This window comes from Eretmochelys imbricata, chromosome 2, assembly GCF_965152235.1.
Source record: "Eretmochelys imbricata isolate rEreImb1 chromosome 2, rEreImb1.hap1, whole genome shotgun sequence".
Taxonomy (NCBI): Eukaryota; Metazoa; Chordata; order Testudines; family Cheloniidae; genus Eretmochelys; species Eretmochelys imbricata.
The window spans coordinates 85,902,818-85,974,906 of record NC_135573.1 but is presented as its reverse complement, the minus strand read 5'-3'; the positions used below and the strand labels follow the sequence as shown (position 1 = coordinate 85,974,906).

Here is a 72,089-nt window from a genome sequence, read left to right as displayed (position 1 = left end):
GTGGGCAGAATGTGTAGAGAGATATATTGTTCCAAATCTGGCCCCATGAAAATTAATCAAAGATAATACAATCTGAGACTGTACTGTCTTTGTCATGTAGCTTCCCCCTCACTCTCCCCAGGACAGCTGAGGCAAAGGGATGCATAGGTGCAGACTCTGTGGGTGCTCTGGGGCTGGAGCACCCACAGGAAAAAATGGTGGGTGCTGAGCACACACCAGCAGCCCCCTGCCAGCAGGCCCCACTGATCAGCGCCTCCGCTTCCCTCCCAGCGCCTGCTGCAGATCAGCTGTTTCACAGCATCAGGAGGCGTTGCGGGTGAGCAGGGAGGAGCAAAGGTGCAGCGCTCTTCGGGGAGGGGGAAGAACTGGGCAGGGAAGAGACAGGGTGGGAAGAAGCAGGACGGGGGTGGGGCATTGGAGTAGGGGGTGGGGTGGTGGCAGGGCCTGGGCAGAGCCAGGGGTCGAGAACTCCTGGGCAGATTAGAAACTTGGCACCTCTATGAAGGGATGTCTCTAGAAATACACCTCAGTGGAACTAGCTGTGCTGTTAAGGGGAGGGATTTGGTACCAGGAACCCCACAGTTCGCTGCCTGCAACTTTAAGGGTAGGTTCCATGGCCTTTTAGGGGGCACCTCCCAGTAGGATTGTGTGTAGAAAGATCTCCACAGGGGAATCTGTGTGAAAATGTTTATCCTCTGAGAAATCTCCCATGGGAAGGGATTATCTTGGCCAGCGTTTCCAACTATCATTGCCTCAGAATCTGTGAAATCTATTTTTGAAATCATTCAGGCAAGGTTTTATTTTGCTTTGTTTGTTTTAGTTTGGGGTGGGAGGGGTGGGAAGGGGTTGTTAATTGTTCCTTAATTTACCACAATCTCAACAAAACTTTTAAAATACTACAGACTTGAGCTGTCTCCTGTATATGGAAATAGGGAGTTACAACTTCACAGTATTAATTGTTAAAATGATCCTAAGGAACATGAACACTTCTTTATTTTAAGTGTAAATAATATAATTATTATCAATGTTATATTTCAACTATAAATGGGCAAAAATGCACTCTTTTGCACATCAGGTTGGAATAAATTGGTCACTTAAGAGACCCACGACATATAAAAGTTGTCAGACAAGTATTTATAAACTATAGTGTGGTAAATCACCTCTTGCATTTCTAAATAGAAATTGAAAACAACATTTTTGTAACTGATCATTTTTGTTACAACTTCATTGTGTATCTTTCATGTAATCAACAGTTTTAGCAATTATATTAAAATACCAACAACAGTTTGAACATTGTTCTGTAAATAAAACATGAATTGAATATTTTAGAATATGTAAATTTTGGACTTTGTCCGATATATTTTTTTAAATGTTTCTTTGTTTTACATTTAGCGCTTTTAGTTTGTAAACCAACTATCCATTTTATATTTTTGCAATGTCAAATAATAAGTACTCATTTCATTTTATAGCGTCCCACAAAGGAAGGAACTAAATTAGTAGTGTAAACGTATTTTGGGGTTTGTTGTATATAAGCATAGATAAAGGTGGTAGATTCAGAATGTGAGCTGCACCTTTCTTCCCTGGTGGTTGCAAAGTTTTAATCTTGTTTGTTTCTTAAAACACAGTTCACCACATATTAAATGCAATAAAATAATTAACTAATGCATACACCATTAAGGAATGAGGAACAGATTTGTTTCAATTTTCAATAATTTAATAACTATAATGAGATAAAAATGTTTATTTTCAGTCTTTTTTTAAAATAGCTGCAATATTTCCCCCAGTATATTCTTTGTTTCGGTATAATTTCAAAATATGATAAGGTATTGCAGTGGAAAAAATAACAATAAAACATACTGTAATAATTACAATTTACATAGGACAAAATCTTTTTGTTCCCAATGATTTGCACAGCTGCATAAGTACATAATTTGGGGTTCAATCCTGCAGTCCCTCAGTCACAGCAGTATATCTGTTGAAAGCAACGGGACTACTGCTAGGACTGCAGAATTGGATACTAGGCTTTCTGCTAAATTTTAGTTACCTACACTCCACAATTTCTAGAATCACTATTTATTCCAGAGAGGAGTAGTGATGAGGTTCTTCAGGGAAGCTAGTATTTAGAAACAGATTTTGTTTTAAGAGCTTTGCTGGATTGGGATCTCAGTGCACAAATTCACTACACTTTTCTTTATACAAGTAATTTACCCATGCTTGATTTCCTTTAGGATGTTGGCAGATAAAATTGTAATCTCTTACCACAACAAAAAACCTGTGCATGTTCTTCAAACTTGATAACTTGGCAAAATCAAAGCAAAGATATTACCTCACCCACCTTGTCTCTGTAATATCCTGGGCACCAACACGGCTACAACAACAGTATGTACTAGAACACTGAGGCATTTATCTTCCCTGAGGACTATTTTCTCTGCCAAATGTCTGCTTTCTGTCCCGAACAGTTTCTGTTTTATACCTGTTCAAATACATAGAAGGGTGGTTCTTTTTCTTGGGAATAGTATACGTTCTCCTCTCCTTTCTAAAAAACATCTGAACAACTTCTGCTCACTTTCCAAAATATTTCAATCTCAGACAATGACTAGGCTTGGAAAATTTCTGCCCAAAACTGAAAATCCTAGAAGGAGTCTTAGAATGGAAATGTATAGGTGATGTTAGCTATAAGATGTAGTTAATACTCCAAATTAAATTAAAAGTTTGTATACTTACTCATTTCCAAAGACAGCTGGCACTGTGTCAGATTCACAGAGTAAATCCTGGTTCCACTGAAGTAAGACTTTTGCCATTGACTTCAGTGGGACCAGGATTTGAGTCAATATATGCAACAAGTTGTACAAAAAAAACGGTATAATGTACAAAAAATAGGACTGTCAAGCGATTGACAAAATGTATTGCGATTAATCATGCGATTACAAAAATTAATCGTGATTAATTGTACAATTAGTTGTGCTGTTAATAGAATACTATTTATTTAAATATTGTGGGTGTTTTTACATTTTCAAATATACTGATTACAATTACAACACAGAATACAAAATGTACAGTGCTCACTTTATATTTATTTTTATTACAAATATTTGCACTGTAAAAAAGAAAAGAAATTGTATTTTTCAATTCACCCATTATAAGTACTATAGTGCAATCTCTTTATCATGAAAGTTGAAGTTACAAATGTGGAATTATGTACAAAAAAACCTGCATTCAAAAATAAAACAATGTAAAACTTTAGAGCCTACATGTCCACTCAGTCCTACTTCTTGGTCAGCCAATCGCTCAGACAAACAAGTTTGTTTACCTTTGCAGGAGATAATGCTGCCCCCTTCCTGTTTACAATGTCACCTGAAAGTGAGAACTGGCATTCACATGGCACTGTCATAGCTGGCGTTGCAAGATATTTACATGCCAGATGCACTGAAGATTCATGTCCCTTCATGCTTCAACCACCATTCCAGAGGGCTTGCGTCCATGCTGATGATGGGTTCTGCTCGATAATGATTCAAAACAGTGCGTACCGACACATGTTCATTTTCATCATCTGAGTCATATGCCACCAACAAAAAATTGATTTTCTTTTTTAATGGTTCGGGTTCTGTAGTTTCCACATTGGAGTGTTGCTCTTTTAAGACATCTGAAAGCATGCTCCACATCTCATCCCTCTCAGATTTTGGAAGGCACTTCAGATTCTTAAACCTTGGTTTGAGTGCTGTATCTATCCTTAGAAATCTCACATTGTTATCTTCTTTGTGTTTTGCCAGATCTGCAGTGAGAGTGTTCTTAAAATGAACAACACGTGCTGGGTCGTCATTAGACCGTGCTATCTCTGGACAGGACAAGTTGTATTGAAAAACTGGTTAGCTGGTTGTGGGTAACCTTAGGGGATGCTTAATGCTGAGAAGCTATGGTTTACCACAATCAGTTGACATGTTTTACTACCTGTAAACCAATGGTTTTCAAACTGCGAGTCAAGACCCAGTACTGGGTCGCGGAATGTAAGGCACTGGGTTGTCTCGGCGCTCGTCAGCACCGCCAGCCGGGCTGTTAAAAGGCCCATCGGCGGTGCTGCCCAACTAAGGCAGGCTAGTCCCTACCTGTTCTGACACCGCGCTGCGCCCCGGAAGCAGCCAGCCACAAGTCCGACTCCTAGGTGGGGGAGCAGTGGTTCTCCGCCCACTGCCCCCACCCTGAGCACTGGCTTCCCGACCAATGGGAGTGGGGGAGGGGGCGGTGCCTGCGGGTGAGAGCTATGAGGAGCTGCTTGTGTGCCTCTGCCTAGGAGCCAGACCTGCTGCTGGCTGTTTCTGGGGTGCAGGATGGTCCACAGTGCCAGGACAGGCAGGAAGCCTGCCTTAGCACCCCTGCTGCACTGCTGACTGGGAGCTACCCAAGGTAATCCTGTGCCTCAATCCCCTGCCCCAGCCCTGAGCCCCCCAAACCTGGAGCCTCTTACTACACTCCGAACCCCTCATCCCTGGCCCTATCCCAGAGCCTGCACCCCCAGCCCAGAACCCTATCCCCCTCCCATACCCCAAGCCCTGCCCCTGTCCAGAGCCTCCTCCCACACCCTGAACCCCTCATTCCTGGCCCCACCCTGCAGCCCTCACCCTTGCACCCCAACCCTCTGCCCCAGCCCTGAGCCCCTCCCAAACCCCTCCACCCCAGCTCTGTTGGGTTGCGGGCATGAAGAATTTTCTTCAACTGGGTTGCCAGAAAAAAAGTTTGAAAATCACTGCTGTAAACTATATCCTAAATCTAAATGCTAAATTTAATCTAATCTGTATTTTAAATCTACATCCAGTCTATATTTGTATATTTCAACTGCATCATAGAAATATATGACTGTTTCCCATTAACAACTTCTGGTCTGGGAAGTACAGGACCTTTGGGTCCCCAAAGATGTTCCTTATGTTTCCACCATTTGCAGTTTCTCTTATGAAACAGCTAATCTCTGGCCCTGGGACCCAGAGGAATATTTTACTTGTGCTTCAGGGAGCAGAGGCTGGGGAAACTGGATCCAATTAATAGGTGCAAATATAATGCAGCAGACATGGTGGGTAAGTGCTGCTGTAGCACTTAAAGTGCACCAGGTGGAAATGGATCACAGACCTGGGAAATAAAATTTCTAAGCAGTAAGGTGGGTCACTGAGTGGTGCACAACTTTAGTATCACACAAGGGAAAGGAGTACTTGTGGCACCTTAGAGACTAACCAATTTATTTGAGCATAAGCTTTCGTGAGCTACAGCTCACTTCATCGGATGCATACTGTGGAAAATACAGAAGACGTTTTTATACACACAAACCATGAAAAAATGGGTGATTATCACTCCAAAGGTTTTCTCTCCCCCCACCCCACTCACCTGCTGGTAATAGCTTATGTAAAGTGTTCACTCTCCTTACAATGTGTATGATAATCAAGGTGGGTCATTTCCAGCACAAATCCAGGGTTTAACAAGAACGTCTGAGGGGGGGCGGAGGAAAAAACAAGGGGAAATAGGTTACCTTGCATAATGACTTAGCCACTCCCAGTCTCTATTCAAGCCTAAGTTAATTGTATCCAATTTGCAAATGAATTCCAATTCAACAGTGTCTCGCTGGAGTCTGGATTTGAAGTTTTTCTATTGTAATATCGCAACTTTCATGTCTGTAATCGCATGACCAGAGAGATTGAAGTGTTCTCCGACTGGTTTATGAATGTTATAATTCTTGACATCTGATTTGTGTCCATTTATTCTTTTACGTAGAGACTGTCCAGTTTGACCATGTACATGGCAGAGGGGCGTTGCTGGCACATGATGGCATATATCACATTGGTGGATGTGTGGGTGAACGAGCCTCTGATAGTGTGGCTGATGTTATTAGGCCCTGTGATGGTGTCCCCTGAATAGATATGTGGGCACAGTTGGCAACGGGCTTTGTTGCAAGGATAGGTTCCTGGGTTAGTGGTTGGCCTTCTCTGATTGGGTGCTTTCCCCACTTGCCTACCTCCTGGGGAAGAGAGGTCAATCAGGGTTTCTGCAGAGCTCTCCCCTCACCCTCTCTTCTTACAGGAGGGAGTGGGGGGGAAGAAGATAAAGAGCCCAACGCTCAGTATGACTCCACTCCTTCCCTGTCTCATTGCAACACCCAGCCTGAGAAGGGAGACAGGGGACTCTGCTGCAGCCCGCAGGCCTGGGGGAGAGGGTTGAATTATCCCAGGAGGAGCAGAGGTGAGGCTAGGGAGAGGGGCATAACTGACAAGGGGGAAGAATTGGGGGTTGGGGAGTATAATTAATTTCTGGGCAGGGGGAAGGGCAGATGGGGGGGTGATGATAGACACCCTCTCTCTCTCACTCACACACACACACACACGCTTTTTTCAGATCACCGGAAACAGCTCTTCACTCCCAGACTAGTGGGTCTCAAAATCTAGGTGTTCTGTTTCATTTGTTTTCTGTTATGAACCTTGTCTTTTGGTTAAGTAGCCTAAAAGGACTGAGGACACCCTTGAAGAGAGTTTTCCAGGAGCTGTCTCTTACAAATTCCATTTTGATCCTTTCCCATCTGTTGTGGAATAGCATTGTCCACTGTGTTGCATTTCTTCTTCCTATTGCATTCTTCTTTCTGTTAAATGGCCTGGATTCTGTAGTCTTCTTTCAAGGGGAATCCAACTGAAGCCAAAGGGGTGTCTTGTTTACTGTTTTTATAGTCAAAAAGAAAAGTTACAACTCAGTATGTACCTCATTATATTTATATGACCATTCTTTATAGGGTGGGGGAATTTTGTGTTTAGATGGGTACAAATTGCTATCATTGTCAGGATGAGTGTCTTGGATCCAAAGACAATCAAGAGACCTCATTAATGCCAATGGATGTGTCAAGTCCTCCTTTATAGGCTCAACAGAAGGAACAATTAAGACCCTTTATGTAGTAAAAATAACTATAGATACATGTGGCTCATTGCCAGGGCAGAGCTAAATCAGAAGAGGTTCCCCTGTTTGCAAACCAGGGCCTAAAATATTGGTTACAGGTTGTATGTTAGAAGGAGCAAGCCAGAACAGAAAGTTGTGAGTGTGACCCTGAAAGGAAGCAAAGAGACCCAACTTCTTAGACAAAGAACTCACTGCATTGACACATTTGGGGATTTCTGAGCAAGGAATCTGTCTGCTGTTATTCATTTTCCATGGTGTTCATGGAAACAGGACTTTGTGTACTTTTTTTTTTTTTTTTTCAAAAAGATTACATCAAGAATGTACCTAGTTCTCTGAAAACAGCTCAAGGTGCATTAGCAGTCAAAAAAGCTAACATTGTTAGGAACCATAAGGACAGGAATAGATAATAAGACAGAAAATATCATATTGCCAGTATATAAAACCATGCTACAGCACACCTTAAATACTGCATGTAGTTCTGGTCTCCCCATCTCAAAAAAGATATACTAGAGTTGGAAAAAGTACAGAGAAGGGCAACAAAAATGGTTAGGGGTGTGGAACAACTTCCATATGGGAGAGATTTAAAAGACTGGGACTGTTCAGCTCAGAAAAGAGACCGCTAAAGAGGGATAAGATAGAGATCTATAAAATCATGACTGGTGGGGAGAAAATGACTAAGAAAGTGTTATTTACCCTTTCACATAACACAAGAACTAGGGATCACCCAATGAAATTAATAGGCAGTAATTTTAAAACAAGTTTAAAACAAATATAAGGAAGTACTTATTCCCACAATGCTCAGTCAACCCCGTGGAACTGGTTGCCTGCAGATGTTGTGAAGACAAAAAGTAAAACTGGGTTAAAAAAAGAATTAGATAAGTTCATGGAAAATAGGTCAATCAAAGGTTCTTAGCCAAGATGGTCAGGGACACAACCCTACACTCTGGGTGACCCTAAACTTCTGACTGTCAGAAGTTGAGTCTGACAGGGGATGGATCACTCAATAAGCTGCCCTGTTCTATTCATTCCCGCTGAAGCATCTGATACCAGCCACTGTTGGAAGATAGGATACTGGACTAGATGGACTCTTGGTCTCACCAGTATGGCCATTCTTCTGTTATTTTCTTTTCAAGTTGTCTCTGGATTTCATTTTCTCCTTTGTTCTTTTCCCCCACCTCTGTATATTTCAGTGCTTATTGTTAATTACTGAGGCATTAATCTAGGCCAGTACTAAATGGCTACTTACACCAATTGCTACTTACTACTTTTCACATTCATGTAAATCACTTTAACAACAAGTTGTTAATTGATCTGATCTTTCAAACCGACACTGAGTTCCAATGACATCTTCACGACAGCCTCCTTTTAGTTTCACATGCTATGAACTATGTGTTGATTGGTTAGGGCTTTCATCTGACCGTCATTCATGAAATTCCAAAAAGAGGTTAAAGTTTATTATAACAATAATACCCAGCCCTATAAAGTATCTAAAATAGTTCAACCAATTTACTGATTAGATTAGCAATCTGATTATGCTTTGGGTTTTTGGTGGGTTGGGGTAAAAAGGAGCATTCGCTTACACAAGACAATGTCTACCAGTCTGCTTCATTCTCAGTGTTGGGATGGAAGCTTTTATAAAATAATTTAAAATAGCTGGGCTACCTTTCTGATACCATAAAATGTTTTCATGTGCTGTTTGACTGATTCCATAAACCTCTTACTTATGGTTTGCTGTGCTTGGTATCACACAAGCAACTCAGGAGGGCACTTAATAATACAGAAGGAGAAAGGAATGGAAATTCTTTAAAAAGCAGAAATATGTTTGAACATCTTTGCTAGATCATGCTAACTGAAATTTAGAGCTAGTAGCAATTCAGGTGCAAGAATACGAGAGTTTCTGGAAGGACTGATAGGAAAGAGTTTCATCGTTCCCAAAAGCTGGGAATCAAAATTCCAATTGGAAAAAAATAACATTTAAAGAGCTATCAAGCATGACTTCATTTTATCTTGAGGTTCTTAATCTAAAATAGTTTTCTTTATCAAAAATGTATTAATAATAAACTTGTGTCTATTTGTGCTGGGGGGGATCATATTTTTATTGTTAAGCTTATGAATTTGTATGACCAAATAATGGCATTTATCAGGGTTAAAATGAAGGGATTAGAAGTAAAACCATAGCATTACAATGTACAGACAAGAAGCTTAAATAACAGGAGATCTAATGAAATATTTATGTGATTTAAAGGGACACTATCAACTTGATTTTTTTTTTTTACTGACTCATTTTACAAAAATACAGTTCCTGATGGAGCACCCTTTAAATAGGTCAAAACTTTTAAAACAATCCTTTAAAATATTTTATAAGGAATTTTCAGTTCTTTTATTGATGTTTATACGGGTCTCTTCAGCCAGGGAGAACCTGACTGATATACAAGGGAAACAATGAAACTGACTAAACAAAAAATCACTAATTTATTGGTCAGTTTTAGTAATCTTAGGTGTTGTAACAGTAGCAGGTACAAAACTTTCACACAGATATATGATTTCTTCCCCTAACTCCCCCCCTCCCCATTGATAGTACCCTTTAAATGAGCAAATACAAATTTCTTGCTACATAACAGTGTATCTGGCATAATATGTGGTCCTAAAATGTTAAGGTCCTTTTTCAGTAACCTGACCATGCATGGTGTTTTTTTTCACTGACTTGCAGTTGAATGAGAGATCAATCATTATTACTGTATTTTCTCTGGATAAGCATGTGCTGTATTAATTACAATTCTTGCCTACTGTGTCTATCAGCAGCTGAAAAGCTGCCTACATGGAAGGAAAATCTTCTCTCCATTAATACTTCAGTTCTTGAGTATAACCATTCAGTACAGAACAAGGCCCTTTGCAATTATTTCAGTAAGTACTTATTGATTCCACTTCTCTGATGATGTGTCCTGAATTGTATTCCATCTCATTTTTTAAAAAAATATTCAAGGTTGTGACACAATCTTGTATTTAAAATTTTTTCCATTAGATAGGAATAAACCAATAAGATGCCTTTTATATTTATCATAGTCTAGAAAGCATTGATTTGTGTTGGCATTAAATATGAACCAGAAATGCTAAGATTCTGAAATAAAATGTCCACTCTGCTTTACTCATTGGGTAATTTGAGGTATAAATATAGAATTCCAATAATCAAATAAATGATTAAACAACTTCATATATAAACAGTGGATAGCAATCACCTGTCCTTCAACAAAAAAACAAAACAAAAAAAAAAAACCTTCAGTTTCTTAACAAATCCAACACATCTACCCAGAGTTACAATGGGGAACTATGGAAGTTCATGTCACAAGATAATACACAATTTTTTGAAAATCTTTTTTGGAAACAGGCTTCATTAAGCAAAAAAAATGTCTTCCCTCCCTTCCCCTCACCTCTCCAACCACCTCTTGCTCTCCTCCCAGGAACCCATTATCGTATGACACACCAGTAACCCCATCAATAGTCTAGTTAATAGCAATGGAAATGAATACGTTTTATTTTAGAATAAGCAGATTTTGAATTCATTTCTTTCTGCTGAGGTCAAATCTCCATTAAATACTTGAAACTCAAAGAAAGAGTCCACATAAGTGTACATCATAAACTAAAGCAGCTTCGCAAATTTTCCTGTGCTATCCTAAAACTGTGCCTTAGCCTTGACCTAGACCACTGAACTTCTTAGGAATGATAGCATGCCTAATCAATCCCTGACCTTCCTACTGAGACTACCAATACAGGTGCTAACTTGTGCTAATATCATGCTTTCTATGTATGACAAAGCCACTTTAGGCCCAGGTCCACAAAGAAATTTAGGCATTATGACACTGAGCATCTAGCGTCCCCTGACTAATGGATTTCTTTGGGTCCAGACACCTAGAGTGAGGCAGCAGTGCACATGCCCAGAGGCACCTATGTTTCTGCCTACAGAACTTCTATTGATGAATGCTTAGGTGCTGAGTGAGTTTAGGTGCCTATATGGTTATGCACCAGCCAAGTGGGAGTTTTGTGGATCAGCGTGCCTAAACCTGATACTTAGGCACTTAAGTACCTATGTGGATCCAGGCCTTATCTACTAGGAATTGGACTAAGACTAACTTATTTCACATAGGCCTCCATAACAATTTTCAGAACTGGGGTGAATTTGAACTGATGGAAGGTTGGTTATGCTGAAGGTGAAGAGGTTGTGGTCAAAGAGAGGAGCTCAGCTATGGAGAGATCAAATGGGACAGGGTTTAGAGAAGACTGTCAGGTGAGTGGCTTTTTGGGAGCAGTAATCCAGAGCTGAAGCGCAGGCAAAGATGTGAGATCAAGGAGTCACATGGCTAATGGGATGAACAGGATAGCCAAAGGGAAATTGAAGTTGCTGAGGATGAGGGCAGCCAGGAGGCAAAATATGAGAAGATGGTGGATGAAAAGGAGCCTGGAGGGCAGTAATGATAGCTCCATAACCAGGATAAATGTAGTTCCCTGAAAAAGAGCAGTAAGAAGTAGTGGGAGATATCACCAAATAGATCAGTAAAAGAGTGTGGTGATTCTACATTTGAGTTAATTTACTATTAGGTGTGAATGACCTCTTTTTAAAAAAATGTATGTTAAGAACTAGAAGTTGATTTGGTTTCCATAACTCACAGGCAGAGTCCTGAATTTCACTTTTGGGGAAGAAGGGGGCAGGTTAGAGAGAAAGATGGCTGAGTAGAAAAGGAGGAAGTTGAAGGTGGGGTTGTAGGAGCCTGTGTCAATTATGAAGATTAAGTGCAAAAATGTATTGCACAATGCAGAAATGCACTTTTTCCACCTGCTTTCTACTTTGCTTAATTTGTATTGCTTGAACAGCCTGCAAGGGAACATGCCAAGCAGGGCCAGGTGTCCCTGTACAAGCGGCTCCCCTCCATTTGTGTTCGATCTCTGTCTGCCCAGGGTTGTTCTAAATTCCACTGTGGAGATGAAGAAATTGTTCTGCCAGAAACGTGGGTGCTAAATTGTATCCCTCATAACAACCACAGAGAATGGGGGGTCCAAAAGTTAGTGAACTGTTTTCTCCTCCACCACCGTGTCTCCTTCTACCCTTTATTTGGCCTCTGGGGCATCAGCAACCTCTTCTTTCTTTCTCCCATCCTCTTTCCACCGTTCACATTTCTTCTGTCCTTATTCGCGTGGCCTAAACGCCTCAGCGCCTGGGTAGACGGCGGCCAGCCCAGGAGATCAACTTGTGAAGTCTTTCAAATCTTAACCCTAGGGAACTAAACGCACGAAGCCTGAGCCCATTAGCCAGGGTTGCAGACGACGGTCGAAAGGCAAACCCCTAAATGTCAGGCAGCTTCCAGTGGGGCCGCTGACAGGAGTTAATGAGGAGCAATTAGCTTGCCCCCGCTGGGAAGCGCTGCTAGTCCCTCGCCCGCCTTCCCCTTCCTCCCGCTGCTGCGCCAGGCTGAGGGGGTGCTTGCGCTGGCTCCTTGCGCAGGACTGGCGTGTGCAGCAGGCGAAGGACCGAGGAGTGCGCCGAGTCTCGGAGTGCGCCGGAGCGGTGCATTGTGGAGGGAGCCCGCGTCCCGCCGCCGCCGCCGGGGAAGCCTCCTGCCATCGGGAAGCGCCGAGGCTGGGAGCTGTCCAAGGTGCCGGGGGCCCTGCGACACCCCCGCCGGCTCCGGCGCTCCGGCCCTCCCGCCTCCTCCCGCCCTGCCCGCGGCGCCCGGCCGGACACGAGCATGGTGTTTGCTCCAGGTAACGCGCTGCCCTTCGGCTGGCGAGTGAGCGGGTGCAGGCGGGCCGGGCCCCGCTCTCCTGGGGAGGGGGCTGAGCATCCCCTCGCTACTCACCTGGGAGCGCCACACGCTCGCCGGCGGCTTCCCGCGCCCGGCCCCTGCAGACCCTGGGGTGGGGGTGGGGGGTCCCAGAGCGCGCCTGGCTCCGCGGAGGCTGCGGTCCCCTTGGGCAAGCGCCGGGCGGAGCCCCAGACCCTCCGCCCCCGGAGCCGCTTTCGGGGCCACCTGGCACCCCCCGCGCAGAGCTAAGTTTGGCGGGGGCACGGGATGCTCTGGCGGCGGTGGGGCCGGGGCTCAGGCTCTGCTGCTGAGTGCGCCTGGCTTCAGCTGCTTGTGGGGCAGCGCGACAGACCAGCCTCCAGCCAGGGGGGCTGAGGGAGGGAGGCTGGAAAGGCTCGTGGGAGGGGGAAGAGAAGAAAATGCACAGTCTTGCTAGCAGGGGTGGTGGTCTTTACACCGAGGAGGAGGAGGAGAAGGGGAGGCTGCCTAGGGCTAAACTTGGGTAAGTTAGAAACAAAAGGTCACCTAGGTGGCTGCTGTCAGAAGAAAACTCCTTGCGGGCAGGCAAAGGAGCAGCTGTACCAGAGAGCGGGCACAGCATGGTGCCCAAGTGAGGGGGGAGCCTACCTCTCCTTTTCAAAAGGGAAGTGCCAGAGGCTTTCCCTCGGGGCTAGGCGTCTAAGTCACTCAGGTCCTTTTGAAAATGTTACTTGCCGACTAAAGAGATCTAGAGTATCCGAATGGGAGAGTTCCCCCCGGCCCCTCCTGCGATCCTCACTCAAACAAACTCCACGGGGCGTCTTGCAGGATCTGGCCCTAGAGGCTTAAGATGCAGAATCATTGCTGAAAAGATCATCACCGGAGTTGCATTGGACTCCGTGTATTTTGGTGGGGTGGGGAGAGACTGAAGAAAATCAGGGTGGTGTGGGTCAACGTAACTTGTATAAAATGGCATTTGTCAGGAGGAGCTTATTGCTTTTCACTTCTTCCCTAAAACTTAGGGTACTAGTATAACTGGTCCTGACCAGTGTAGCAGAAATGAGATAAGAGGGATGTAATTTGAGAGGGTTTAATTTTTAAAGTTTTCATGTTCCTAGTTTCAATTTTCTTTTGCTTTGAGAGTCTATATCCTGTCAATTAAAGGGATATGAGTGTGAAATGCTGGAAGGCTATATATAATAGCCTCAAAAAGCCTGTTTGGGTTGAACCGGTTAGCCTGACAACTGAAAGACACAGCATTTTGAGAAATTATCTGTTTTCAAAATATTAGTCGTGTATTTCAAGTTGCCCAGTTGCTTGCTAATTAGATACACCCCCTCCCCAATGTTTTGGATTGGAAAGAAAACCAAGGAAACAATTTGTTTGTCTTAACTGAACCAGACTCTTTTTATTGTAGCATCCCTTCACACTCCTTTTATCTGACAGTCCAGATGTCTCTCACCATTAAACATGGCATTGTAAAAAAGCACCATGGGACTGGAGTACTGCAGCAAGAGATAAAATAATGAAAACAACCCCCCCCCCCAAAGGATGGCAATAAACTGACAACAAATCTTCCATTGATATCTTGTGCTACACAGAACTTTCTTTTCACATGCCTAATCCATAAATAGGAAATTGTTTTATGCAAAAATTCTGTTTCAAACAGTCATGTTCCCTTACGACAATTGGTGCCATATCATAGATAAGGTAACGAACGAACAGGGATATCTAGGAGGTTAGAAATCAATCATGGGAGTTTGACATTATCGTAAAATGAGAAAGGAGAAAGCTTGAGTGGACTGCATTTTTAATCAGTTTTCTTATTACAAATCAGTCTGAGTATTATTTCTACTTTAGATACAAGAAGTTTACAATTTTATAAGAAGATTGGGGAAATATTTTGTAAACCTTTACCTTTCTTATAGTAGCTGTGCTACAAAACACTTTCCACATTTGCTTTGGAATAGGAGTTTCATTCTGTCTTAAATTTTCTGCTCTTATCTTATTATGTATGAGCTGGTACTCTGTTTCATTTATGTGCCTTTCACAGCACATAAAGATTGTTTGTATAACTGGAAATGGTTATACAGTTATTTCCTTAAATTTAATGTCTACAATGATAAACATCTAGCAGCCATTGGTTCCAGAAAATAATAGGATTTAGGATAATGCATCTTATTTAGCTGTAGCCAGCTATAGCTTCATTTTGTTTATATTCAAAAAAATCTATCAACTCCTGAAATAATAATGAATAAGTTACTCCACAGCACAAACTTATACTAGATTATAAATTGTGAAATAGAAGTAAATCTTCTGACTTAAATAGAACTTTTAAAAGGCTAACCCAACTGACTCTTGACAAATAGATATTTTCCTTTAAATTCCTGCTACCTATATCTATTACCTTAAATTCTCACACCCACTGCTACCAATATACAGGTACCTACAAATTATTGGACCTGATGGATCAAAGCCTGTAAATGATGGGCATCTTTCAGTGTTCAAAAGAAAATGGGCCTAATTCTTCACTGACTTCCACCATGTGTCTCATTTACACCTGTGCAAAATGGGCATAAAATGCTACCACTTTGATGTGATCGTGTTTTACACCCACTTTTAATTCACAGAAGATAGGTATAAATGACTATACAAGGTGCCAGGGAGTGGAGAAGCTAATCCAAAGGGCAGAGATTTTTTTGTTTGTTTGTTTTACTCTGGTTCACTGCATTGGTTGATTTGCTAATCACTTAGACACTATGGGCCAGGCTCTTTGCCAATGTACAGGGACTGTAAAACCATTTCATACAGGTACCTGGAGATCCTACAATGTAGGGGACATCCTCTGGTGGTGTAGCTCCCCTATGCTATTCTCCTCACAGTGGAAGGTATATGGTCCATGAAAAGGTGGCATGGACAAAGGACCCTTGTGTTCTGGCTAACCCCAGTTGTTACTGCTTTAACTCGTGCCAATGAGTGAATTGGCCTTTTGTTGGCCCAAATTAGGAGGCTGTAAAAGAGGTGTGAAATCCTTCCTCACCCCAAGTCATGGCTGCAGTACAGTTCAGCCAGGACCAAACCATGGGGTCTATGTCTTGAAGTTTTGTCTGCTTGCTGAATTCAGCAAAAGTACTTCAGGCAGCCTACAGAGTGGACTAGTCCCCCCCCCCCCCCCCCGTTTGCGTCATTGGGTGGATGGGAGACTGCAATGGACCTGGGTCAGGTCAAAAGAAAATGAACTTTGCACTTCCCAAACTGCAGTCTGTCTTAAAAATGAATTCCAGATATTAAAAAAAAAAAGCTTGCAAAACTATATGCTATATAAAGCCAATTATTATAAATAATTCTACAACCTACCACTTTGTTTTCATAATGTAATGAATACCAAATTATTAAAGCATTCAATAGTTGGCACAAACTAGGAAAAGATGATTCTATAAAGTGACAATACAGAGTTGTTACCTAGCTGTTACAAACTAATTCCTCTTGTCCATCATCAACCTAAGATATTCATATATAAACATTAATTTTATATAGGCTTATTTCAAAATAAAGGTAACATTTCATTACGTCTCTTACAAATGCTTCTAACATATTCTATAACAATTTAAAAAGTACATTATAGTACCACTAAGAATTACTTTCCAATATCGTATTTTCAGTAACTTATCATAATTTATTTTTCAAGTTGTAGCCATTCATGCTTATTCTCAACCCAAATGTGAATTTTTCCCCCCATGTGGAAATATTGAATCAAAACCAGTCATTTTGATTTGTCTAGGCATGAGCAAAAAGAATGTGGCTTTCATACTTTAAGGCAATTGTCTAACATTATTTTGCACTCAGATCTATTTTGTTTTAATCCTTCAAACTGTGTATGTGTATATTCCTGCATAAGGAATGCTTTTGTTTTCAGAAGTGAGTCTGAAAATGTTAAATATATAAAAATGTGTTTATTTTGCTAATAATCTAATGTTGGGATAATTGTAAGTTTGCATAAAACTTATTGCATCTTTATTAGTTGCCAAGAATGGTACTTTCCTAGAGTTTAAAGCAAGAAGGAACCATTAGATCATCTAGTCTAACCTCCTGTAATCTCAGGTCATTAAATTTCACCCAGTTACCCTTGTATTGAGCCCAATGATTTATCTGAGTAAACCAGAAATTGTGTTTGACTAAAGCATATATTCCAGAAAGGCATCCAATCTTGATCTGAAGACCTCAAGAGATAGGGAATCCATCACTCCTCTTGGTAGCTTGTTCCAGTGGTTAATCATCCTCACCGTTAAAAAGAATTGTGCCTAATTTCTAATTTGAATTTATTTGGCCTCAGCTTCCAGCCATTGGTTCTTGTTACACCTTTCTCTGCTAGATTATAGCCCTTTAATACCTAGTATTTTCTACCCGTAAAGGTGCTTACACTCATGAAAGAGGGAAGAAAAGGTTGGGGTTAGTTAAACCTGGCAGTATTTCTATATGAGGATCATTGAGCAAGCACATTTCTATAACGTCTAACTAGCTTGGACTTTTACTTCATGGTATTCACTGCTCAACACCATTTTGCTGCAACAATAACTCTGTCACTAGCACAGCTGTTCGTAAAATGTTTAAAGCTATTAGTATTGCTAACTTGCATGCCGACACGGCAGATTATGAATGCATCCTGTATCAAAGGAATTTTAGAAGTCACATTAAAATGGAATGGTGTCCCTAGCCTCTGTTTTTCAGAGGTGGAGATGGATGGCAGCAGAGAGATCACTTGATCACTACCTGTTAGGTTCACTTCCTCTGGGGCACCTGGCATTGGTCACTGTCGGCAGACAGGATACTGGGCTGGATGGACCTTTGGTCCGACCCAGTATGGCCATTCTTATGTTCTTATGTTCTAAAATGCAATGGAAGAGATAGCAGCTGCATACTTAAACAGATATTTTTACTCATCTGAATAGTCATAATCCTGTCTAATTTAAAAGCTGCAGAGATTGCGGTCCGGTGTGTAGTCTGATGTGACCACATGATACTACATGGTGTTTTTTGCTTGTTACTTATGGTTGCAATGGCTGCTCTCAATCCTAAACTCTGTCTCCAGTGCACTACCCAAGCCCTTAGGGGAGTAAGAAACAAAGAGAGAATTACATACCTGTAAGTTTGCTTCTCTGAAGGTGCCCTATTGTAAGATTCTCAGTCCTAGGTCTTAGTTCCTTATCATGACACAGCTAGAACTGCCCTACCTCCAAAGGAAGTTTGACCCCTGAAAGTAGCAGTGGCAGGGTAGAGCATGGACTAGGTGCCTAGTGGTTATCATACAAAATCCCTTATGGCTGTAAATGTTGCCCTCCAGTATTCTAGTCAGTTCTTACGAAGGTAAAAACAGAAGCCAATTCATGAAGATCAATGTAAGATTTAAAAGCATGGCTAGTGTAGGATTATTGCTCCTTAGCTCAGGATTGACAGAACTCATTGTATAGCAACATTTCTACTCGTCATAAGATAAGGTTTTGCAAACCCTACAAGCTTGGCACAGTATGATATAAAGGTTGTATTGCAATTAGTTTGGTGTGGCTGAGTGGTTAAGCTATGGGAGAATTATGCAGGCAATCCCAAACAAGTACCTGAAATATTCAACAAAATCAAGAAGATTAAGGGGTGGTCAGAATTAGCTCAATTATTAATTTGAGATCTGAATTTAATTTGTCAAGAAAAAAATCTTAAACGTGTTAATATAGTGAGAGTTGAAATACAATTTATTTTCTTAAATTATCCTGATCGTACATTAAGACAAATTCAGATAAATAGTTGAAGGCACCTTTCACTTCCAGGTAAATGGGCTGAATCCAAAGTAGGTCATTAGCGACCACCAGAAATAATGGAAATTAGGTTTCTGTGCAGTGGTCATGTTAAATGAGATGGTCTTAGTGTTGGTTTTGGTGGGGGTTTTTGTTCCAGACATATCCACTACTGGCCTTGGGAATAATCTGCATCTACTAAGCAGAGAAGTAAAGCTGTGAATGGGAAAAATAGAATGAGTTACTCTTACTTCTACAGTTTTTCCCTCCAGGTCAGAATGGGAATTGTTCTTCTAGAGAAAATTGCTCTGCTAATGTCTGCTGTACTTGCTCTATGGATAAATGATACCTCATTTTCCAGTGGTTTCAGTCTAGCAACATTAATGAGAAATAAATTCACCTAAATGTACTATCAACTATAGTGAAAGCTGGATTTATTCATATACTCTTGTTAATCTGGGCTCCCTTGTATTAAGGGTACAAATAAGGAGTTAAATAAAAATTATTTTCAAATTAAAAATCAATCTATATATTGACTGGCTGAAATAAGTTGCCTCAAAGTGGCCAGTCTATGATCAGGATACACACTCTGTGATAAATTAAGTGGGGGATAGCTCCCTTTTATGGACACCCAGCCAGCCAGTTAGCTATAAAATCCCTGTTAGTAGCTGTTCTCTACTTGCTTTACCTGTAAACGGTTAAAAAAAAAAAGCCCGTAGGTAAAAAGATGGGAGTGGGCACCTGACCAAAAGAGCCAATAGGAGGGCTAGAACTTTTTAAAATTGGTAAAAAAAACTTCCCCTTTGTCTGCTGTTGTTGTTCTCCGGAGAGAGGAGACGCAGAGCAGGAACAGGGCTGAGTTATGCTGTAGGAAGCTTTAAGCCAGGTATGAAAAACCATCAGATCATACCTAGAGACTACTTATTTGAAACCCCCAAATATGTAAGTAGATCAGGGAATGTCTAGAAAGATGCGATTAGGTTTATCTTTTTTTTTCTTATTAGCTTGTGGACTCCTCTGTGCTAACCCCCAAATGCTTTTGTTCTGCTTGTAACCTTTAAGCTGAACCTCAAGAGAGCTATCTTGATGCTTCATTTTTGTAACTGTTTTTTTAAGACCTAGCAAAAAGCCTGAGTTCCAGATGTATTTTTTTCTTTTTGTTTTTAATAAAATTTACCTTTTTTAAGAACGGGATTGGATTTTTGTGTCCTAAGAGGTTTGTGCACATGTTGTTTTATTAGCTGGTGGCAACAGCTAATTTCCTTTGTTTTCTTTCTCAGCTCTTTCCTGGGTCGGGGGTGAAAGGGCTTGAGGGTACTCCACAGGAAGGAATTCCCAAGTGTGCCTTTCTGGGTTCCAAAAAGGGGGTTTTTGCACTTGGGTGGTGGCAGCATCTACCCCTTCAAGGTCAGAGAAAAGCTGTAACCTTGGGAGTTTAATACAAGCCTGGAGTGGCCAGTATTAATTTTTAGAATCTTTGCGGGCCCCACCTTCTTCACTTGAAGTGCCAGAGTGAGGAATCAGCCTTGACACACACTCTCTAGTAGTCTGTACACTTATACAGAATAGCATGCATTACATTTTGAAAGATTGTCATTGAAGCAGTATCTGTGTCAGTGCTGGCAGAAATGAATAGTTTGACCTTAACAGTACACTGCTTCAGGTTTCTTCAGTCTATGAAGTCCAGGCAGGTGAGCTCTGTATTGCTCTCATCCAGCCTCATTAATCTCTGAAGTAGCATTATCAGAAGATTCTTTCTACCTCTGTCTACAAGAGATCTTGGAATCTTCTGCCCGAAGGAATAAGATGAGCCCATATTTCTTTCCTAGGGATGCACAGATGTGTGAGGCAGAATGTGTGATGCACTGTATGCTACTTACAGTGGTTCTCTTTGTGAGATGCATCTTTAACATAGTACTACAACAAACTCTAGCTTGCTTTTCTAATTAGAGCAGCTGCTGAAAACATGAAATGGCCACTATTGATTATTGCATCCATTCATAACTTGTCAGTGTGAAGGGGGTGCACATCTGTTAGCCCATAAAAAAGCCTTCCTGGTTATGATTTCCTCCCCCAACCCCCTGCAGACTGAGGTTTCCTGCCTTTGGCTGGAGAGTGACAAGTAGGACCTAAAGGAGTTCACAGAAAGGAAGCAAGTCAGCCGCACCCAATTTCTGACAGCACTTGAAAAGAGGATAGCCTCCTAAGAGGGGAGCTGCTGTTGTTCAGAGAAGTACTCTTCACTGATTGAAGGAGTACTCCACATGTACATAATCTTGTTTGCTTTATTGTCAGTTGTGACCTTGCTTGTAAATAATCAGTCTGAATTCCTGAGAGACCTCATGAAGAGGCTTAATTTTCTGCTGGCTTTCTAAAATAACCAGGCCTCTTTCCCAAAAATGTGCAGTGGTTTGTTATTTTTTTCCTTGCGTTCCAAAAAGGGTCATCTCCTTTTACTGGTTAGAGTGAGAGAAGGGAAGAACTCTCCTGTAGTCAGGATTCAACTGTGCAATTTTCAATATTAGACTATGTATATATCATAGAATCATAGAATATCAGGGTTGGAAGGGACCTCAGTAGGTCATCTAGTCCAACCCCCTGCTCAAAAGCAGGACCCATCCCCAATTAATTCATCCCAGCCAGGGCTTTGTCAAGCCTGACCTTAAAAACTTATAAGGAAGGAGATTCCACCACCTCCCTAGGCAACGCATTCCAGTGTTTCACCACCCTCCTAGTGAAAAAGTTTTTCCTAATATCCAACCTAAACCTCCCCCACTGCAACTTGAGACCATTACTCCTTGTTCTGTCCTCTTAGACCACTGAGAATAGTCTAGAACCATCCTCTCTGGAACCACCTCTCAGGTAGTTGAAAGCAGCTATCAAATCCCCCCTCATTCTTCTCTTCCGCAGACTAAACAATCCCAGTTCCCTCAGCCTCTCCTCATAAGTCATGTGTTCCAGACCCCTAATCATTTTTGTTGCCCTTCGCTGGACTCTTTCCAATTTATCCACATCCTTCTTGTAGTGTGAGGCCCAAAACTGGACACAGTACTCCAGATGAGGCCTCACCAATGTCGAATAGAGGGGAACGATCACATCCCTCGATCTGCTCGCTATGCCCCTACTTATACATCCCAAAATGCCATTGGCCTTCTTGGCAACAAGGGCACACTGCTGACTCATATCCAGCTTCTCGTCCACTGTCACCCCTAGGTCCTTTTCCGCAGAACTGCTGCCTAGCCATTCGGTCCCTAGTCTGTAGCTGTGCATTGGGTTCTTCTGTCCTAAGTGCAGGACCCTGCACTTATCCTTATTGAACCTCATCAGATTTCTTTTGGCCCAATCCTCCAATTTGTCTAGGTCCCTCTGTATCCTATCCCTGCCCTCCAGCGTATCTGCCACTCCTCCCAGTTTAGTATCATCCGCAAATTTGCTGAGAGTGCAATCCACACCATCCTCCAGATCATTTATGAAGATATTGAACAAAACTGGCCCCAGGACCGACCCCTGGGGCACTCCACTTGACACCGGCTGCCAACTAGACATGGAGCCATTGATCACTACCCATTGAGCCCGACAATCTAGCCAACTTTCTACCCACCTTATAGTGCATTCATCCAGCCCATACTTCTTTAACTTGCTGATAACTTCACTATCATCTGAAAGTGACCCAGCTTGAAAGACCCCTAAAGGGAATAATGGATAACAAATCTGATATGAATTTACCTTGTTATACAATAAGGAAAAATGACCTCAGGTAAATCCACACTAGGAAAAATGTGTTTTTAGCATGTGTTAGTTAACAAGTGGTAACTAACACAAAGTAAAATGAGACAATTTGTAGTTTTAATGTGTGTTAGTGGGTCAGAGTAAATGTTAGTAAGGAGCCTAAGGGTCCAGCTTGCAGCGTGGGCAGCTGAGAAAAAAAAATGTCTTCACTTTTAGACTGAGCACATCTGATACACAAATTGACAGACACACATGCCATTTTCAGAGTAGAACTGCCCTTTAACAATTAGGGATATTAAGCAGTTATATATATATATAAAATTCAAAGAGCATTTCCATTCACATTTAGAAAAAGCTCATGTTTGTGTTCACTAAGCAAGCAAGATGACCATTGGGGTTCTAGGCCAGTCAAGAATATTTTCACATTAATTCACCCATCTCTCTGTATTCAAATGAGAAACAATGCTGTTTGCAGCTATCATGTTGGTAATTTGGATGCCAAGTATCTTTAACTGCATATATAGTTTGTAAGAGATTGGGGAGTGGGAACTAGGAGATCTTAGTTCTATTCCTGTTCTGTCACTGGCTTTGGTTAAGTCACTTAACCTCACTGATTCTTTTTCCATCTAAAGAAAGATAGGATAATTCCTACCCCACACAGATGTTGTTATAAATCTTAATTAGTGTTTGTAAAGTTCTTTGAGATCTTCAGATGCAAATCACTGTAAAAGCACAAAGCATTACATCAAATGGCAAAATCTAATATTATCCACTATGTTCTCTTTGTTGGACACCTTCCATTCATCTATCATTTAAATTTACAATGATGCATATAAGACCTGATCCAATCACAGTGAAGTCAGCAGTCTCTTTATTTCAGTAAAAAGAAAAGGAGTCCTTGTGGCACCTTAGAGACTAACCAATTTATTTGAGCATGAGCTTTCGTGAGCTACAGCTCACTTCATCAGATGCATACCGTGGAAACTGCAGCAGACTTTATATATACACAGAGAATATGAAACAATACCTCTTCATATTCTCTGTGTATATATAAAGTCTGCTGCAGTTTCCACGGTATGCATCTGATGAAGTGAGCTGTAGCTCACGAAAGCTCATGCTCAAATAAATTGGTTAGTCTCTAAGGTGCCACAAGGACTCCTTTTCTTTTTGCGAATACAGACTAACACGGCTGTTACTCTGAAACCTTTATTTCAGTAGGAATTGGATTGGGCCCACAATGGTTTTCCACTCTAGAGAAGCTGTATACTCTGCTAAGGTCTTCCCTTCAGCAGATTCCTGAACTTGCTGCAGAGATTGTGCTCTTTAAGAGAGAGGTTCACCTACAGTTAATTTATCCATTAAAAGAAATAACTGTAAAAAGGGAAATTAAAGTCTCCCTTTAGCTTTGGAAAAACTGGGCTCAGATGTTCTGTAAGAATCAGCTTTTTCGTTTGCTGAACGCTGGCTACAAGAAACCTTTGTTTAGACTAGCCTTCAAATTTAGTTCCATAAAGCTCTCTCGGAGCTGAGTCTGCTTACCAGATCAGTCATATTCTGAAGTCGCAACAAAATATTTTATCCTGATGTATTATCTCCAATAAACTGTATAGCACAAATATGAATAGTAGTCTGTGTACTGCAAAATTTCTAATGGCTAAAATTGTTTAAAGTAAAGAACTAAAACTGCATCCAGCCCCTGCAGGTGAAGAATAAATATAGCTCCTTGCAGAACATATTTATTATAGATGATTAATTTGAATAGTCCATAATGACAGAGTTCTGAATCTTTATTTTTGGTAAATTGTATAGTTGGCCTATTTAGAACTTGAATGTTCTTCTAGAATGTATTAAATTGAGAAACTTAATGTGCTTCTAGTTAATCTTATTGAAATAGTTGTGGGAACAAGTTTAAGAATAGCAACAAAAATATACTGGTTTAAAAAAATTGTTTGAACTTATGAATCCCTAATGCAAGTTTGATGCTTCATTTATAGTGAGAATATTTCAAACAGAACAAGAAAATTCACAGAAGTCTTTTTAAAAATATAATGTTGATACAACTAACATATCCACTGAAATTCCTGGGGATTTTTTCCTCTGCTTCTTGTAAAGTAGCGAAAAACCACCAGACAGAAGTCATGAAAACTCTGCTTTATGAGATTCTTGCTTGGATGCTATATCTAGATACTTCTTAAAGATGTAAATGATGAATTAAGCATTAAATCAGAGCTTATGGGACAGGTTATACTCATCTCCCTGTTCTTTCAGAATTGGATCACACTGAGTCACAATCTATCTGCCCCTGACTGTGGCTGGCAAAGTGATCTGTCCTAGCTCAGCGCTGGCTCCAGGGAAAGAAGGTTGTGCTAGGAGCTATGCTGGGTTCATAGATTATTATACAGCCAGAAAGGAGCACTAGTCTAGTCTGATCTCCTGTATAATACAGGCCATAGGACTTCCATAAATTAAATTTGTTTGAACTAGAGCATATCTTTTAGAAAAAGATGACTGAGCCCTATATGTTCTAGTAAGAGCGAATGCTAAAATATCCCCTAAAACTAAGTTAGGAAAATATGGAACTACTCCTGAGGGCATTCTGTGCCAAAAAATAAAAAATTCTGCACCCAAAAAATTAAAATTCTGCACACAATATTTTAAAATTTTGCAAATTTTATTTGTCAAATAAATGTGGAGACTCCAGCATGGTATTGGGGAGCACAGGCCACTGGCTGCACTGAGGTGGGAGATCACTGTGCAGCTTCCTGCCCCCGCAGGACACAGACTCAGTGGTGAGGCTGCACCAAACCCTGACACAGTGCAAGGACGGCACCTGCCCCAGAAACACCACAAGGCCATGCCCCCCCATGCCAGGTGCAAGATGCAAGTGTGGAGGGGCTTAGTGTGAAGGGATCCAGGTGTGGGTTGAGAAGGTTCTGTGTGGGACAATTTGGGTCCAGGCAGCTCAGTGGGGGATCCGGGTGCGGAAGGGATCTGAATGCACAGGGGCTTTGGGATTTCTGGGTGCAATGGTAATGGGACTCTGCAGGGGATCCCAGTGAAGGTGGTTGGGGCTCAGCAGGAGGGGTCTAGGTGTGAGGGGGATAGAGTTTGGCGGGGGGGGGTCTGGATGGCTTGTTGAGATGGTCCAGGTGCAGGGGGAGTGGGGCTTATTGCGGGGGGGGTTCTGGGTGCAGGGGGTGTGTGGCCTGGTGGGAGGGTCTGAAGGGTTCGGGATGCACAGGGGTTGGGCAGATGTGGGAGCAGCTCCCTGTACAGGGATCCCTCCCCCTGCAGCTGAGGAGCAATGGGTGCAGGAAGCAGGAGCAGGGAGAGGAGTTCGCAGAGCTTCCTGTAGCCAGGGGAGAAATCTGGGGATGGTCTGACCCAGCCCTGGATGCAATGCAGGAGAAAAGGAAGTCCCGTCCTCCCCAGCCCAGCCTGGACTAGCAGCTGAGCCCAGCACAGGGTAGGAGCCACCAGCCAGGTCTTCCCCGCTCCACCTCCTGCACCCACAGTGATCTACCTCTCTGCCAGCTACCCTGGGCAAAAGGGTACTGCTGGGGAGGGTCGCATGTCCACTCTTGTGGCTTCCCTTTGCTTCCCCAACAGAAAGTAATTTTTCTGCTGGGAAGCAAAGAAATCTGCGGAGGACATTGTGACAGGTTTCCCGCCCCCCCCTTCCAGGGTGCCACCTGATGTAATGGGGTACCACTCAGCCTGACTGTTCCAGCAGCTGGAGCTCCCTCACCCTGTCCTGCCAAGCCACGCCCTCAAGCCTCTTCTAGCACACATACAGGTAGGGACATACCCAGCTGCAGAAAGACAGACACTGAAATCAGTATTGCATGGGAAGGGTTTCACCCAAGGAATTGCCCAGGACTCAAGGGCGCTCCCCCTCTGGAGAGTAAACCCAAAATTTTATTGTCTTGCACTGCACTGACAACTGTACAGCATAAGCTAATTGAAATTTGCGCTCTCCTTCACTGTGGACAGAGATATGCACAGCTTTTTGACCCCCCAGTTATGAATTATGTAAACTGGGTTAAAAACAAAAACAAGTTTATTAAGTACAAGAGGTAGATTTAAATGATTATAAGGGATAGCCAACAGATCAAAGCAGATTACCTTAGTAAATAAACAAAAAACACAAATTGAGCTTAACACACTAGATAGGTGGGATATAAATTAGCAAATTCTCACCCTAAGTGATAAACTGGCTGGCTGACTCTTAAGGCACAAATTGCCTTGGCTTTCCCAGGTTTTCATATACAGGCTAATGATCCTTCTAGCATGGGACCATCACTTCCCACAGTTCAGTCCTTGCCCCTGAGGTGTTTCCAGGTCTGTTGTTGCAGGGAGAGTGAGGTCCCCCCAACGATGTATTGTCCCCCTTTTATATCTTCTTCCCACTTGCTGGAAAGCTCTTTTGCTGTGATCTGGGTCAAACAGTTTCCCTTGTATAGTGCTATTTCTGACAGGTTTCTATTGTTCAGAGTTCCTGAGGTAATCCTTGTGCTTGTGTGCATTTCCTCAATAAGCCATTAACATTGTTTGGCCTTTGTACAGTTGCACCTAAAAGGCTGCTTGTAGGTGTTTTCAACCTCACATGTTTCAGTAACACATACATAGCCAAACTTAATAACTTCACATACAATCCAATGAGATATTAATGTCTAGCAGATTAAGACTTTTAGAATGATACCTCACAAGTCATACTCTGTACAAAGCATATTCTAATTACATGACAGTGATGAATATTGGGGTGTCAGAGTGTCACGGACATAAATTCTGCACATGCGCAGTGGAGCAGAATTCCCCCAGGAGTATATGGAACCAATGAATGAATCTTATTCATTCACAGCTTAGAGACTGAAATACACATAAGAATCTGATTGTGCAACTGTTTTTAGGCATTTTTGATTCTCTTCTCTTTCTGCTGTAGAATCAGCTGGGTATTGCCCTCATACTTTCCATGCTAGTCAGTCAGGTCTCCAGAATAAAGAATAAGAGGCAATATTAGACACACCTAACTCTAATACAATGAAAGAGAAATTTCAGTCTCTGAAACATATACTTTTGTTAAGGTTACAACTTAATCCTATTATGTACACCCAGGGTTTCTTGTCACACATCTAGATTCAGATATGTCCAAAGCAGACCCTTACTCCAGCAAACAATTCAACTGGAACTATTCATTCATAAAGTTAAGCATTTGCATAAGTGTTTGCAAGGTTGGGGTCCTGGTAACTGCCTCATTCAGTCTTAATATACAAGCAACGTGACCAATTAACTCCCTGATTTTGGACATCAAGCAGCCTCACCCTTTAAATCTCTCCTTGAAATCCTCCTTATTTTGGTTGGGCTTCCAGAACTGAAACTCTTCAACCAGTTTATAAAAGTAATTAGAAAATAAGCTTTTCATCATCTTATATTAAATTGTATGTTAAAGACAAATCATGCTACACACATTACATATGCAAAATATGTAACCATAGAAGAATCATCAGATGGAAGAAGATTTCACTCTCCCAACTCCTACTGCCAACCTAAGCATAAGGAACTGACCTCAGCTTCCCACTTTGTGGTACACTATAGTGCCACATACCACCCACCCTAATTATTATTTGTATTATTATAGTGCTCAGAAACCCTGTCCCTGGGTGCCATCGCTGCTGCACCCCGTCTCCAAGCATGCACTGCCACTCCCAGTCAAGGAGGTTTATTCTTTTATAACAAAGGTTAAACAAACAGAACACAATCTTAAGTCAATACCTGGTCCCCAGGCTTCAGGACCACCCCTCCCAGGGATCTCTGCCAATCCAGCTCCTGGCAGCTTCCTACCCTCACCCAATGGTTTTGGCTTGGAGCAGCAGCCACAGGCTTGCTTCCCTGATCTTCTGGCTCCACCTTGTTCCAGGGACTTACCACAGGTATAGGCCCAGGTATAGCCCGGTCTGCTCTAATTAGCTGGATTAGGCACACCTGCTCCAGTCCAGGGGCACTGGGCTCAGTCTAGCCACAGAGACCAACTACCCTGTGATAACCTCATTCATGGACCAAGCCCCATTGTGCTAGGCCAGTGGTTCTCAACTGTGGTCCACCCCTTGTTCAGGGAAAGCCCCGGGCGTGCTGGGCCAGTTTGTTTACCTGCCGCGTCCACAGGTTCGGCCGATCGTGGCTCCTACAGGCCGTGTTTCGCAGCTCCAGGCCAATGGGGGCTGCAGAAAGGGCGGCCAGCACATCCCTTGGCCCGCGCCGCTTCCCGCAGCCCCCTTTGAGAACCACTGTGCTAGGCACTGTACAAACAAAGAACAAAAAGACTGTTCCTGCCCCAAATAATTTATTCTCATCCTATGAGCTAGGTGCGTCATTCCCCTTGTTCGTGTACACGTACTTGTTGTGCTAGCTCAGTGAGAACTAGCACAACTCTAAATAGCAGTGCTGCTGTGGTAGCACAGACAGTGGCAGTGGAGGCCTGGATTAGCCAGGCCAAGTACAAACCCGCCTGAATCTGGGGGGGGTTTCAGATGTACTCAGCACCTCTAAGCTCTTTCTCTGCTGCCACGTCCCATGCTACTAGAGCTACATGGCTATTTATAGTTGTGTGTGAGCTCCATGAGAGCTAGCACAAGTATATGTACGCAAGCAGGGGAATTACACTCCTAGCTCATAGTGTAGATGTAGCCTAAGTATAAGACAAGAGACAGCAGATGGACAGAGGAGCATAAGGAAACAATAAAATACTATTGGTCAGCATGATAGGCAGTGATCTCAGCACGCCAGCAGCCTATAGTGTGTTAATGTAGCAAAAATGAAGACAACATGTCCTTTAAGAATTTTTCCACTGGCACAAACCAAGAGGAAGATGTATGGGTTGCAAACTAAGGTCCTGATTCTTCAGTGAACTCCATATAGATGCAGGGATCCACCTGCACACAGCTTAAATTACTATCATGACTGTTAACAATTACTTTATATTACAGGCAACATCCTGTAACTTCTTCCACAGAGACAAAACATATCTACTCCACTTATACCTTACTTCAGCAGTATTCTCTCCTCTCTGCCTCTATTAAAAGTGTGCCTAAAAAGAGGTGGTTGTAATTCTTAGCTAATCATAGTCTCCTTTTCTCACACTTCCATCCCAATTTGAAATTTCATTTGGGTTTTTTAGTTGTTGACTTATAAATCTAATTTTAGTAACTTTTAATATATGATTGAGATTGATGCTCAAATAAATTGGTTAGTCTCTAAGGTGCCACAAGTACTCCTTTTCTTTTTGCAAATACAGACTAACACGGCTGTTACTCTGAAACCATTGATTTTCTAGACAGCAATATTTTTGTCGGTTTGCTGTACCCTGACTTTATCAGAGTAAAAAAAAATCATAATTGTGCTATCATATTGCAAATAAATAGCACAGTACATTGTATAACACCCATGAAAATGCAGATGCATAAAGAGGTTTATGTAAATCATTAGTCTTCCAATCCAAAACCGTATAGTTATAAAATTAAATGGTAAATTTTTAAGGATGGAGAATATATGCAAGTACTACTGATAAGCAGTTTCAAAATGCAGATCTGGTTCAAGATTCACTCAGATTTAGAAGTATTTACATAAATTAAGATTGTAGCCAAGTGAGATAAATTAATCCCCATTGCTTCAATTAAAAGTGCTAAACTACTACCAAGAAATTTGCCAAAAAGAATGTGATTTTTAGTTTTAAATATGGGTAACTTGAAAGCTGTTTACACAAAAGAACCCTGAATAAAGAACAGTTTCTAGTGTAAACGTCTGCTAAATGAAACTACACTCATTGCTATTATGAAGCAGAACCTAAACTTTTACCTCCGATTTCCTTTCTTCGAATGCTTGGGATTTATGCAACCTGCTATATGTGCTCAGCCATTCTCCTCACATGCATACATGTTCATGCATAATATGTGCTATTAAAGATGAAACTCCTGGCTCCACTTACTACAGCTGCTTTTAGGGATCCTCAATGCTAGTGAGCAGTCACAACTTTGTCAGTGAAAAGGAAAAAGTGCCATTCATTTCACGAGTCTTCAGTGAAGCTGTGACATTGCACTCAATATACTTTGTGAATCTGACTATGATGTAACTGGAATATGCTTTATGCAAAAGGTCTCTTGTAAGGTATCATTACAAAGGTTATAACTTACTGAATATGATCATCCTATTTGTATGAATGTATCATTCTTGTACTTGAAACTAGAAATATGAAATATAATTCTGAGGTCCTATTGTAATTATGCAAAGTGTGGGCCATTAATGGTGGTTTAGAATCTTGATGGCTCCCATTGACAAGGACAATTGACTGTAAATGGCTCTGTTTACCTGCAAGCCTGCCTGTGTACTTGTAGGCCAGCCCCTGGGTAATGAAAAATGAAAGATGGAGTCCATGTCACCTGATACTGGAATCCATCTTAAACCTGGTGCTCTTCCATTTAGAAGGAGGGGTGAGGACCCAGAGAGACAAAGGATTCCTGTCTTGTGTCAAATCTATAAAAGGGGGTAGAACAGGACAAGGAAGGTCCCGTTCATGAGAAAGCCCCTGCTTTTTACTTAAGATGCCAGCTGGAATTAACAAGAACTGTACCAGGGGAAAGGATTGGGCCCAGACTAAGAAAGAGTCTAGTCTGTGAAAGAAGCTTATTGGAACATCCTACTTGTTATATTTAATAAAATCACTTTTGTTTATTAGTAAACCCAGAGTAAGTGATTAATACCTGGGGGTGCAAACAGCTGCTCATATCTCTCTATCAGTGTTATAGAGGGCGGACAATTTACCAGTTTACCCTGTATAAGCTTTATACAGAGTAAAACAGACTTATTTGGGGTTTGGATCCCATTGGGAGCTGGATGTCTGGGTGCTGGAGATTGGTGACCTGCTGAGCAGTTTTTGGTTAAAGTCTGCAGCTTTGGGGGTGTGGCCCAGAACTGGGTCTGTGTTGCAGCAGGCTAGTGTGTCTGGCTCAACAAGGCAGGGTTCTGGAATCCCAAGCTGGCAGGGAAAATGGGCTCAGAGGTAATCTCAGTACATCAGGTGACAGTCCCAAGGGGGTCTCTGGGACTGAACCCGTCACAGCAGCCCTTTGCTGTAGGAGGATATGATGGGGTGCATAAACACCACATTGCTTGGCAGTAAGGAGTGATGTCTACTCAATTTTCAAAGATCCCTCATGATCACTCCTCATTACCATCTTGCCACTGCTTTCCTTTAATTCACCAGAAATGCTGCTTCTGTTTCCTGCTAAATACCTGATTCAGCTGCCACTTAAACCAATTTTATACCTTTGAAACTTCATTGACCTTCATGGAGCTATTTCTAATTTATCCCTGTGTAATAGCAGGCTCGTGTCTTTAGCGTGTTAACTTCTCAATAATATCTCACAACTTTGTGCATGGATATGTGGAGAGAAGTGAGTGATTCAGAGACTTACTGTAGCATGACTGTCTGTTGCAAACTCACTTCCTGGGGCATACACACATTATTAAAGCCGCTCTGTAGCAAGCTGAAGGCAGCAAGTCTGAATGAAGGCCTGCATTATAGGGGGTGAGAGAGGGATTTGATTTCAAGGTCATGCAAGAAGACTCATGATGTTTGTGAGGGGGTGGAGCAGGTGCAGGGGTGTGTGTGAGCGTGTGTGTGCGTGTGAAGGTGACTATATGCACACTGGGTTGACACCTTTCTGCAAATCTTAATCTGTTCTTGTAGTCCTAGTTTATAACTCAGTTTCCCTGAAAGCATTTCCTATACTCCTGTACTTTGAAGCCAGGAAACACCACAGTGCATGTGGGATCTTCCTCACAAGAGGTTCTTGATTTTAAGTAACAATAATTCCATTGATTTATGAAAAAAAGCCTTGGCATCTATTTATAATACTATATTTTCCCAAAATTATTAATTGTTTTTCTTTCATGGAGAGCAGCTTTGATCCCAGCCAGGAGTACTTAAAAAGCTGAGCTGCTGATGTACCATGCCAGTTTTCGGTGAAACTGGAACTCGAAGTTTGAGATTGGTGACTCTTTGGGTACGTTTGCACTGCAGCTGGAAACATGCTTTGCAGCTTGTGTAGCAAGACAGGCTAGGTCTGCTTGAGTGAGTGTGCTAAAAATAGCAGTCCAGCAGGGATAGAACAGCTGGCAGCTTGGCCAGCTGTCTGACTACAAACCCATCCAGACCCCCTGCGTCTGTACTCGGGTGGCTAGCCTGAGCCACACTGCTCAAAAAGAGCTAGCATATGTCTGTCTACTTAAGATAGGAAGCACAGTCCCAGCAGCAGTGTAGATGTACCATTAGAGTTTGAGGTTTCCTAAACCTCTCAAATTATTTTGGGGGGTGGGGTACAAAACTACTGAATGTGCAAACCATTTTCTATGTGTTGTGTCAGCCGGAGTAGCAGTTAAATGCAGTATCAGGAATTGAACAACTAGCTAAAAGCGGTGCTGTTTATTAGTGATAATATAACCACTCCCTGCTCTGCAAGCACTAAGTTGTTTTTTTTACTTAATAGTCAGATAACTTAGAAATTTCTATTATATAGATAGAGGTACTATAGTGATAGGTGCCAGTATAAAAACCTAGATTAAAATGTACGGATACCAAATCATCCCTTCCTACTCTTTGATACCCAGAACAGGATCTTAGTCATTAAACAATGCTAGTTTCTGGACACAATGCTGTTACCTTACTACAGACCCTCTGCTGAAACATGCATTATAGTTAGAGTTTTTTGGAAGTGGACCTACTGCAAAACAAAACTCCTCAGCACCAGCCACAGCCTTTTCCTGTCCTCAAAGCACCCTGCCTGGTGCCATGGACCAACCCCTTCAGAGCGCCACTCTGGGAATGGAGGTCCCCCCGCACACACGCACACGTACGTGGCAGGGGACAGAATTTTCCCTTTGTAAAATAATTAGGACAAACATTCTTGCAAATACTCACACAGCAATATTGTGTGGGGTTTTAGTAAATTGCTTACTGTTACACATTTCCAAATGTCATAGGCTGATCCATTATGTAATGTCAACAAAATAAATCAGTGATTTGCTGGACACTTTCAAAACACTAAACAACAAATTAATCATGTTGCATTATGCATGCTGCAGTCCAGAGTTCTGCAAAAATTCTATCACCACAGGCAAAAAAAAAAAAGTGACATTTTCATGGATTTGGGAAACATACCACACTTAATTGTTTGCCATTTTTCATGGCGGTGGGGAGAACAAACTTCACAGGAAGAAAATTCATTCACATGTGGCTATTCACAGTGTGAAAAATGTCTGTGAAACTCTGTGGATAAGACCCCTGCTGCATCATCTTCAGAAATAAATTCATGTTTAGATTTATATACTATAACCTAAATGCAGAAAATCAGAAAGAACTTGTGAAATAAACATGGAAGTACCCCTAGATAAAGGGGGGGAAAGGAACAATATTCAACAGCATCATGCATGGTGCAGTATGTTTTTATTAAGAATAAAAACTGATTTGGTGGATGAAGCGAAGTTTTTGGACACACATCAAGCTTCTAGAAATTTATATGAGACTGCATAAACCCTACTTTAATACATTTTGCTTTATTTTCAATTTTATATTTATCCATCCTTCTTGATAAAATATCACCTTTAGGACACTAGCTGAAGTTGGCTGATCTCTGACTGCCTTACAAGAGGACAAATTGACTCTGTGATACATTAGTTCTTGGATAATAGAGAAATATTGTGTAGTTTATTGTTAAATGACATTGAACTAAATCCAGAAAACACTTACTGTTTCAAATGCTTGGGAATGGAAGAAACTGAATAGAAGGGAGCGGATAGTGCCAAGAATTCAAGTGGTTCCATTGTGTCAATGTTTTCATCTAAAATCTGGCTTTCAAGGAGTTTGATTTAGCTTCTTTAACATGGAACCAAATTTTGTCAGCTCAGATACTAAGTGTAAATTCTTTCAAAATCTTAAACCACTTTCCTATTTTATATTTTGGGCAAAATCTATCTTAAGGTATGGTAATTTAAAAATAAAATTACATTAAGTTAATCATTACATTTCAAAATGACCTTGCTAAAACTAAATAACATCTCTCCTTACAAAGCAGTGGAGCTCACAAATTCCCTTTCTCATAAGGCTAGGAGTTTGGGTGGTGTCGTGCTTCTGATTTGGACATATAGCACCAAGACTTTGCATTGGTTTCCACCAGGTGAGAACAATATTTTGCTATTAACCCTGTCATAAGAATCTTAAATTTTATCTTGAAAGATTTGTAAAGTAAAGACTGGGAATTTCTCACAGCTCAAAACAGACGGGCTTCACTCAGAGCTTAATCTTCAGTGGACTCTGATTTACCCCAGTTATTATGTGAAGAGCTCCTCTCATGTGGCTTCAGAACAGAGAGCCAATTACATATCCTGATACCTAGGCACAACAGGGCCAATTAAGAATGAAATGAGCTCACTCATTACGCAGAGTTTGCATTATGAGTAAGGCTACATTTTAGTCACAGGTATTTTTAGTAAAGGTCATGGACAGGTCACAGACAGTAAACAAAAATTCATAGCCCTTGACCTGTCCAAGCCCTTGACTTGTACTATATAACCCTGACTAAATCTTGGGGAGGAGGGTTGCCCGGGGGGTGTGTGCTGCGGGTGCTGGCGGGGGGCTAGGACTCTCACTGGTGCTGGGCGGGGGGGAGTAGGCAGTGCCACACGGCCTGGGACCCGCGCTGGTGCGTGTGGGGTGGGTGTTGGTGGGGCTGGCAGGCTCCCTACCCAGCTCCGTGCCTCCCCGGAAGTGGTGACATTCCTAGGTGGGGATATGGCCATGCAGCTCTGTGCGCTGCTTCCTCCCTGAGCGCTGGCTCCACAGCTCCCATTGGCCAGGAGCTGTGACCAGTGGGGATGTGTGGGGGCAGTGCCTGCAGGCAGAGGCAGTGCGCAAGGCTCCCTGGCTGCACCTCCCCCTAAGAGCCGAGGGATGTTGCTGCTTTTGGGGAAGCCCCCTGAGATAAGTGCTGCCCAGACCCTCACCACCTCCCACACCCCAACCCTCAGTGCCCCACCCAAACTCCTGCTGCTGCTGCTGGAGGGGTGGGGCAGTGGCCACTGCAGAATTCATGGAGATCACAGAATCTGTGACTTCCATGGCAAACTCACAGCCTTATGAGCACGCTCAAACAGATTTACAAAGGCATTTATGTGCCTAAAGATGCAGATAGGTGGCTAGTGGGATTTTCAAAATCACTTAGGTCCCCAATCCTCAAAAGGTATTTAGGAACCTAACTCCCATTGAAATCAAGTATCTGGGCCCAAGCATCTATCTCTTGCTGTTGAAAACCCCATTAGGTGCCTATCTGCATTCCTACATGTCTAAAAATATCTGGCCCTGTGTCCTTAACTCTGAAATTTCTTTTCTTGGATCAAGACAAATCCTTAACATGATACAATGTTTTTCCTGTTGAATGATTATTCCTGACTGTAGCCCACCTACATTTACTTCACTGCAAACTTTTGGCCAGCTTCTCTGCTCATGTAAATCCTTGTAGTTCCATTGACTTCAGTGGAGCTGCACCAAGTTTACACCAGTTGAGGATCCTGACCCTCTGTTGCTACATCACTCCAATTGTTCTCTTGATTGTAACACTGATGAAACAAGAATCAATGAGACAACTTTTCTTAAGTAAGTAATATGCACCTCTAGTTGTTGTTTTTTCAGTAATCTGGGTAGTTCAAGTGGTATTCCACTCAGATGTGTTCACACCCGGTGCACTGAGAGCCAGAGACTTTTTCCCCACAGCAGTACCCATCGGGGCAGTGTGCACACCCTGCTCCTCTCCATGGACCTTCCCAAGGCCTTATAAGGGCAGGGCCCTCAGTCAACAGCTGCCACGCTCCGGCCACCCAGCTCTGCAGGCAGCTGTGCAGAAGTAAGGGTGGCATGGTATGGTATTCCCACCCTTACTTCTGTGCTGCTGCTGGTGGGGTGCTGCCTTCAGAGCCGGGTGCCCGGCCAACAGCTGCCGCTCTCCGGCCACCCAGCTCCCAAGTCAGTGCAGAAGTAAGGGTGGCAATACTGAGTTGTTCCTGTACGCTGCACAGCTGGGGGAAGTGTGGCCCGAACACAGCCATGGCCGGACCTGCCGTGGCCGGGGTGCTCCTCCCCCATCCCCAACTCAGCCATGGACCTGCTGTGGCCAGGGTGCCCCGCCCCTGGTCCGAACCTGCCACGGCCTATCCCGTGGCCCCAGCCCCGGAGCTGCCACAGCAGGGAGAGGCGCCTCTTCCCTCCAGTCCAGGTGCTGTTGCAGGGGGAGAGAGCTGGAGGGAAGTCCTCTCTCCCCACTGTAGCCCCAGAGCACCCTCCTGCACCCCAAACACCCCATTCCCGGGCACACCTCAGAGCCCGCACCCCAGCTGGAGCCCTCACCCTTGCACCCCCAACCCTCTGCCGCAGCCCAGAGCCCTTCATTCCCAACCCCATCCCAGAACCCGCATCCCCAGTTGGAGCCTTCAACCCCCCCCCCCCCCGGCACCCAACCCTCTGCCCCAGCCCTGAGCCCCCCCCACACTCCAAACCCCTCAGCCTCACCACCACCACATAAATTTTGTTATGTGCACCAATATGGAGGTGATATGTGACACATCACCTCCATATTGGTGCACATAACAAAATTCATTCTGCACATATGTGGGGAAAATTAGAGGGAACACTGACCATGACTGTCCTTCTAAAATAACCTTGTGACCCCCTCCTGGAACTCCCTTTTGACACAGGACCCCCAGTTTGAGAAACGCTGGTCTCCCCCCATGAAATCTGTATAGTATAGCATAAAAGCACACAAAAGACCAGATTTCACAGTGGGGGACCAGATTTCACAGGTCCATGACACATTTTTCATGGCTGTGAATTTGGTAAGGATCTAACTGTGAGGCCTGCCTCAGCAGATCAGGGCCATCATCAGATCATTTGGCCAGCCATCCTCTACCTCTGCAGTAATTCTGGACAGACCCCTAGACTCTGATTCTCCTCTGAGAAGGAAAAGGGGTCGTTCACCTTCTCCTGGGGTTCCCAATAAGAGGACCCATAAAATAGATCAGAGTCAGCAGACCTTGAAGAGAGATTCATCATCCTCTTCATCTATAACAGGCACTAAGCGACATCAAGACCCAGGAACCCAGGGTAGAGCTGGGCCATCAACTTGTGTCTCCCCGGTAGTGAAGTGGGAGGATCCTGGTACTATACAGTTGATATCCGAGAGACAGCTGTTGAGTTCGGTACCTAGGAACACTGTGGCAGTGCTATCCCTTTCAGTACCTTTTATCCTGCAATCCTTTATGGCAGGAGCAGATCTTCTATATCTCTCTGTGCCTGCATCTCTGTTTACACAAGAGGTCAGCCCTACATTGGTACCCACAGTGATTCTATGTCCAGCACATCCTTTGATTTCAGGGCCTAGTTTACAAATGCTTATGGCCCCAATACTGATGAAGAAACAGGCACTGTCCATGGTCTTTGTGCCTGTGGGGCTGGTGCAATTGCACCCTCTGTCTTCAGTGCCTGCTACACTTCTGACCTTGATATGCATTTGCTTACTTGTTTGGTACCTCGTTGCTTTTTGGAATGGGGACTGGCTCCATCAGGCTCATCAGTACCAGCAGTATGCTCCTTTCTGGTCCTGGACCCATTCATATAGCCATCTCAGGACACCCTTCCAGTAACAACTCAGGTTCCACCACAGTTACTGATGGTACCTCCCCTTCATTGGTCAATATACAAATTGGGATATCCAGTGGTCCCACTGGGATGGGCTCCACCAATGCCCTGAGGACTCATCAAATTTTGAGTCAGAGTCCAGCTCTTGTTCATCTCAATCTCAATGAAAGGGGTCAGGCAAAGCATCCAAGCATCAGGTAGGGGACAAAAATTGTACTGAGAGCACAGCCACTCTTATAGCAAGGGCAGACCATCCTGGCCCAATATGTACTGGCCTACTGTGCCATAGCCCTTCCCACAAGGGCCTTCAGGGGACTGATGGGGTGGATCTCTCTCCCTCAGGTCAGGACCTCAGCGCTTGTCCAAGGATAGATTCCCCCTTCTGTCCAGTTGTGAGGCAGACCAGCCTCCAGAGCCCCCTTTGATGCAGATACGGGAGGATACCCGTCCTCCTGAACGGCTTCTTGTGGGAGAGCCCTTGCCAGATGATAAATCTTTGCCTCAAGAGGAAACATTGACCCCCGCAATTCTGGCTTTGCCCTCTCTGAATGACTCGGTGGTACTGATTTCCTCTTCTCCAGTCCCAGAGGATTTTCAATTCTACCAAGACTTACTTAAGAGAATGGCTACAGCCCTGGGCATTGAACCTGAACTGGTATAGGAAAATACCCACAAGTTATTGGATATCCTCCAAGCATCTACACTGGAAAGGACAGTTTCCTGATTAATGATGCCCTTCTGCAGCTGGAGAAAACCTTGTGACTCACATCAGCATCTCTAACTCTGTCAGCAACGTCCCTTCTTAGGGGTTCTAGTGTTTTTACTCCCAAACTCCCTAATTGTCACAGTTGTTAATGAGAGATCGCTGCAGGGACATTGCAATTGACCCCTCTCTCCAAATAAAGAGTCTAAGAGACTAGATGCATTAGGAGGAGAGATTTATACTACTGCCTCACTCCAGATGAGGATAGTAAACCAGCAAACCCTCCTTAATTAGGAGGTGATGTCAAAGTTCCCAGACAAATTGCTGGACAATACAAAGGAAGAGTTCAGGGCCTTCTTAATGATGGCAAAGACTTCACTCTTGTCTCCTCTAGACATTGCAGATGCTTCCTCCAGGTTTGTGGCCTCTGCAATTATAACGGGAAAGGTTATGTAAATTCTGGATAGTGTTGGACATTCAGCAGTCTGTTGAGGACTTATGTTTTGACTGTCGATATTTGTTTTCAGACAACACGAATGAGGTATTGCACTCTTTTAAGACTCAAACATTCTGGGGGTGGGAGGCGGTGTATGTTCTATAACTGGCCACCAAGAAATGCCAATATAAGCCTCCTCAATAATACTCTCAATAATATCAGAGGCAACCCTTTTATCTCCCAAGGCAATAGGACTCTCCTAGGAAGAGACAGAAGCCTCAGAAGAGGAGAGCATCCAGTTCCAGTCTAACCAATCGTATTGCCCTCAACCTGCTGTAGGGAAACAGCTTTTTTCACGAATTCTTCAAGACCAGCAATGCAACCACTAGTTAACTACCCATCCCTTCCCCCCCTTCCCCCCCCCAATTTGGGACAGATTTTCCTCACTTTCTCACTTGGAAGACAATAATCTTGGACACGTGGATCCTAAGTACAGTGGGACTGGGATATTTGATCCAGTTCTTATTCGTCCCCCTTTCCCCGTCCCCTTTCAGGGACCAATCTCACAAGTCTGTGCTCCTTCAAGAAGTTCAGACTCCACTCATCCTAAGGGCTATAGAGAAAGTTCCCCTGCAGTTTCAAGGACATGGCTTCTATTTCCATTATTTCCTTATCCCCAAGTTCAAGGGAGGACTGAGACCTGTTTTGGACCTTCAGGTTCTCAACAAATTCATCAAGCAACTGAGATACCACATGATTACCCTAGCTTTTATACTCCCCTCCCTAGATATCAACAATTGGTTTGCTGCTTTTGATCTTTGAAATACATATTTTCCCAGTGGTGGTATTGCCCAATCACTGGAGATTCCTCAGCTTTCTGGTGAGGGGTGGGAGGAACCGCCATTGCCAGGCCGTGGTAATTCCATTTGGCCCGTCTTCGGTTTCTCGTGTATTCACAAAATGTTCGGTGGTAGTGGCGGTCTTCTTAAGGAAGAACGATATCCACATCTTCCCTTAACTGGGTGATTGGCTGGTACGAGGTTCTTCACAGGATCAGATTTGGGGCCACTTCAGGTTAATCTCTGCTTTTTCAGTCATCTGAGACTCCTTCTGAACAAGGAAAAAGTCACTATTTATTCCAACTCAGAGGCTTAAGTTCATTGGGGCCCTACTCAATTCTGTGAATTTGACTACTTTTCTTCCTCACAGGTTTTAAATGACTCACGAATTGTGCAAGTCCCTCAGATCTCTTCTGTCCACCACAGTTCGGACTTGTCTGAGATTGCTGGGACACATAGCCTCATGGTTGAAATCTGTCTATCACCCAGACACAGCCTGAACAGGTTGGTGTCATAGGCTGGGATGTAGGTGGTCAGACCAGTGGTGGTCAGGCCTAATTGTTGCTGCAGGAGTCAGGAGCCAGGAATCAGAGGTGTGGGTCAGAGCCAAAGGTCAAACCAAGGGTCAGAGCTGGTGTCAGGAATCAAGCCAAGGGTCAAAGCCAAAGTCAGTAGCCAGGGGTGGGGCAGAGAAGTAGGGATCTGGAATAAGACAGGAACCAGGAATAGGACAGGAAGGCAGAAATCAGGAACAAGGTAGGGCTCAGGAGTGAAATGAGAGAGTCCAATCACCTTGTATTTTTGTGTTGTATCCAAACTGTATGAAAGGGCAAGTAGTCTCAATGCAGACGATTTCAAGATAGATCACCTCCTGGATCACGACAGCATATTGGATAGCTGACACTCCTCTTCCAAGACTCTCAGCCCATTCCACAGGGACTCCACCTTCATCAGTCGCTTTCCTGAGGGATGTTCCTATATTGGACATTTGTAGGACTACCATGTGGTCCTCACTATATACATTCATGCATCACTATGCCATCATAACTGCATCCGGACCAGATGAAAATTTTGGCAAATTAATATAGTCATTGTTTAACTAGATCCAAGCGTATACTGGAGGTGAGTCACCTAAGTGGAATGAACATCTGCAAACATTTGAAGAAAAAATAATTACTTGCCTGTTCTGTTACTGTTGTTCTTTTAGATGTGGGTGCAGATGTGTATTCCATGACCCACCCTCCACCCCTTGTTCCCTGGAGTCTTTGTCTAGCTCTCTGGTCCAAAGGAACTGAGGTGGGGGGATTAGGGTAACACCACCCTTACATAGCCTCGGAAGGGGCCATGAGGAGACCCAGGGTGTATATGCTGTCCCGACAGTGACAGATTCTCCTGCAGGGGAAAAAAAGTCTCCAACTCTTGGTGCACTAGGCACAAATGCACCAAAGTGGAATACACATCTGTGCCCTCACGAGCAGAACTTACAGAGCAGATAAGTAACTTTTTAATGCAAATATATTTGCAGGTATAGTTTGTTAAAGATTAATCAATTTACACCTTAAAATAATTCAATTTCTGAAGCCAATGGAAATGTTGACACTGATGTCAGTGGGAATTGGGTTTGGTGGGGGTTTTTTTATTAAAGATAAATAAACTGTTAGAAGCATAGTCTTTCTTTTTATAGCAGTAAAGGAGAAGGTGTCAGATATGCTAAGTCTAAATCCTCATCCAAGCGCATAGCCCAAGTAAATTGTTGCCCAAGAGGGTTGGTGGAAGGCTCCTCTGCTCTCAACCTACCAAGTGAACATGTGGCCATTCCACATCTCAGTAGCACTTCTATCTGATGCACACCCCCTCCTCCATTCAGTTGGTGAATCTATGCAGGAACAAGCCATCCCTCTTCATTCTTGCTGAAGGCTGTGTTGACTCTGACAATGTTGTAGATAGATCCACCTTTCTAGATCACCTCCTGTTATAGCAGGTGTCTTAAATTCCTTTTTTTCAAACTTTTTTTTTTGTAGGTGAGAAATCTGGAAATGAACAAGAAGAAGTTGCGTTACAGAATGCCAGCAAACAGATTGTGCAAACTGCCATCCTGCAGGCAGTTCAGCAAGTCTCTCAGGAGAGCCAACAACAGGAGAAGAAAGTAAACAGCAGTGTGAGTCTGCAGTTAGAAAGAGGGGAATTAACCAAGAAGCATGAAAAGAAGTAAAAGAGTGAACTATTTGTTTCGATCCTCCAGTTGGCAGTGTCTCCAGCTTTCCTCTTAGTATCACCTGTGTTGCCAGTGCAATGTTACTACTGTAAAGCAAACCAAAGTATAATCAGCACCTAGACATAGAGTAAAGCTGCAGTAGTCCTCAATTGAGAAATATTAAGTGCATTAGGTGACTAACTTCATATTTATGCAGTGCCTCTTAAACATAACAAACAAAAATACTGTAGCTATAAAAGAGTTTCAAGCACAATCTCTTCTTAAGGGATGGTTTTATATGCAAAAGCTTATTGTTAGTGCACTTCTGTATGAATCTTATGTGCATCATCTGTGTCTGTTCAATTGGCAGATATCTCCACTGAGTTACAGATTTTACTAGGGGTTGTCTATGTCAACTAAACAATATACTGTAGCGTGTAGGAGATGCATTTTCAGGCTCCTTGAAACATGAGTTTGTGTTTTATTTTGATAGAATGTGGGCTGTGCAAAATAGCAGCTGTAAAATGGATTTGGAAAGTTTCATGCAAAAATCTCTTTTCAATCTTTTTACAAAGTACATTATCTATGACTATATAGTTCACTCCTTATGTGCAGATGATGCAAATATCCAGCACATTTCTAATCTTTTGCACAAAAATCATTTGTGAGCCTCAAAGATTCCTTTAATTTTGCCAATAATAAAAGAAAAGAACCCAGGGTATTATACAGCTGCTTAATTCTTCCTCCACTTTTGCAAATTCATGTATGCTTAGATTTATAATAACTAATAGAATTAAAATAGCTAAAATATGTAAAGCTTTTGAATTTATGAAAATTCAAGAAGTTGAAAATACACTGAGAATAAATTTTGTGATTGAAGACATTTGTTTCCCAATTGCTGGGTCTAAAATGACTTCAACTATTTGCAATTTTAATATAGATTCACATTATATACATGTACACTAAAGTAACACTTTAAAAATGCCCTTAAATGCTAATACCAAATTGAGATAGAAGTGCACGAAGTCTACATGAAAGCCAAATTAATTCAATGTGACTTTTTCACTTTGTGTTCAGCTGTTGAATTGTAGCTTGCATTCCGATACCAGTGGAGTGAAGATGCATTTTACACCAGGCAAGAAATGATCTTGCCTTTGCCTCAAATGAATTTCTATAATGCTGGCCACAATGAGCACAAGCTGTAGCACATCTATAAATATTTCACTTGGGGAAAGCAGATGCAGAGTCAGGAGTCTGTGAAGAGGGAGAAAAACTTTCCTAAATGCATTTGCTACTCAATGAGACATTTCTCAGAGTATTCTTTCAGTTTATAGATTAACTGGCTATTACTTGGTGCACCCTATTGCTAGTACTAAACTACTGCCAGTGCTAAACTTCAAGGTTCTTTCTCATGGGCTGAGGTTTAACTCTGTAATAACCACCCATCCTCTAATGTTCTGCTTTGTTCTATTGACTTCTATTGATCGATGCTGATTTAAACCAGATAATGATCTGGCCCAGTCCAAATCCAAATAATTCAGTTTTTGTTATCCCTTAAATGATGGAAAGCTGAACTGAACTGCAATGAAACATCCTCAGCTTACTCACATAGTTTTTAGTTTCTATTTAGTGAATTTCACTAATCAAAGACAGACAAAAACTAAGAGGAGGAAGAAGCTGTTGTGTTGCTGTTTTTTATGGTCATATGACAGATGGCTGATGGGAGGTATCAACCTTGACCTGAGAGATGGCTCCTGTCTAAACAACCAGCAGATCACTAGTTTCTCTGGAAAAGTAGATCAAGAGCAAGGTCCAATTCTGAGTTTGGCGGGCAGGAAAGGGCAATTTAGAATATGATGTTAGTTTGGAGTGACTCCATAGTTGGAGGCTGAGGATGCTTTTCAGCCACTGAAATTCTTACTTGGAGTGCAAAGGAAAGGAGATGCCCACCATCCCTTTAAGGATATTTTTTTCTGTTCATAGAAAACATCCCAGGTTGTCCTTTTCCTTCCCAAAGTTGCTCTAAATTGTCTGTTTAACCCAAACAATCTTGGCTTATATACATAAAAACCTTCAGTGCAGTTTCAAAACCCCTTTGAAATTCTGGTTCTCAAAACTAAAGTGCAGTGTGTGTGTCATGTTCCTCCTTAGCTTAGTGGCAATATGGCCTCTCAGAATTCTAGATCACTTTTCATTATGTTCAGTGCCTTAGCTATTCTTAACACTCTTTTCCACAGGTAAATCATGTCCACCAATTCTATTGTTATGACAGATGTCTGAGTTCTGGGGAAAAGGGAAAAGAATTCATTCTTTGATCTAGCTGCTTAATTTTCAGATTGAAACTATTCAAGCCTAGGTCACATTAGATTAAAACTACAGATGGGGCATGGAGGAAGCATTGAAAACAATAGTTATCTAAATAGTATAGTTTCTCTCAGAAGTACAGTGTGGGTCTCATATCCATAGTATGTATCTGTAATACATATTGTATACTTAGTCTCTTCTGTTGACAATGGGAGTTCCCATACATGGGTTGCACTCAGAATATGTAGTTATGATTTGCCCTGTGTGTAAGTGAGCAGCAGTGTAGTTCACGGAAGAAAATGTTACCCTATCTTAATGCATATTCAGTATGGTAAAGAAGCATAATCTGCTTCTTGGTATTTGGTAGGAAGATTATGTTTTTGGACAAAAATAACTGACTAGAAATTATTTCAGATAAAATGGAGGCCTGTTTACCAATACTCAAAAATGGCGGGTGATGCACATCGCTAATGGGTGGGTGTATATCAGCAGCGGCAGAAGAAAAACTATCTTCACTAGACGCTCTCTCATAGTGCACAGATAGCAGATCATGGGGGAAGTTGAATGCAGTGTTCAACCCAAACACTCATCTTTTAACAGAGTTTGAGACAATCAAAATATTTAAAGTAAGATATAGAATAATTTCTCACACCACTTGAAGAAGAAATAAAAGGAGATATGAATAGATAGAAGTACTCATGCTCAGCCAAAAACAAAAATGCTAAGTAAGACTGGGTTCTTCCATGACTATCCCCAGCCATGCTTATTGATATCCTTCTTGTTAGGTTAACTTCTATAACTTATTTCCAGGTAACTGAGCTGCACTATATTTGTGATCAAACATTTCCTCTAAAGATTTTGGGAAAAATAGAAACAAAGCGTTGTGTCTAATTGCCTGTGCAATGTATGTCCATACTTTCATCTATAATTTGGAAACACACTTGTTTTAATTTTAGTGCATATGCATTTTATTTATGACTTAAATTAACATTGTTGCTAGAGTTCAAACATCTTGTATATCTGTTGGTAATATCACAAAATGTGCATGCAACATTTTAATTATAGTTACTGTTCACCATTGTGTCTAACTGATTTTCCACTATCATTACAGCACCTGAGAATGGAAATTGTCAATAAGAATAAACATACTAAGCAGTTAAGGAGCCTCTTACTGAAGGAACTTAATTGAAATATACAGATTGTCCTTTTTATATGTGACATGAAATACAAATGCTATTAAGTCGCTAGGTTTATATTAACAGAAGAAGGAAAAAAAATCTTGGATTCACTAGATAATCTCTCATAGTGTACAAATAGGAGATGATGGGGGAAGATGAATGCAGCATTCAACCCAAACACAATAAGAATAAAGCTCGTCTGTGGAGGAGAGAGAACCTTCTCTGGGGCTGGTCCAAGCCTATGGAATGAAATCACCCAAAAAATGACCATCACAAACTTCACTGCTTTTGACTTCCAGTGCAAGGTGCATTTCTTTCACCTGGTCTTATCAAAGTACATAGCAACAGATATATCTATTGAAAAACAACAACAGAACCCTACCAAAACAAGGCACTTTACTGCACGTGCTTCTTTAGCTGGGTGTGGGGGAAGAGGAGGGAACAAACAACAAATGTTAGTCACTGTGACTGGGGTCCCAGGAAGCCACGCTGAAGTCACTCAGTTAAGGTGAACTGCAAAGAATGGGGCAATCCCCAGAGCTGGTGAATAGTCCAATACTTAGATTTACCAAACCAGCACAAAACAGCTTCTATAATACCTCACTGGTTACCCAGAATTCAGCAACACAATTCCCTTAAAGCAACCCAGCCTCAGGCCTCCACTGGACACCCAAGTCAAATATGAGGAGGATTAATGAAAATCTTATTCATCATATAAGAAAGTTCTATCAATCCCAAAGGATTGGACACATTACCTCCCAGGTTAATGAATATTCCAGATTTTACCCATATACATGTTTACAGCCAATTCTTATTAACTAAAAACTAAGATTTATTAAAAAGGAAAAGAGAAAGAGTATTGGTTAAGAGATCAATATACATACAGACATGAGTACAGTTCTGAGAGCAGATTCATAGCAGAGATGGTGAGCTTTGTATTTGAAAAGAGTTCTCTCAGAATTAGTCCATAGATTATATTCCAATGTCCATATTCAGGGTGATCCAGACAGGACTTTGGCAATCTCAGCCTTATGGCTTAAGCTTCCCCTCCGTGAAGCGTCAAGCAGATCTGAGATAACAGGATCAGGACCCAAGGGGTTTTTATACAATTCCAGGCCTTCTCTCAACAGCTCGGAGTCCTTAGGCAAACAATAGGCAAATCATGGAGACTTTGAGGTAGACCTATTTCCTAAGCATCACCGGTACTTAGCTACACAGATTAAAGTTTATGACCAATGGATAAATTGCCTTATGTTAAAGAGACAGATAGACAATGACATTATTTCACCCAAGATTCATCTAAATGTTAATATTCCCTTTTGATCTCTGAATCAATAGCTATAGTGACAGACAGGACCTGTCTGTTTACATGGCTAACATCTAACAAGATACAAGTAAACCCATACAATTAGTATCACTAATTCTCTAACAATACAGGTTTGCACTTCAGAGTTCTAGCCTATCTAAGATGGACTGGCCCTAATTACCATTCATATACTTTTCTAACATGTCTCTCAAGGTTAACTCTGGGTCATTTATCCTGCAGGTTGCTTAACCCTTTCTGGCCATGCATCATACTTTGTATAAGTTTTGTTGCAATTATATAACAGTGGTAGAAACAATGATTTGCATCGTCATATTTTAATCAGATAATGTCACAGTCACATTGGTTAATGTGTAAGCAAAAGCCTAATGGGAAGAAATTGTCTCAAGTAAAATTATACTCCATTTTGCTAGCTTTGAATTAGTAAGAAGAAATTGTTCTGAGTTTATTCTTTACTGATTGTGTTAATAAGCGTTCTTAAAAGGATAGACGTTTTATGGCTGTAATTGCCTTATTTACTGTTCGGTGTGAGTAAAAAATGTATGGTAATTCGCTGAAAAAAGGACAGCTGGGCCAGTTGGTCAAGAAGGGAATGGAGGAGTCGAGAGGTGCCATCTTTCACCCGGATGGCAGATTGATGACCCTAAAGCAAAGGCACATAGCCCAAGGACAAGATAAAGAGTGGAGCCAGAAGGACGAAATAAGAAACAGCTGCGGATAACTCACAGTAACAATCCAAATAATGCTGATTGGAGCAATCTTGAACAGCTCCGATGTAACACAGCAAGGTCCAGAGACTTGTATGGGAACTTATTACTATAAAAAAAAGGGTGTAGTGTCACGGGACTTTGGGTTCATTCTGGAAGACAATGCGATACTACAGTGATAAGTGTGGTATAAAAACCTATATAGAATAGCTCTGCTAAAGGAATATCTTTAAGGAGACTGACCTAGTTGATTTGGAACCATTGGGGATAAAAAAGCTATTTGAAAGGATATGGGACGGACCACATTCCATTGGTTACCCACTCGGGACCCATGAGAGGAAACCCCTTGGCCTTTGCACAGCCTCATGATCTCAACGGAACCCTACAAGAGTGCAGGGGTCCACATGTGCACAACAGCTTGCAAGATCCTGTACTTAGTGGGTTAAGAAGTGAGCCTATGGTAATATATTCTTCCTCACAGTAGTATGGGATTATCAAAAGCAGAGGTTTTACTCCTGTTGTACTCATTAATCAGGTAGAGGTTCTATTTTGCTTACTTAAAAAAATGTAAGGACATTATTCTCCAAGATCCTGCTTATTTTAGAATATTTCTCCCAGTGATTTATTTATTGGGGTTTGTGTATGGACCTGCTAGTCTTAAGACTTAAGAAATACTAATTCACTTATTTTTGCTTATTTTACTGACTAGCACTTCAGTGGAATTATAGGTTGTGCTATGATGTTGTGGGGATTTTTTTCCCCCATTCATCAAGTGTTTATTCAAGTCTAGCAACAGCAATAAATAATATTACAGAGGAAAGGAAGCATTTTTCAACTGTCTTTAGCAGGTGATCTCTCAAAATACACTACACACTTCAGGACCTTCCAACTCTTTGTGTTTGTTTTAGAGTAACAGCCGTGTTAGTCTGTATTCGCAAAAAGAAAAGGAGTACTTGTGGCACCTTAGAGACTAACCAATTTATTTGAGCATGAGCTTTCGTGAGCTACAGCTCACTTCATCGGATTGTTTTGTAACTATATGATGGGAACGTGTCCTGTTTACGTACTGAAAGAGAGACATTTAAATTTTGTGTGAACATTAACCTAAAAAAGCCTCTGTCACACAGTGATGGGTGCTCAAAGGGGAGATAGATGTAGTCCCACCTGTGACTAATCAGTGCTGTGGTGCTAGGGAGCAAGGGATAGCTTGAAGAGCAGCTGGTTCTCATGCAGGCCAGAAAGAGCTCAGCTGAAAATCTGTAAGAAGCAGATAGGCTTCTCTAGTATGTCTAGGGGAAAGAAACTGTTAGGTGATTCCAAGGCATTTGGTTTGGGGAATAAGAGCCATAGGGGGCATAGAGTTAGAAGAGAGATACCTGGAATAGCAACCAGAGCCTGGATGATGGTGCATTAAGGTTGCATCCACTGAATTACAGTGTAGTCCCAGAACGAGGGGAAGTATTTTGTGAGTCTAGGCTCACTGGAGTGAGACCACAACCTGGATGTTGGTTATGGTTATGGTTATGGGGAAGCCTACCTGCATGGCAACACAGCTCCAGGAAGAAGCCCTGGAATCAAGGGAAAAATGTTTGTGAGATCAGGACTTCGAGGGGATCTAGTGAAAAGACTTCCTAGAGAGGCCAGAGGCTAGACAGGGACTGGCATAGTGACCTGGATTGGAGGGCACTGGGGACAGCTGGAATCTGAAGCCTTGGAATAAGAGTGAGTTGGAGCCCAAAAAGGAAGGGCTTGGGGCTGAAGGGGCAGAAGGTATTCTTTAAGAGCTTAATAAACTAACCCCCCAAGAGTGGGAAATGGCATAGTACTCTGGTTTACGAATGAATTATTGGAAGAAGTAGGAGGGAATTGAGTGCAAGGGGATCTACCATGACAGATGTACTTTGTGGCTACAGCATCATGGTACGCATGCCTGAGAAACAGCCTATTTTTCCAACTGTCATAACAGCAGTTGAGATCACCTGATGTAATTGAACTAATACTGACTAGACCTAAAAAATGGGGGGCTGGTGGCAGGATTTTGTTAGTTGCAGGACTTTAGCTCTGAAATGCCATTCCCACACCCATTCACTAAAGTCTGACACTCAGTCCCCTAGGTTTTTGCCTGAATGGTGATTATATGGATTGGGTTCCGCACAGTGGTAGATGAGAGGCTTCTAGCACTGAAGCTGAGTGAGTGAATATAATTTATCTGGTAGTATTGTTCAATAGCCCCAGACTACCTGATGGGAGATTTTTTTATTATTTTATTTTAAAAATCAGGAGTTTTTTAAAGTCCAGTTTGGATATGTTCAGCTCAGATCTATGGGCCTATGCTACTACCTAAACAAAGTGATTTAGGGAGAAATCAGGAATGACAGACTGTAAATTGTCTGTCATTTACAGATCTGTAGGTATTACAATATTGAAACATAAAAAGATAGCTTCTACTGTCTCACATTTTCTCTGACATAGACATGGGAATTTATTTTTCTTATTGCATGGCCCTGTCACCTCCCACTTTTGCCAAAAACCCTTTCATTAAAAATATATTTAGGGTAAAGCAGGTATGTCATAACCAATATAAATTCTGTGTGAGGAATCATTCACTTCTCACGTGAAGAGAAATTACTTGTAACTGAGGCTTGGAAGTACAGAAAGGGCTCTTGTGAAGAGGCAGACGAAGAAATAAGGCAGGATTGCAAAAAACCCTGACATAATCTAGCAATAGGTCACAGAAAGCCAAACGGCATCAAGCAGCATAATAGGAACACTGAAAAGTCTTGATTAATTAAACACTCTACCATCAACAGGAAATCAAAAAGCCATGGGTTGACTCTTAGAATCCTGATGTAAGCAGTGTCAGGATGAGCTCCACCCTGACATCTGGTGGTGAGGTGTGGCAAGTTGTGGAAAAGAACTTAAGGGGCAGATCTCATTTGCATAGGCACACCCACCCCGCCTAGAATGAGGCCATAGCTGCCCAAGTGGTCACTTTGGCTGCTGTGGGATCCCCAGTGTCTCTGTTATTGGGGCAGGAAGAATAAATTGTTATTACCCTGATTATGGGAACTGTGCTTGGAACTGTACTTGGCCTTTTGTTATGATGGAGGGACTCACATCAACTAAGTAGCACTTGCTAGGCAAGGGTCATGGGTTCCAAAACTCTGTGAATTGAGAGAGGCTGGGGACAAGTATTAATACTTGGTGGCTTGGGCCCCTGGGTGAGGGCCTTACATGCTAATTACACTTCCTCCTCTCTCCACTGTGGCATATCAGAGCTAATTTTGATTCCATTAGGAGTCTAGTTACAGGCTGCTGAGCTCACTTTGGGCTAATGGTGCACCAGCACTGAGGCTCCCTACTACAAGCTGAATTCACCAAAGAGCTGAACTGACTAAGAGCTGAAATCACTGAGCATTGTGTTAAGTAGTGGGGGAGCCTGAAGATACATTGTGGAGCAGTTTGTGGGACGGCTGGAGTGTCTTGTGGACAGGCTAGCAGGTCATTGGATGGTGGGAGCTGCTTGTGGGACGTGGAGCGGAGCAGTTGGTGGACCGGCTGGCGGAGCGAAGGCCTATGGAGCTGTGGGGCGGTCAGCTTCAGATCATGTAATGTGCCCCTTATCTCTCTCTCCCCCCCCATCTCCACCAAGGTTGGGAGGTAAAGCTCTGCAGATAAACTTTCGAACTCTGGGGCTGCCCTGACCAGGGACAGAGACTTTTGGGTCATTGGACTTTTGGGACTTTGGGTGATTTGGGGTTGCTGGACTCAAGAACCAAAGGGAAAAAGGCATGCCCCAATTTGCTTGGGGTGGGTTTTTTTTTGCTCATGGGTTGTGTTACAAATCCTGTTGGTGATGTTTCCCCAACATAATGCCACATTGTTTCTCTCTGTTATTAAAAGGCTTTTTGCTACACTCAGACTATGTGCTTGCGAGAGGGGAAGTATTGCCTCTTGGAGGCGCCCAGCGGGGGTGGTATATATTTGTCCCAGGTCACTGGGTGGGGGCTCGAGCCGGTTTGCATTGTGTTATTGGAATGAATCCCCTAGATATTGAACCCGGCCCTTGTTGCTGCCAACTCTGACGGTCAGAAGGGTTACACTTATTCAGGCCAAACTTTCATCAAAGTCTCCCAGAGTTTTGAGAGAATAAGGACTGTACGCTCTGATTCAATACTTTAAACAGAGCTTCACATTTTAGGACCAAGTCAAGCTTTTATTCATAGAGAAGATCTTTGAAAAGAATTGTACAATTAATATTAATGTATTTTTCTAGAAAATGTGCATGATTTTTTTGAGGCACAAGGATCATGAAAATACAATAAACTAGGGCATTCTAAAATTATTATTCATTCATTAATAGTCCCAGGTCCAAATTGTGCTCTTGCTTCCATAACGTTCAGGGAAGGAAAAAGAATAATTGGTGCAACCTCATTCAAAGGAACAGAAGTCTGAGTGGAGAGGGTCTTCCACATCCTACCTTCTTTTCCAGCTAGTAGATGCAGACTTTCCATTACCACTCTAAAGTGAGACACTACATGTGAATGATATCAGGGCATGGATGAAGCTAGCTAGCTGAGACTCAGTCCAGAGAAGACTGAGGTGATGTAAATTGGTTTGGAGAAAAAGCTGAAAGAAATGGCAGAGAACATCACAATCTATCATTGATAAGGTTTGCTCTACATATGTGGGGGAGGTGGAAAATCTTGGAGGCTAGTCGGACTGTAAGAGCAGGCAGCAGCTATGGCAACATCCATTTTTTTCTATTTGTACACAGCCAGAAGATTGCATTAGTTTCTTTTGGATGCAGATTTTGCGACTGTTATGCATGTCTTTGTCACCTCTGGAGTATACTGCTGCGGTGTACTCAATGGGACTACATCTCAAGGGGCTATCTGAAATTGAAGCAGTTGCAGAATTAAGAGGTTTGTTTGTTATACAATACCTCTTGCTGGGAGCACATGACACCAGTGCTTTTGGATATGTGACAGGTTTCAGAGTAACAGCCGTGTTAGTCTGTATTCGCAAAAAGAAAAGGAGTACTTGTGGCACCTTAGAGACTAACCAATTTATTTGAGCATGAGCTTTCATGAGCTACAGCTCACTTCATCGGAAAGTGAAGTGAGCTGTAGCTCACGAAAGCTCATGCTCAAATAAATTGGTTAGTCTCTAAGGTGCCACAAGTACTCCTTTTCTTTTTAGATATGTGCTAACTGCCCATTAAGTAGCTGGTAGCCTTTAAAGGATTGGTTTTGGCCTTTAGAGCCCTAAATGGCCTGGGGACTACTGTCTGAAAGACCACAACTTTCCAGACCATAGTGCCCCAGATGAGATCAGTGAGGGTGCCTGCATTAGCAAGTATGAGTGAGCATACAAACCAGATTCCTGTTTGATTGCATATAGCTGCCTGCCAGTGAACTGTGCCGTACAATAACCCACTCTCATCACTATCTGATGAGGTGAAAGGACTATACTGCTGAAAGTGCCCTTCACAGTGTAATTATCTAGTAAAGAAGGGTGGGTAGGCTATATAATGTAATGAATCAATTGTTTCATTCCTTTATAGCTCTAAGAAGAGTGATATTACTATCTAAAGCCAATCCAGCACAGAAAAGGACCTAAACACTCTGTCTGTCCGTGCCTTGGTTGTGGATCTTGGTACATAAAGTTCTGCTGAGCCAGCTTTCCCACAGAACCCTTAGAATCAGCTCCTCACTTATCATGGTTACTTTCCAGATTATCCTCCGTGCAAATTTCCCCTGTCTGCCATTCCCCCAGCATCAATATGAACATTAACAGAGAGTTGTAATTATTGTACACCAGGCTCTTAACACAGCCTTTCCTGCACACCCACTGTGAGAGTCATGTATAAAACTGTGACTGGGGAAAGAGTATCTCAGGGTATGTCTACACTACGAAATTAGGTTGAATTTATAGAAGTCGGTTTTTTAGAAATCGGTTTTATATATTCGAGTGTGTGTGTCCCCACAGAAAATGCTCTAAGTGCATTAAGTGCATTAACTCGGCTGAGTGCTTCCACAGTACTGAGGCTAGAGTCGACTTCCGGAGTGTTGCACTGTGGGTAGCTATCCCACAGTTCCCGCAGTCTCCGCTGCCCATTGGAATTCTGGGTTGAGATCCCAATGCCTGATGAGGCTAAAACATTGTCACGGGTGGTTCTGGGTACATATCGTCAGGCCCCCGTTCCCTCCCTCCCTCCATGAAAGCAAGGGCAGACAATCGTTTCGCGCCTTTTTTCCTGAGTTACCTGTGCAGACGCCATACCACGGCAAGCATGGAGCCCACTCAGCTCACTGTCACCGTATGTCTCCTGGGTGCTGGCAGACGCAGTACTGCATTGCTACACAGCAGCAGCAACCCATTCCCTTGTGGCAGCAGATGGTGCAATAGGACTGGTAGTCGTCATCGTCATGTCCGAGGTGCTCCTGGTCACCTCTGTGAGGTTGATTAGGAGCGCCTGGGCAGACATGGGCGCAGGGACTAAATTTGGAGTGACTTGATCAAGTCATTCTCTTTAGTCCTGCAGTCAGTCCTATTGAACCATCTTATGGTGAGCAGGCAGGCGATACGGATTGCTAGCAGTTCTATTGCATCATCTTCTGCCGGGCAGGCAAGAGATGAGGATGGCTAGCAGTCCTATTGTACCATCTTCTGCCGAGCAGCCATGAGATGTGGATGGTATGCAGTCCTTCTGCTGCCAGCCAAAGATGTAAAAGATAGATGGAGTGGATCAAAACAAGAAATAGACCAGATTTGTTTTGTACTCATTTGCAACCCCCCCCCCCCGCCTCCCGTCTAGGGGACTCATTCCTCTCGGTCACACTGCAGTCACTCACAGAGAAGGTGCAGCGAGGTAAATCTAGCCATGCATCAATCAGAGGCCAGACTAACCTCCTTGTTCCAATAAGAACAATAACTTAGGTGCCCATTTCTTATTGGAACCCTCCGTGAAGTCCTGCCTGAAATACTACTTGATGTAAAGCCACCCCCTTTGTTGATTTTAACTCCCTGTAAGCCAACCCTGTAAGCCGTGTCGTCAGTCGCCCCTCCCTGCGTCAGAGCAATGGCAAACAATCGTGCATCTGAGTTGAGAGTGCTGTCCAGAGCAGTCACAATGGAGCACGCTGGGATAGCTCCCGGAGGCCAATACCGTCGAATTGTGTCCACAGTACCCCAAATTTGACCCGGCAAGGCCGATTTAAGCGCTAATCCACTTGTCAGGGGTGGAGTAAGGAAATCGATTTTAAGAGCCCTTTAAGTCGAAATAAAGGGCTTCATCATGTGGACAGGTGCAGGTTTACATCGCTTTAACGCTGCTAAACTCGACCTAAAGTCCTAGTGTAGACCAGGGCTCAGTAGTAATTCCAGTGACTCTCAGGGAGTGGAGGTTCCTTCATATGCTATGAGTGTAATCCTGGCCTCACTGAAGTCACACCAGTGACTTTTGGGGAGCCAGGATTTCACTTAATGATTGTATCCATTATCTGGCCAGCAACTCTAGCTCTATTGATCTGTTAAGGATTGGGTTAATATCAGGGCCGACTCCAGGCACCAGCGTTCCAAGCAGGTGCCTGGGGCGGCAATCTTAAAGGGGCGGCAGTCCGTGTATTGTTAGGGCGGCATGGGTTTTTTCACTACAGTGGCAATTGGGCGTCAGCTTGTATCTTCGCAGTCCCGTGGCAGCAATTCGGCGGCAGCCCCCTTCTTCGGCTGCCCGTGGAGGCAATTCAGTGGCAGCTTCCTTCTTCAGGCAGCAATTCGACGTGCTGCTTGGGGCAGTGAAAAGAATATTAGGGTTGAAAGGGACCTCAGGAGGTCATCTAATCCAACCCCCTGCTCAAAGAAGGACCAATCCCCAATTTGGGCCCCAGATCCCTAAATGTCCCCCTCAAGGATTGAGCTCACAACCCTGGGTTTAGCAGGCCAATGCTCAAACCACTGAGCTATCTTTCTCCATGAAAAAGTGTAGAGCCGGCCCTGGTTAATATCCACTTTACCTTTTAACAAGTTAGCAAGCATTTGTGTTCATAGGAAAGTTTGCTTTACACATCCACCTGATGGAAGGTTTGAATACTATTGGTATGTTTACTTTGTGTGGTGAAGAGTACAGTGTGTACCCAGGAAATGTGTTTACAGGCTCAGAATTTGGATCCTAGAGAAGGATGACAGGGAGTGCATATGAAGACTTAGGCTTGATTGCATATCGCTCCTGGATCTGTCTGACCTGGAAAAATGCTGTAGGTAGATGTGCAGCAATACACAATTTTTAAGAGATCATGATGTCTCTGCCTGTCCAGGTCACTTGCAGCTTTCAGTGTGTAGCTAGTGATGCTGTCAGTACGTATCAGTCTTCAGTCTCCCAAAGGTCTGTCTCATTTCATTAGGACATAGGTAGGATATGTAGATTATTACATTGTGTTCCTCACCACAGAGGCCAGACAACAGACAAAAAATGGGTTCTGTGTAATTGCTCAGTTCTTTAATATTTTAAGATCACGTTATTTCACCCAATCGCCCCAATCTATAGAACAGAAATCCATAGCTCAAATTTTCAGATCATTTGTGATAAGAAATGTGTCATTACTCAGGAATATATCAAACATTCTGCACAGGGGCAAGGACACCATTAATTTTCAGTACGTCTTACTAGAAGGATAATGTACAAGTCTTGAATGATGATTTAGTATATGTCTCCATGTATCTACATCAAGCTACAAATTCAATTTTGTTTTGTGAGCACCATTTTGATTGTAAGATTGTACAATCCCTTCCCTGTTATCTTTTTGTCTCCAGCTTGGACTGAAAGTCCAAGAAGTGCTGACAAAGGGCAAACAATGCCAAACAATCAAGGATCATTAATACTGAATGACTTTGCCCTGGTAATACAATGCTAAAGAGTGTCCCAAATCTGCAAGAAACCACTTTTTCTGGTCTGGACTTCAGTTGGGTTGTAACAGATCACTTGACAGGGGACAGTGATCACCTGCGGGGTGGGTGGGGGGACTGTGAGGCTGACCAGATAAATCACATGGCAGAGGGGACTGGCCATAATAAAGGACCACATCTTCTCTTAGCTGGCACATCAACCAGAACAGAAGTCAAGACTGACCAAGAGAAGGAAGAATGGGGTCCAGGAGAGAGAATTTGGGACCCCTGAAAGGACTCCTGGAAACGCAAAGAACTCTTAAGAGTGGTGAGGACTTGGATGGAGGGAAATTCAGTACAGATGTATGTTATTTTGTCTAGATTTATGTATCTCGTGTGATTTCTATGACTAAGGCTAAGATTTTGTCATGGTTATTTTTAGTAAAAGTCATGGACAGGTCATGGGCAATAAACAAAAATTCACAGAAGCCGCAACCTGTCTGATTTTTGCTGCTGCGACTCCATCATTTCCCCCACCACTATGGTGGCTGGGAGCTGTGGGGTTCCTCCTCTGCCCACGGCAGCTGGAAGCTGCAGGGTGACTATATTTCCCATGTTTCAGAGTAACATCACTTTGGATGGGCTATCACCAGCAGGAGAGTGAATTTGTGTGGGGGGGTAGAGGGTGAGAAAACCTGGATTTGTGCTGGAAATGGCCTAACCTGAAGATTACTTTAGATAAGCTATTACCAGCAGGACAGTGGGGTGGGAGGAGGTATTGTTTCATATTCTCTGTGTATATATAAAGTCTGCTGCAGTTTCCACGGTATGCATCTGATGAAGTGAGCTGTAGCTCACGAAAGCTCATGCTCAAATAAATTGGTTAGTCTCTAAGGTGCCACAAGTACTCCTTTTTTTTATATTTCCCATGTGAGGCTGTCGTGTGCCACTGGAACCCTGAGGAGGGCCCCCTCAGGAGTCTGTCATCTGTGGCTGGAACCTTGAAGGGGGGACCCCCCTGAGGATGCTGTCCCCTGTCGCTGCTGTCACCTGTCACTGGAACCCTGCCGGGCCCCACTGGCTGCAAGTTCCAGTCCCGCAGCCCCTGGAGCTGAAGCAGAAAATGTCAGTGAGGTTTCTGGAAGTCATGGATTCCATGACCTCCATGACATAAATGTAGATTTACCTATGTGAAAAGTGTGTTTGGTTTAGAAGTCGCTCTGCAAAGTCTGTTCATTACTTGTGTCAACTGGTCCTGAAGGGTTAAAAACCAGAGTACCTGTGAGGGTGGAGCCCCTGGGTAGGTGTGTTTGAGGGACTGGCTTTTCTTGGGGGATTAGTGCTGGTCCTGTGTATGGCAGCTGGGCTGCAGCAATTCATTTCCTAGAAATGGCATCAGACAGAGAGAGCATGCCTAAAAGGCCAGATGTCAGCCATTGCAGATGGAACCTACCCAGACTCAGAGAAGCTTAAAAGCACCTGGATTCACAGCATAGGTCCAAACACAGCTACCTGGTGAGTATCCATAAGGGGAGCTGTGATAAATGAAAGGGGGGGGGGGGATAGCTCCCTTTTATAGACACCCAGCCAGTTAGCTATAAAATCCCTGTTAGTAGCTGTTCTCTACTTGCTTTACCTGTAAAGCGTTAAAAAAGAGTCCACAGTAAAGGAAGGGAGTGGGCACCTGACCAAAAGAGCCAATGGGAAGGCTAGAACTTTTTAAAATTGTGGGGGAAAAAACTTTCCCTTTGTGTCTGTTGTTGTTCTCCAGGGAAGAGGGGAACAGGGCAGCAGTTATGCTGTGAGAAGCTGAAGGCCAGCTTTGAAAATCATTAGAATCATACCTAGAAATTGCTTATTTGGCAACCCAGATATGTAAGTAGATCAGAAATGTCTAGAAAGACGCAATTAGGTTTATTTCTTTTTTTCTGTGAGGCTTGTGGACTCCTCTGTGCTAACCCCAAATGCTTTTGTTTTGCTTGTAACCTTTAAGCTGGACCTCAAGAAGGTTATTCTTGATGTTTAATTTTTTGTAAGTGGGATTTTTAAATTGAGTAGAAGTCTAAGATCCAGATGTATTTTTTTCTTTGTTTTTTAATAAAATTTACCCTTTAAGAACAGGATTTGGAGTGTCTTAAGAAGTCTGTGCACATGGTTTTTTTTAATTATCTGGTGGCAACAGCTGATTTCTTTGTTTTCCTTTCTCAGCTCTTCCCCGGATGGGCTTGAGGGTACCCCACAGGAAGGAATTCCCAAGTGCGCCTTCTTGTGTTCCAAGGTGTTTTGCATTTGGGTGGTGGCAGCATCTACCCAGCCAAGGTCAGAGGAAAAACTGTAACCTTGGGAGTTTAATACTGGCCACTCCAGGCTTGTGTTAATTTTTAGAGTCCTTGCAGGCCCCTACCTTCTGCACTCAAAATGCCAGAGTGGGGAATCAACCTTGACAGGAGCTCAGTGAGGACTGTGAACACCTTGCTTGCAGAAAGTAGATGGTTTGTGGATCAGACTAAGTTGCTCATTCAGTGTTGCCTGGTCATTTTTATTAAACCCCGAGATATGTAAGGTCAGTCAATTTTTTTTTGTGAACACGTTGCAATAGGTGAAATCTGCTCTCTCTGAAGGGCAGTTGACCATATATGACATAACTGGCTATGATGGGATATACCAACCACACACGGGATCTGAGAGGTTTAAAAGGCAATATTGGGCCCAGGAAGCCCTGCCCCTCCAGAATTGCCAAGCATGCTCCGACTGGAGGAGTGGGTTAAAAGCTTTTGACACGGTCTCCCACAGTATTCTTGCCAGCAAGTTAAAGAAGTATGGGCTGGATGAATGGACTGCAAGGTGGCTAGATTGTCAGGCTCAACGGGTAGTGATCAATGGCTCCATGTCTAGTTGGCAGCCAGTATCAAGCGGAGTGCCCAAGGGTCGGTCCGGGGGCCGGTTTTGTTCAATATCTTCATTAATGATCTGGAGAATGGCGTGAACTGCACCCTCAGCAAGTTTGCAGATGACACTAAACTGGAAGGAGTGGTAGATATGCAGGAGGGTAGGGATAGGATACAGAGGGACCTAGACAAAGGATTGGGCCAAAAGAAATCTGATGAGGTTCAACAAGGATAAGTGCAGAGTCCTGCACTTAGGACGGAAGAATCCCATGCACTGCTACAGACTAGGGACCGAATGGCTAGGCAGCAGTTCTGCAGAAAAGGACCTAGGGGTTACAGTGGCGAGAAGCTGGACATGAGTCAACAGTGTGCCCTTGTTGCCAAGAAGGCCAATGGCATTTTGGGATGTATAAGTATGGGCATTGCCAGCAGATCTAGGGACGTGATTGTTCGCCTCTATTTGACATTGGTGAGGCCTCATCTGGAGTACTGTGTCCAGTTTTGGGCCCCACACTACAAGAAGGATGTGGAAAAAATTGGAAAACATCCAGCAGAGGGCGACAAAAATGATTAGGGGACTGGAACACATGACTTATGAGAAGAGGCTGAGGGAACTGGGATTGTTTAGTCTGCAGAAGAGAAGACTGACGGGGGATTTGATAGCTGCTTTCAACTACCTGAAAGGGGGTTCCAAAGAGGATGGATCTAGACTGTTCTCAGTGGTAGCAGATGACAGAACAAGAAGTAATGGTCTCAAGTTGCAGTGGGGGAGGTTTAGGTTGGATATTAGGAAAAACTTTTTCACTAGGAGGGTGGTGAAGCCCTGGAATGCGTTACCTAGGGAGGTGGTGGAATCTCCTTCCTTTGAAGTTTTTAAGGTCAGGCTTGACAAAGCCCTGGCTGGGATGATTTAGTTGGGGATTGGTCCTACTTTGGGCAGGGGGTTGGATTAGATGACCTCCTGATGTCCCTTTCTACCCTGATATTCTAAGAAAAGGAGTTCAGAAGACCAGGCAAAGGGTGGTGGACTACCTGCAGGAGAGAAAAAGTGTTCTCCAGGAAGCCAGTCAGAAGGCTGAGCCTGAGAGGAGACCACCAGCTATGGCAACATCCATTTTTTCTGTTTGTACACAGCCAGAAGATTGCATTAGTTTCTTTTGGATGCAGACTTTGCAACTGTTATGCATGTCTTTGTCACCTCTTGGTTATACTGCAGCAGCGTTTTCATCCTTTGAGAGCCAGCTGGTCCTGCAGGACCCTTCTCCTTTTGACTCTTTTGTTATGTGATTGATGGTTTGGACTATAGGGGCCATGTCCCAAACTGAAGGGACATATAGGTAGGAAGTAGCATCAGGCAGCAAACTTCGACCCTAACCCTAGCCAAGGCTCAGATGTGGTTGGAGAGCTGAAGATTCCTAGCTTAGGGAGAAGAACAGGCACCTGTACTGGCCTGACAGAGAGGCAAGGGACCAGAAGTCATATATGCTATCCACTATGTCTGCTAGACCACCCAGCCCTCTGAGCACCCTATCGCACTGACTCACAAATCCCATGATGCTTTGTGATTCAGACTAGATATCATTTGCCATTGTGGACATACATGGTAGAATGTCAAGACTGTTTCCACAATCTGTAACGGTTCATGGTATAAAGGTCTTATAGAATGTTCTCCTTGGAGGTAGGTGTTATACCTACCTGTTCTGCTGATGGGGCTTCTGCTGGTAGGGCTATTAAAAAATAAAGGCAGCTTTTCTTGTTTTGTGGTTAGAGGAAAACCATTATGCTATGCAGAAATGAAGAAATGAAAAATACCAAATTTTGACTGAAATTGCTAGGGAATTGTGGGAGGCAGAATGTATTTGATCTGAGTTTGGTACATTAGTAGGTCTAGTAATTGTTTTAGAAAAGCAAACATTTATTTGAGAACTGTAAACCTGAGTCTGTTTTGTTAACGCATACTAAAAAACCTTGATTCACAAGAAGTGCACTTCGGAACTAAATGTCCTACCTACAATCTTGCTATCTGTCATCCACAATGACCGTAAAATCTCATCCACGCAGCTTTTGATTTCATATTCATCTACATGAATACCTTCCAGAAACAATACAATGCTACGTAGCTGTCACTTTCTATCAAGGGGACTAAAGAGTTATAATAAATTATCTCTTTTTGGAGGCAAGTTGTACCTGTCCTTTTGCAAAAGGACAATCTGCTCAGCCATCCATGATGCAGTAGCCTGTATCAATCTAGACATACCAAAAAAGCCACAGGCACTGGCTGATGTTTAGATATCTGACACATTTAGGTTTTAAGTGTATTAGAAGTATCTGATGTCGCTGTCGGAAAGGCAACTGGCTGAGTACTGTCTCTAGTCCACTTCCCTTATGAAAGCCACACTATGTCCATTTTTATTCAAGAAGATTTAATTAAATTGATTAATATTTTGAATAAGATGTAACAGTTTTTTCCACATGAAGAAAATCTTAGCCTAATATAGGACCTAGACAAAATTAACGAATTAAATCCTAGCCCCACTGAAGTCACTGGCAAAATTTCCATTAACTTAAGTGGGGCCTGGATTTCACCCAATAAAACTTTTATCACTGACTTCAATGAAAGCAAAAATAACCCCTTAACCTAATAAAGCTGCTGCCTGCACACAATGCAAATCCTACTCTATATCTTGGCAGCGGAGGTATGCAGCAATGCAGAATGAGCTCAGCTAAATCTATGGGGGGCACATATGGACCTTGCTAAATTTATGTGGCATGACTAAGGTCAAAAGTTGTGAAAAAGGCTATCATCATTCTGGTATTAATAGGAGTGTCATATGTAAGACACGGGAGCTAGTTGTCCTGCTCTACTCAGCACTGGTGAGGCCTCCGCTGGAGTAATGTGTCCAGTTCTGGACATTTTAAGAAAGATGTGGACAAGCTGGATCGAGTTCAAAGGAGACCAAACAAATGATAACCTGACCTAAAAAAACCATGCATTTTTAGTCTTGAGACAAGAAGACTGAGGGCAGACCTGATAACAGTCTTCACATATGTGAATGGCTGCTATAAAGAGGACTGTGATCGTTTCCATGTCCACTGGAGACAAGTAGTAATGGACTTAATCTGCAGCAAGGGACAGTTAGATTAGATATTAGGCAAAACTTTCTAACTATAAAGGGTAGTTAAGCTCTGGGATAGGCTTCCAAGGGTCCTCTCCCTGCCCCCCTGTGGAGACACCTGGGGCACAATGCTGGAGAACAGGCAGCTGGTGGGTTCTCCACCTTCCAGAGGGTGGTGGTGCTCGGGCTTCAGCCCTGGGGTGGCAGGGTGGCAGGCTCCGGCCATAGGGCTTCAGGCTTTGGGCTCTGTCGATGGGCCCTGGCCATGGGGCTTCGGACTCTGGCTCCGTCCTCTGGCCACAGGGCTCCATCCTCTGGCCATCAGGCTTCATGCTGTGGCCCAGGGACTTCAAGCTCCTTCCTGGGTCCCTGTCCCCTGGGCTTCAGGCTCCAGCTCTGGCTCCTCACTGCCTCCTCCATCCTTCAGTGCCCCTGGCCCCTGCTACCTATCCAGTCACCTCCCCACCCAGGGCTTAATTTGTCACCAGGCTTGCTGGGGCTGAGTAAGTCTGTGGTGAAAAGTGATACTTGTATGTTTGTTAATATCACTTTTCACAGCAGACTTAGTACCTAGCTGGGAAGCTGTGAAAAATATTAACAAACATACAAATATCGCTTTTCACAGCAGCAGACTTACTAGCTAGCAATAAATAAATTTAAATGATTTTGATGTGCATATGTGCATATGTATTTGTTTTTCCTAAAGTTATTAAGTATTTTAGGAAAAATTTTCAGAGTGGCCACCAGCAAGAGTTGGTGGCTGTACTCTGAGGCCACCAAAAAATTTGTTGCGAGACCCCCAATCTAGACCATATATTCCTAGTTTTCTTATGAGAATATCACATGGGACTGTGCCAGAAGCCTGACTGAAATCAAGATATATTGTGTCTACTGCTTCCCCCATCCACCTGGCCAATATCCCTGTCAAAGAAGGAAATTAGGTTGGTTTGGCATGATTTGTTCTTGACAAATCCATGCTGGCAATTCCTTATAACCCTATTATCCTCTAGGTGCTTACAAATTGATTGTTTAATAATTTGTTCCACTAAGTTAGCTTGACTGGTCTATTGTTCCAGGTCCTCTTTGTTCCTCTTTTTAAAGATAGGTGCTATGTTTGCTCTTCTCCAGCCCTGTGGAACCTCCCCGATCCTCCATGAGTCCTTGAAGATAATTGCCAACATAAATGGTTACATACATGAAACAGACAATCAATATCCCAAACAAACCTTGTGGAATTAAGTTAAACCTTTACTGAATTAAATTAAACATTATTGAATTAGGGATAAGTTCTTTGGAGTTCATTATATTACCAATGCAAATGTTTATGTACTATTGTGAGACTGTATGGAATTTCTTTAGTAGAAAGACTAGATTAATGCAATCTCTGGAAGGTATGAGGAAGTTCAAAGGTCTTTTTGGAACAATATGGGTAAAGTGGATTTACTTAGGAAATACCTTGAAGTGAGGGAAATGCAAATTCTCTCCCTCTGAATCCCATCTGTTGAAGATATGCCCTGGGGAGAGAGACCCTTTGTATATTGACTGCCTGCTTTTGGAAACTCCCTTTCAAAGACCCCTGAACCAAGGGCGCTGTAACAATTTTTATAGTAGGGGCGCTGAGAGCCTTGCACCAAACTGTAAACCCTGTATATGATGGAAACCACTTCAAGCCAGGGGTTTCAGCAGCATCCCTAGTTCCAGCACCTATGCTCTGAACTGTATAAAAAGAAACTGAACATGTTATGAGTGTGCTTGTTCTGAGTTGAATGTCTGATGAACTTGTAACCACAATGAGGCCCCCAGGGTGGGGTATTAAAAGATTGCCCTTGCCAGAGCCCGTGTGACAGTTGGGATGAATTCTGGTAAACTTATTAGCATGCATGTAGGTTCTGTTATTGTTTTTAATATGTTTTTTCTGTAACGTTTTTTACCTTAAGAATAAAGTAGGCTTGCTAGAAAGAGCTGTGTGGTAGCTTATATCTGTAGCAACGACACTGTTATCCATGTCTGAAGATAAAGCAAGCAGGTGTCCTAGGAGAAACCTATCTGAGCTGGGAACGACACAATGAAGGCAGGGAACTGTCCAGCCTGGGAATATCCAGGTCAGAAGGGAGAGACACACATCTCCACCCAAGAGAGGTAATAGCTAGGGAGTTGAAAGACAAGAGTGGGTGCCCTTGCTGAACTACTGAGGGGAAATACAGGTGCTGTCGCCCTGAACTGTAACAATACATGCAGCCAAAATTGAAACTAAAACAGGTTTCTCTGAGTCACACAGTGTCTCCACTGGGGAGCTCAGCACCCCTGGCTCATTATTGGCCCAGGACACTGCTTGCCCAAATTATCCTATGCAGAAGCCTCCTTATTGGTCCCAGCAGAAGTTTCTAGTTCATTCTGTCCCCACTCCTGACTCCAAGCATGCTTGGAAATGGTGTTAGAGGGGTCTGGTAGCCATTACAGTTGTAGTCTTTTGTACAGTCTCAGTCTGGCACTCCACAAGCTAGCAAGGTCCAAGTGATGGTTTACCCTTTTAGTTAGTATTTGTTAGCACGGATGTATCAGCTGGGGTCTTCCTGCGGTAATTGTTCAATGTTACAAACTTGCATGCGAATTTCAAATCCCAAGACTTTTGGGGCTCCAGGATTAGCCATTAGTTTTCTGTATTAAGATATGTTACTTGGTAGAGAGGTAGAAAATCAATATTGTCAGGTTATGGTTATCCCTTTAGTGTAAAATGGTTAGTAAGGAGAGTAAATTCCAGTTTTAATTAATTACTGGGATGAAAATAATCAACAGCTAAAGCCAGTTTGAGACCTGCAACTATCAATTTTTTATTTGGATGATGTCAACACCATGCCTCTTATAATTTTACTCACTGGTAGTGTGGTCTCCGATATAAAATCTATTGCTCTATAAGAGTGGGAGTAAGACATGCTTCCCATTGGCTAGTGCTTATTCTCTGTTCTGCCTCTTTTCATGTGATAATTTATCTCAATTTCACCTTCATCTGCTTGATGAAGTTAGCTGAGCTCTTTTCAGTATCAAATTACGCAGAGCACATAGACTGATGATTTGGAGCCCTAAGCTCTCCTTCCCTATGCAAACCTCTTTAATAAAGATTTATTTCATTTGCCCATTGAAGCTAGTGAATTACTTTCCATTTGGAAATTTTGCTAAGGTTATTCCCTGGCAAAAAAGGGAAGCAAAATCAATCTAAGCCACTGAAAAAAAATTCTGATTTTGTCTGTAGCACGTAACCTTTAAAGAAAGTTGATTGCAGTCAGGTTTCAGATTACCTGACTCAATATTATTATTTATTATTATAGTTTTAACACGGCTGCAGTTTGGTTTATTTTAGAGCTTGATGGTTCCTCTGATTCTGCCCTTTGGAAAGCTGAAAATGATTCTCTGAGTTTAAACATCTTGCTAGGATCTTTATGGATCCCAGCAAGATTTTAAATTGAGAATTTAGGCTTTGATGCTGTGAATCATCTTCATATGGTCATACTAATGGAAAACTTGATTTTAGTGTTGTTAGCAATATTGCACTGCAGTTGGTTATGGGCTGCACTACTGTTCAAGCATCCACAGAAAATGACCATTGGCAACCAATATCCTGATAATAAACATCTGCCATAGGTTTCCACCCTCAGACCACTGTTGTTCATTTATATGAATAACATTGTCTGGGAGGTAGCTTGTGGCAAAGTAATGTTCTCCATGGAGAAAGATCTCTCTGCGAAGCCTCATTGACTTTGTCCTTTAGGGTCTCTCTCTCATCTCTCCCGCACTCACCTCCCACCCTATCATGGACTTTGTTCCAAGAATCTGACCCCTGTTTTTTCAGTTTTGAGGAGATCTGTTCACATCTTTCTAAATTCAAAAGTAATAATGAGTGTGGGCATGTCGTTCCCACTCCTAGCACTTACATCACAAAGCGACCCCACGAGAGCCAGCTTTTGCTCATGACAGGAATAGTGTTTCATGCCATTATTGATATGAATTAGCAGAGCTATGTGGGCAAGGCTTTCTCAGCATTATCCTGCATTATGTCCGCCTCCATCCAGTGCCATTAGTTTGTACCGTAAGTGCCTACAAAATTATTCCGATTTAGTTTTAGAAAAAAAAGTCTTATCTTTGCACGGCTTAGACCTGATTCTCCATTTCCTTGATTTTATAGAGTTTTCTGGACATTTTGATTTGGCTGTGTTTTATGCACACATTGCACAGATGTAAATGACTACACTGAGTGCAATGCAGTGGAGAATCAGACCCGTGTCTGTATCTATGTATGTTGAACTTAGTGTGGAACTTCATTTTTGCCAAGATGCATATAATCTCCAGTCTGTCTCTAACAAAACCCAGTCTGGATTTAACAAAACCCACTCAGATAGATAATTAAAATAAAATACTATCCATCTATCTTTAGTTATCTCTCTAGGGAGAGAGCCAGGGCTGAGGGCAAGAAAAGTTAGGCTGATTGGGGAAATGGCCGCAGCTGGGCCATGCCCCACTCAGGCTGCAGCTGGGCCTATAAAGGGGCTGCTAGGCTGAAACATAGACTCTCTCTCTGGGAAACACACTGGGAAACACAACAGGGACTGTGAGAGGTGCTATTGGCCCTCCAAGGACAGATGGCCCAGCTAGCGAAAGAGCAGCGGGCCCTAATGCGATTACTTCGGAGGGAGTTCAGGAGGAACCGCCGTGAGCCGGAGGAGAAGCTCGGGGCCAGGAGGCCCACGGTGGAACGCTAGAAGTGTTATACCTGCTGGAGGCAGGGACATTTAAAGCAGGACTGTCCCTACTGGGCCGGGTGCCTCACCGAGGGGAGAGACAGGGGCAAGCCCTGAGGACAGTTTGCCGGGTGGGGAAGCCCGGGCAGCTGCCAACTTTTTGGGCCTGTGGGCAGAAGGGCCACAGGAGGTGGACGTGTCCAGGTCTGACATGGAGGCTCCAGGATAGCCCCAGTAAGGGGACAGGACACCATGTGGATCACGAGATGCCCCGGGCAGCAAGGAGGCAGGGAGCCTGCTTTGGCTGTCAGGAGAGAAGCCACCTAAAGAAGGACTGCCCCCTTGACGGCGGGCAAATGCAGAGGGAGATGCCTGCAAGTCTGGGTGGGCCAAAAGTGATGGTGACACCTGGGGCGGAGGGAACCCCACGAGGAGCCGGGACCCAGACCGTCACCGGGCCGGTTGTCCACCAGGAGACCCAGACAGACTGGGCCCAGCAGGAGGCCGGGACCCAGGTGGGGGCGGAGAAGGTGGCTGTAGGAACCCAGACCCGAAGGGTAGAGGGCCTAGGGGACCCAGACCTGCAGGTCGAGCTAGAGGCTGCAGAGCAGGCCTGCAGATCGGCCAAGGCCCAGACCTAGGAGATGGCCCATGGCTGGGAGGCCTCAGAGGCTCGAGGGGCGGCTCTGGGGACCTGAAGACACGAGTTCCCCCTTCCCCCAAGTGGTGGGATCTTGGGGAGAGGTAGTGGGGTGATTACCCACCCCTGCCCTGTAGGGCTTAAAAGCCTGCCCTGGGAGAGAGCCAAGGCTGAGGGCAAGAAAAGTTAGGCTGACTGGGGGGAAATGGCCGCAGCTGGGCCATGCCCCAATCGGGCTGCAAAGGGGCTGCTAGGCTGAAACTTAGACTCTCTCTCTCTGTGTTCAGAGAGGGAAGGGCCTGGCTGCAGGGACCTGAGGGAACACCTAGATTGGGGCAGGGCTGAGGGGGAAAGGCCAAGAGAGCTCCGGTCTGGAAACCCCCAGGCTACAAGGCCTAGATTAGGGCCTATTAGGTACTGGGGTTGCAAAGGGGCAGCCCACGGGTAGCCAGAGGCAGCAGGTCCAGACCCCTTTGCCTGTGATGAGTGGCTGATCCACTGCAGTCTGCCCCGGGGAGCGGGGCTAAGTGATGACTGGCAGTAGCCAAGACTGAGGCGAGGTGGGGGTAGTAGGTGGGGGCTCCCCAGGGAGGGGAGACCCTCAGGGATTGTTGGGGTTTACTGCCAGGGGGCAGCACCCCAGTGGGAGGCGGCACCGGGTCCTGGGAGGGACTAGGGCCGGCGGTAAGGCGGATCACCAGATGGAAGAGGGCGCTCCAGAGGCTGATGAGGTAATTCCCAAGGACAACCAGCAGGAGGCGTCGCTGGGTGAGTCTGGCTCTATTACACTATCTATCGATCCCTGATAGGCCCACTCACTGACTGAGCTTGTACAGGCAGCAGAAGGCAGCAGTAGTGGGATCTCAAGAGGCTGGTGGGGGATTTGGTTGCTGCTCAGGATTTGTCTATAACCAGTTTATTGCATCAAATGGTGAGTTTTGGCAGGAAGAGAGAATTACACCCTGATTCTGCAGCTGCCTTTGTGCAGACATCCACAGAGTTCAGTGGGGCACCACATAGCTGCAGAGGTCTGCAGTTGCAGGACTGGGCCTTTATTTGGGCAGGACAGATTGTCCCTGTATGTTTTAACCATCCCTGAGAAATCAATGAGCTGCTTAGGGACCACATGGGAGTTCACTGGGGGATAGAGAGACGGAGGGAGGGAGGGAGTACCTCAGAGTTCCCTAGCTCACAGGAGAGACAATGAGGGAAGAAGCCTGGAGGCCCAACTGATAGACAACAAGGAGAAGATCCTGCAAACCTCCCATCTCCTAATAGAGAATTTGCTAGACCTCCCTGAATATGCCAGAGGGGGAAACAAGCCTGATACTCCTTCCTGAACAGGCTAGGGAATTGCAGACCATTTAACCTACCCACACTGACAGAAGACAGAAGAACATATGGAGATGGGGACTTTTTGAAGAAGAGGTGATCGCCTGGGGAGGGGACTCCATTGTTTTCTCGCTGTTTAGTTGAATGCCTAAGAGTCAGCAGCCTTGAATTGTTCATATCAAAAGAATCTAAAATTCCATATGCGATTCCCCCTCCCACACTGGTCAGCCCTCAAAGTCTCAACTTCTTTTCAGAATCATTTCAGGAATTTAAAATATAATGTTGACAACTATATGAATATTCCTCTTTTCTCGGAATATTTCTTGATTTCCTCTGATTTACAGTTGTCATATATGTGTCATATATTATCTATAGGTTCTGTCCGTAAGCCTGCACATGGTTTCAATGTATAGTGAGGAGAAGATCTCACTTAACATTAGATTTATTCTGACACTATTAAAATGATGATTAGGGTCATAGATGACTAATATCGACTCTTTTCACTAAGATACACACTAGTTTCAGACAAAGATTAGAGCATATGGGTCAAACTAAAAATATTTTATAGTTTTACGTAAAAAAGAAGTGAACAAAATAAAATACTTCCTCAATATGGAAAAATGCTAGTACATAGCATCCTAATCCCACTTCTTCTCTTAATTAATCATGATTTAATGTAAATTGAAGCTGCCAGCAGGAATAGTCCAGCAGCTACTCTGGTCAACCTTGCTGTAGGATCCATAATCAGTAAGAGTTTGCATGATTTAGGCATACAAAATCAAAGCAGAAGTGTCCTAATACATGCATTTAACATTTGCAATATCAATACATGTTGTCAGACATCACCAGTGTGGTGCTCCATGCTATCCAATGTTAACAGTCAGCTGCGTGCGTATGTTCCCTCAGTGTGCTGCCCTGGCACTGCAAATCGCTGATACAGCAGACCCCAAGAGAACCCCCAATGACTGCAGACTCCAATAAGGTATGAAGGCACCTGGCCAGGTTTATTGTCAAACAAAGCACATTAATAGTTTCCCGCAGACTCTACTGGATATACTACCAATATGTGCCCCCGACAATGGACGCAGCTCAGTCAGTGGCGGGACTCTACGCTGCCCCGTAGGCTGGACAAAGACTCCCACTCAGGGATGTGTACTTATACACAGGTATAAACAAGTTACACATCACTTCTGACACATCAGGGTACAACCCCCCTGTGTGTTGGGGTGGTGCCTCTCTCCTGGTATATGTTAGTTCAAACAAACAAGTCTATCCATCATATTCTTTTGACCCTGTCTTTTAGGATGGGTCAGCCTGTTCCTCATTATCTCTGTGGAACGTATTCATACTGGAATGTTCTGGTGCCATCCTGGCACTTGTTTATCCTATTAGTACTTGATACCCTTTAAATATGTATAAACATTCAGTTAGCCTTCTTCTTGTCAACTTTTGTGAACAGGGCCTGCATCTGGCTCACAGCTTAACTTTGCTTTATGTTAGCAAAGTCTTGACCATTACTTTAGTTCAGGCCTCAGGCCTCATACCGGGCCTCTGATACCAAGGGTTTATGTTTCAGGGCCTCATCTTACTACAGTACATATTTGAATAATAGGGGGGAGGAAGGGGATTGAGGGAGCTCCATTTTCATTTGATACAGTTACCAATTTTTAAGGTGAAAAATATTTAACACATTTGGAATATATGTGCATATGTTCAACAGTTTATAACTTTCATCAAATACTACACTTTGGAATCACCATAAATGATTACTAATGTTCTGTCTCATTCAAACTACAGCACGCTGCCCAAATATGAGAGAGAGAGACACTGCTTGTCATAGCTGTTTTCATCTGCAAATGTTAACGCTGATTTTGTTAGGTCATGGCAACACACCACGCCTTCTGGGCATGCACAGAATATGGAATATGGTAGTTTGGCACTACCATAGATAGATTTATAACATGCATCACTCTCACAAGACCACTTGATTAACTTCAAAGTATCTGCAGGCGCAAGCATATCACTGGCTGGTACAGGTTTTTGGAAACAGACTTGGCACTGTAGCACTTCTATCCATGCTGAAGTGGATCAAAGGGTGGTGCAACTGGATCCAAAGCACTTTTCCACATGTATGCCTGAAGACATGCTCACTGTACATTTTCTATAAATGTTTCAATTGTTAGTGGTAAGGAGTTGAGCTTTGATGTTGACATGGTATCTTTGCCAATTTTCACTGCCAGTGATTTCTGCCGTGCTGCTGACACAGTAGCACAATATGATTATCTGTACATACAGTCATGAATTTGGTTGACTATTCAATGACATCAGGCACTGCTTCCTTGATCTCACCAAGCAGAGAGGGAGTATCCAGCCCACAAAATCTTCAATGCAATTTTTTTTCAGAGGTTAAAATAGGAAGTTACTGTATCACAGCCTGAGACTACATGGACACCTAATAGTCCTGGTACAAAGTTCTGGTGTTTTTCTGCAGTTGCACAAATGTCTATTACAGCTCTCTTGCACTATGAATTCTCTAATCACTAATGATGTTAGGCCCTATTCAAGGTAATGGTGCAATGGTAAGACAAGTATGTCAGTGTCAAATGATACTGTTATTCACACCTGTTTCTTTTTTACAACCATCGTTTGTTGAACAAGGATATTGTCAGCTTCCTTATTCAAAGTGGCCATATTTTCTGTTGATCCCCACACCCTCTGGTTGATTTCAAGGGGTTTTGTCTCTGCCTGTGATGATTAGCTTGTGTTTTAGTATGTGTCGTTGGTGAAACTTCCTGTCTCGAATAAGTTCTGGACAAATGATGTCAGTCAACAGTTTCTGGTTTTAATAACCATCAAGACTGTT

At 43.2% G+C, this 72,089-nt stretch overlaps 1 protein-coding gene across 1 annotated transcript; it reads left to right on the top strand.

Annotated features, from left to right (window-relative positions):
• The first annotated feature begins 12,524 nt into the window (after window positions 1–12,524).
• AKAIN1 (A-kinase anchor inhibitor 1) lies at window positions 12,525–42,855 on the top strand. Its single transcript, XM_077809055.1, has 2 exons — window positions 12,525–12,675; window positions 41,946–42,855. Exons 1-2 carry the CDS (start codon window positions 12,660–12,662, stop codon window positions 42,134–42,136), a joined length of 207 nt encoding a protein of 68 aa, XP_077665181.1. The 5' UTR covers window positions 12,525–12,659; the 3' UTR covers window positions 42,137–42,855.
• Window positions 42,856–72,089: the final 29,234 nt, after the last annotated feature.